The sequence below is a fragment of the Solanum verrucosum genome, unplaced genomic scaffold (assembly GCF_900185275.1).
Source record: "Solanum verrucosum unplaced genomic scaffold, falcon-dt-bn FXZP01000133.1, whole genome shotgun sequence".
Classification (NCBI taxonomy): Eukaryota; Viridiplantae; Streptophyta; class Magnoliopsida; order Solanales; family Solanaceae; genus Solanum; species Solanum verrucosum.
The window spans coordinates 1,526,092-1,598,180 of record NW_026020355.1 but is presented as its reverse complement, the minus strand read 5'-3'; the positions used below and the strand labels follow the sequence as shown (position 1 = coordinate 1,598,180).

General features: G+C 30.5%; 2 protein-coding genes across 2 annotated transcripts in view; one reads left to right on the top strand and one right to left on the bottom strand.

Annotated features, from left to right (window-relative positions):
- Positions 1-1,885, top strand: part of LOC125837686 (cytokinin dehydrogenase 7-like) — a 3,184-nt gene extending 1,299 nt beyond the window's left edge. The window contains exons 3-4 of the mRNA XM_049516767.1: positions 681-943; positions 1,542-1,885. Of these exons, the coding sequence (XP_049372724.1) occupies positions 681-943; positions 1,542-1,857 (579 nt within the window). The 3' untranslated portion in view covers positions 1,858-1,885. The remainder of the gene's footprint in view (positions 1-680; positions 944-1,541) is intronic.
- A 29,711-nt stretch (positions 1,886-31,596) lies between these two features.
- On the bottom strand, positions 31,597-31,974 carry LOC125837703 (uncharacterized). The gene has a single exon (XM_049516779.1). It carries the CDS (start codon positions 31,972-31,974, stop codon positions 31,597-31,599), a length of 378 nt encoding a protein of 125 aa, XP_049372736.1.
- Positions 31,975-72,089: the final 40,115 nt, after the last annotated feature.

Genomic DNA, 72,089 nt, shown 5'->3' with positions numbered 1-72,089 from the left:
AGGGTGCTTCGTTCCACAATTATATTCCCTAGAACAAATTCCACTTTATTTTATTGTATTTAAATTATTAGCAATTCAACAACACAAAAACAAAAGAATAATGATGGAAATCGAAGAAAAGCGGCGGAAGGTGGGCTGTGGGGCCAGTTGGTTGTATCTAGCACGACCACTTTAATTAGTACTTTCTCCGTCCTATACCTATAAATATGATTATAAAAATATTTCATTAAAGTATTTCAAATTAAAATTATTACTGAATATAAAAATATAGATTGAAATTGATAAAAAAAAAAAAAGTAAATAGTATAAAACGAGACGGACGAAGTAATAGTTTGTAACTTCGTATAATATTTTCATGGATTTTCTGACAGCATAGGTACAACCAGCTTGTTTGAAATTGCCTACACAATTGGGTTTTTATTACGAAATTAACACCCTACTTTTTGACTGTGTCCTTTGTTCAAATCGTTGATGACAAAACTCATAAAGCCTGAAGTTAAAACAGTAAACCTCCATTAGTTATTTGTCTTTTTCTGATATTTGCTAATTAGAATTAGATTTTTATGACGTTCTGCGGTCCCCTACTTAATCTCCTAATAGGATGTCAATAGAAGGATTTAATATCATTTTTTTAATTTACTTGCACTGTGATACTAACAAATATTGTTTTCCTCTGGTAGATGGTTGAGAAATTGCTAGGCAAATTGAAATATTTGAAGCACTTCAGATTTGAGATCGACTTGACTTATATGAATTTTTTATCACGAGTTGACCATGTAGAAGAAGCGGCTAGAGGTAGTGGTATATGGGCTACACCTCATCCATGGCTTAACATGTTTGTTTCCAAGAAAGATATTGATGCATTCAATCGAATTGTATTTCAAAATATCTTAAAAAATGGTGTCAATGGCCCTATATTAACCTATCCTCTCCTGCGTAGCAAGTAAGTATATTTTTATAATTTTTGTGTTCTTGTGTTTCCTATATAAAATTGAAATGATTGTTTAAAAAATGTCAATTTTTTTTTATTAACCCTAAAATTGGATTACTTACTTATTTGTTTATTATTAAATCTATTGTCCATCATCAATTACCCATATTTCTTTTGCTAAAAGACCAACTTTGCTAAGAAAATCAAACTTGTTTAAAACACCAAAAAAATTGACACGACAAGTTTCGTTGGCTCTGCAAGAACCACGTGGAAGCCTAAGGGACTCAGATAGTGACGTGTTATGGAACCACAAAATTAGGCTTCACACATGGCAACCTCATGTCATTGCGGACCGGTGGTGACGTGTCATGTTTCATTATAAATACAATTTTTTATTCTTAGAACCTATTTGAATGGATTTTTGATTTATTTATGTTATTTTGGCTTTAAAAGTCAATCCAAACGGGCTCTAAATATCATTACTGTCTTTTTTTCCTCTCCCAATTACGGGCCAAACTATCTTGTTTGTTTCTATTCTATTCTCATTTGAAGTTTTGGCCACTAGATATTTTATTGTTTCAATAATATAATTTATCGTTTTTGAAATTAGGTGGGATAATCGATGGTCAGTGGCGTTACCCAAAAATGAAATGTTTTATTTAGTGGCTTTGCTAAGGTTTACCCATGCACATCCAACAGAGTCTGAAATAAACGAGATGGTGGCACAAAATGAGGAGATTGTACAAACTTGTATCAAGAATGGATTTGATTTTAAAATGTATCTTCCTCATTACAACTCCACAGTTGAATGGAAAAGGCACTTTGGGGAACAATGGGGAAGATTTGTCAACAGAAAGAGGCAGTTTGATCCAAAGTATGTCCTTGCACCTGGCCAAAAAATATTTACTAGAAATCATCAATTCTAGTAATAAATATATACTAGTATTACTTGTAGGGTAGGTCAAGTTTTACATTTTAGAAAATTTGAAATTGAAGTTAAAATTCTTGTATAAATTGATTTTAAACTAAAAATTTGAAATTGAGATTTAAAACATATGGCAAACGCCAAGTTATCAACTTTATTTTGTTTGTACTAAAGTTTATAAAAGAAATTAGGAATATACGCAGAAATGAGAAACTGTACGGTCATATTATATTGTTAGCTAGATTTGATAATTTCGAGCTTTGGTGTTTGTACGAGTCTACATAATATATAGTCTAGATTCTTGTGTTTCTTTTCTTTGCTTTTTTCTATCCTTAAAAGGATATCACTTTTCTTTTTTTATACAACTCAAATATTTTATTTTTATTTATTAGGTGTTGTTGGGGGTGGCCTGGGCCCTTTTCTTTTTTTTAATCTTTTTGTGGGAAATAGAGAAATGCTCTGACTGATAAAACGTCGTGTTAATTATATCCCCAAGACCCCAATCTCAAAATTAATCATAAAGTTCCTCTTTCTTATTGGAGAAGGGCAAGATATTGATTTGAGTTAAGATGGATCAAATTATAGACACCTAAATTATTTCTCTTTATTTAAATTTCATATCTAAATTATTCATAGGACGATGAATTTTCTATTTCAACTATCATTTAATAATTAGCGAAACATATCTAGACGTTGACTAGACTAAATATTTGTCCAAAAATGCTAGCGTTTGTACATATAATTTTCATCCACCTAGTAAAGGAAAAATCACCTCATATATACATTTAAGAGTAAATATTACGAGTTTAATTTTAAATTTACTTTTAAATTTTTTTTGCTTATAACAGATTATTTACAGGTTATGATATATCAATTAAATTTAATTTTATTTAAAAATTAAATTATATTTATTTAATAAATTATTAATCTATTTAAAGGTTTTTATTATTAATTAATAATAGGTAATTAATTTGATTTCACTTCCTTTTTTTAGAACTAAAATTTTCAGTTATCCAATTTTAGGGATTTTCTCCATACACGTTTTCTTTCCTTGTTTACCGTTACCATCCCCATTCGCCAATCCCACCCCACTCCCCCACGCTTATTCACTCCTAGACGCCACAACCCACTATCCCACTTTCACCATTGTTTCTCATCAAGTCTAACTTCAAAATAGTCCACCCCCCTCCTCCACGATTATTCATCATCATGTTTAAGAAACCCATTGAAACTCCTCGAAAGAGTCCCAGATTTGATGGAACTTCAATTGATGATGTTCATGCTCCATCGTTCAATATATTATCCCAAACACCCCACCTAAAACTGTTGAAAATCCGGTGACCGGTGGTTCCTCTCGATCAAAGAATCAAAAAGATAAAAATAATGAAGCAAAGGAAAGTGTGGTTTCGATAAATCAAAAGGGGAAGAAGAGGAAGGGCAAAACACTTGTTGAAAGTTGAAAGCCCTCCTGATTCTGATTCCAATTCCAATTTCGATTCAGATTTTGTTAGTCAAACAAAAAAAGAAAAAAAGAAAAAAATCAACAAATGTTGAAGTTGCTCAAACATCAAACCATCTACAAGAAGAAAAACAAAGAAGAAGGAATCGGAATTACCAAAATACAAAAACCCTAAAAAAGTTGTAAGGTAAATACTTTATTTAATTTATTTTCACATTACTCAAAATAGTTATTTTTTTATATCACATTATTCTTATTATTATTTTCAAAACAGTTGCTTGTGTGAAATTTGTTCCAAATCTGAAAAAAATGTTTATGGATTTGACTATAAAATTTGGGTGATGTATTTTGTATGAATTATGCAAAAAAATACTTTTGGATTTGACTATAAAATGGTATGAATCATGTATTAACATTAATGTTATTGTATCTTAATTGTGTATAAACATATGAATTATCAGCAATGGTATTTTTGACATAGGAGTTGTTGAAATCAATGCAAAGTATCATCGTGAAAGGTATGCCACAATCCTGTGGCATTATGGAAAAATGAAGAATGAGGATGGCGCGATCACTACTGGTACGGTTGCTAGCAAATTTGGTGGACCTCGCATAGCAAAAGAACATGTTCCGGATACCACCAATTATCCTACACCAAGACCACCGACAAGAAATTTGAAATATATTGTTTATTGCAACTTCTACTTTTTAAGAATTACATATTTTTCTGTTTAACTTTTGGATAATTTTTTTCTGTTTAAGTATTTGATGATATATAATACCATATGTTATCTTCTATTCAGATACCATCTACACATGAATTAATATTTGGCTATTATAATTTCAGAACACTGGTATTATACATACTTCATACAAATTGGATTCACTATTTTAAAGTATCATTGTGTTTCTAAGTAGTAAACTCATTGGATGAAACGTGTATGAAAATTGATTTATACGTATATGACTATGATTTTAATATAAGGGGTTGGGTATTGTATGAATCGTGATATGATTTTATATACAAATATTATAAATGGTGTTTTCACATTTGTCTGATTTTCTTTTGAATCTTCATATGGTATGAATGATTAAATTGGTATGAAAATGATATCAATTGTCAAACTAGTGATTTTTTCTAAAAATGTCACATTGTAAAGACTCATTTGGTCATTTTGAATACTAGAGCTTTTTATTTCAAAAAATAATTTCCGATAGATTCTAAATGGATATTTTGGACTATTCATAACTACAATTATGAAATTAGTGGGGTAGTTTTAATAATATACTTAGTTGGTGGTTATAGAAGATAGCATTAAAATTAATAGTGGGTCACTTGTACACTATTATAATTAGTCTGTAAATAGTTAGGGTAGTAAATAATCTGCAAAAGAAAGAAGAAAGAAAAGGAGGTGATAAATTTTTTCAACAGGGTCGACCTAGAGCTAGTTACTGCTCTTTCAGGTGAGATCTTCGAAACTTTCAATCTTTTATATACGTAGTGTAACCAGTATTATACAGACTTCGTACATTTCGAATACACTATTTTAAAGTATCAGTGTGTTTCTAAGTTGTACACTCATTAGATGAAACGTGTATGAAATCTAATTTATATGTATATGACTATGACTTTAATATTAAATCTTGGATATTGTATGAATCGTGATATGATTTTTATATACAAATGTTATGAATTGTGTTTTCACATTTGATTATTTTCTATTCTACACATGTTATTTGAATGAAAACTAAATTAAATTTGATTAATATATGTATGACCATAACTTAAGCTAGAGTTGGAATGAAACATGAATACAATTAGCATGCAGTTTGTTATAATTTTATTTATAATATGACACCAATTGAAAATCAAATTAATATTCAGATAACTTACATTAAATACTCGAGATACCAAATGAACTCCATAATTACCTTCTTATAATTATCACTAATATATACAATATCTTTAAACTAGAATAAATTTTATTTGTAACAGTATGCATTCTGTATGATTACTGAATGAACAGTGTATAAGGAATGAACAGTATATTAAACACTAAGCTATAATGCACTTCAAACCAATTATGTTTCATATCAAAACAAAACATTAATATAACCAACAAAACAAACAATCATTAGTTTTGCACAAGATAATTTTGAGCATGTCTTCCTGTTGTGGCCAACTTGACGACATCTACTGCAGGTAATTTTAGACCTTTTGAATTTCACTCAGCAAACCCCTTACAACATTCAAGTTGCGGTCTTCCTACCGTTCTCTTTGGACTCTCGCAAGGGATAGGTTCATATATAAAAATCATTATAATAACAACAAAATTATACCCACTTGTCTTTATTTTTTCATACAAATATCATTCAGACAGTACATTACAAAACACTTTTCATACTCACTAAATACACATTTCAAACTCACTTAATACATATTTCATACTCACTTAAAACACATTTCATACAACAATCATCATTCATTCTAAATATATACATTTCGCTCGTACCAAATACTTCATTACTATCAAACAACTTTATACAAAAATGACAAAACTAATATAAACACTAAAATTACAAATTTAATACCAACTTAAAACACTTGTCATATAATTCGTCAAACTTCCAAATAACTTTTTTTACAGTTTACTGAACACACTTTCATACAAATTTCAATTCATTTATTCTATCAAATTCATTATCAACTTAAATCACTTTTCATACAATTCGTCAAAATTCTAAATAACTTTTTTAATAGATTACTGAACACACTTTCATACATTTCTTTTCATTTATTCTATCAAATTCATTCAAAAATATACATTTAGAGCCCGTTTGGATTGACTTAAAAAAAGTAACTTTTAAAAAGTAACTTTTTAAAGTGCTGTAACTTATTTTTAAAATAAGTAGTTATGTGTTTGGATAAAAGTGTTGCAGTTGAAAAAAAAGTTGTTGATGTGTTTGGCAAATAAGTGCTGGTAAACACTTTTTTTTTATCAAAATGTCTGAAATACCCTTTAAGCTGTTAACATGATAAAAAGTTGATTAATTTAAGGTTTTTATACTTAAAAAAAAAAATTAAAAAAAAATTAATTTATGTTTTACATCCATAAGTAATAATATTTTTCTATCATTCACATATTTCTTTACCACCTTATAAGAGGAATATAAATTCATATTTCAGAAATAATAATAATAATAATAATAATAATAATAATAATAATAATAATAATAAAATAATAATAATAATAATAATAATAATAGTAATAGTAATAATAATAAAATAATAAAATAATAATAATAATAATAATAAAATAATAAAATAATAATAGTAATAGTAATAGTAATAGTAATAATAATAATAATAATAATAATATTTAATAATAATGATAATTATAATAATAATAAACATAATAATAATAATAATAATAATATAATAATAATAATAAAATAATAATAATAATAATAATAGTAATAGTAATAATAATAATAAGTATTATTATTATTATAATAATTATTATAATAATAATAATAATAGTAATAGTAATAGTAATAATAATAATAATAATAGTAATAGTAATAGTAATAATAATTATTATTATAATAATACACATAATAATAATAATATAATAATAATTATTATTATTATAATAATAAACATAATAATAATAATTTAATAATAATAATAATAATAATAATAAAAATAATAGTAATAATAATAATAATAATAATAATAATAATAATAATAATAATAATAATAGTAATAGTAATAGTAATAATAATAATATAATTCAATATGGGCAATTTGGAAATTGTATAAAAGAATTAAGGGCAAAAAGGTAATATACTTGGTCAACATAAAAGGGCTTTTAAGTTTAAAAAAAAAAAAAAAGCTCCCCTCCCCTAGCTTTTAGCTTTTGGCTTAAAATAAGTCATTTTTTACTTAAAATAAGTCACTTTGATAATTGTCAAACACTCTAATAAGAGCCCGTTTGGATTGACTTAAAAAAAGTAACTTTTAAAAAGTAACTTTTTAAAGTGCTGGAACTTATTTTTAAAATAAGTAGTTATGTGTTTGGATAAAAGTGCTGCAGTTGGAAAAAAAGTTGTTGATGTGTTTGGCAAATAAGTGCTGGTAAACACTTTTTTTTATCAAAATGTCTGAAATACCCTTTAAGCTGTTAACATGATAAAAAGTTGATTAATTTAAGGTTTTTATACTTTAAAAAAAAAATTAAAAAAAATTAAAACAAAATTAATTTATGTTTTACATCCATAAGTAATAATATTTTTCTATCATTCACATATTTCTTTACCACCTTATAAGAGGAATATAAATTCATATTTCAAAAAAAATAAAAAATAAAATAATAATAATAATAATAATAGTAATAATAATAAAATAATAATAATAATAATAAAATAATAAAATAATAATAGTAATAGTAATAGTAATAATAATAATAATAATAATAATAATAATATAATAATAATAATAATAATAATAGTAATAGTAATAGTAATAATAATAATTATAATAATAATACACATATTAATAATAATAATAATTATTATTATAATAATAATAAACATAATAATAAACATAATAATAATAATAATAATAGTAATAGTAATAATAATAATAATAATAATAATAATAGTAATAGTAATAATAATAATAATAATAATAATAATAATAGTAATAGTAATAGTAATAGTAATAGTAATAGTAATAGTAATAGTAATAATAATAATAATAATAATAATAATAATAATAAGAATATAATAATAATAATAATAATAATAATAATATAATAATAATAATAATAATAATAGTAATAGTAATAATAATAATAATAATAAGAATATAATAATAATAATAATAATTCAATATGGGCAATTTGGAAATTGTATAAAAGAATTAAGGGCAAAAAGGTAATATACTTGGTCAACATAAAAGTGCTTTTAAGTTAAAAAAAAAAAAGCTCCCCCCCCCTAGCTTTTAGCTTTTGGCTTAAAATAAGTCATTTTTGACTTAAAATAAGTCATTTTGATAATTGCCAAACACTCTAATAAGTCAAAAACTGGCTTTTAAGCCAGTTTGACCAGCTTAAAAGCCCATCCAAACAGGCTCTAAGTCAAAAACTGACTTTTAAGCCAGTTTGACCAGCTTAAAAGCCCATCCAAACAGACTCTTAATTTATACTTAAGAAAAAAAAAATGTATTCAAAACTACCACAAAAACAAAAAATCACTAATACTATATATTTCACAACAGTTAACAAAAAGTGATATCACCTTAAATATATTGACGATTTACAGTTTTATCATTTTTTTTCATTTCACTGTAATTTAAAAACAAAACATAAACAATAATAAATACTAACCTGAAGGATCCCATCTTTCACCATGTTTAATTAATATTGATACGTTGTTGTCCATCACAACAAAAAATCAATTTTTTTCAAATATAAAAAAAAAAGCCTTCAATTACTCTATACTGGGAATTTTTTCTGGCAGAACAATGAAGAGAGAGAAACGTTGAAAAAAAAAAAGAGAGATAAAATCTATTTTTTATTTGATTTTAACTAATTTGAGTGAATTAAGGATACTAAATAATCTTAATTAGTTTGAATGATCCCTTATTTCGTGCAAATTATTAATTATCTACACTAAATTCAAATTAAATTAACACCACAATTTCATTTTTTTTTACCTTTTTACCATCAATTATGTTTTTTTTTTTTTGTTTTTTTGTTTTTTAAGAAAAAACTTTTTTCAATTATTAAAAACATTTTTTTTATAATTTGTTAGAACCTGAAATTTTTAATGTTATAACTTGAAAGTCTAAATCTACTGCTATAACTCGAAAATATTACTACAATATATGTCATATATGAAATTTACACCCTAGTAAATATAACGACTCTATTAGCTAACACATTATTTTTTTTAGTATATTTCTATTTGACTTCTTTAAAATTCTAAACTCTTCCCTTTCAAGGCGGCGATATCATTGCCACACCTAAGAAGGTGGAGAAAAAGATGGTGGATGTCACAGTTGAAATGAATTAATTTATATGGTGATAGTTTAACCTTTTACTTTTAACCTAATATTAATTCATTTAGATTTACCATGCACGATGGAATCATTTTCAGTGTAGTGCCATGTAACAAATTTTTTAAACAAAAGACAGAATATACACATTATCATAAATTAGTCAAGACGTGTTTTGCTAACTACAAATGATAGTTCATAACTGAAACTAAAAAATTAGGATGATTTAGATGTGTTCTAATTAACCCTTATCTCTTTTAATTTTGAGCTTTCATGATTTTCAAAATGATCAATTGATTTTCGGGAAAGAAAAAAAAAGTGGTAAAGAAAATCTACAATAACTTTTTTGATGATATTATCCCCCCCCCCCACCCCCACCCCCACCCCCCCTTTTTGTGTGAATATTGTTCAAGATTCTCCAATAATGATGAATACGTATACTATCGTTATCCTCACAAGCAATGATATTTAGTCATGAGTCATATCATGAAAGTGCCAACATATTCAAGCTAATTACATAATTTTACAAATTATTTAATGATGATATATATTCTTAGAAGAGATATGATCTTCATTAGGCAAATTAGTGATAGCTCTACTTGGTTGTAACATTTAGAATAAGGTAAAATAGGATGTGTTGAAATGGACGGATTATTGACCCGCTTAAATATTATTTGGGCAAAGATAAGATTGAATTGAAATGAGCTAAACGTCTGTTTATAATTCAATACATTCAATTCTTATTAAGTTTTAAATTTAAATTCTGATTTTTTAAATGATTTGTTTCAGTACTAAATACAATTTTTTTTACCATCTATTACGATTCTATAAAATATATAGTCATAATGAGCTCATAGGTCAGTTCAATTTGAAATAGGTTGAACTAAATGGGCTCAAAATGAGCTCAATTAATAAAATAAATAAGTTATTGACCCGTCAAAACTTAAACGGGTTGGATGAGTTAAAATTTTATAAATTGATATTGCCACCACAAAAATAAGGCATATATATAGGTGATGAGAAGATTGCTCAAAGAAAATATCTTCCGCCTAAAATTTTAAGATCATGGGTTCAAATTATCAGGAGAGAAAATGATTTTTTTTAAAAAAAAAACCTAAGCTAACCATCCAGAGAAACATTATCCTGAATGAATTTAATTAATTGTACATAAATGCAAATGCACAAAACTTAGTAAATTAGATACTTTCACAATTAAATATTTTATGTGATATCTATATTCATACCCTTTAATGATTGGAAAATGCTACATCCTCTATTATCTTTCTTTTGACCCTCTTCTCAGGCTCAAACCCCACATCAAAAGAGGCAAAATCTAGTGAAGGGAAAACAGTTGCACTAAATTGCTGCTGACCCTTTAATGAGCTTGTTGTGCATAATAACAATGAAGTTTTTTCTAGGAAAAATTACACAACAACAAGACAAGCATTTGATAAATATTTACGATAAATCATTATAGTTTAAAATATGACAATTTATAGCTATATGCAGGATTTTATAGCAAATTTATCTCTCCTCTCTCCCTCTCTCCCTCTCTCCTCCCATTGCCCTCTCTCTCCCTCTCCCTTTTGCCCCTGTCGATAAGAAGAAATTATTATGTATCAATTGTATTCAATCAAATATAGGTGAGAGATATGTATTTTATATATATATATATATCAATTGTATTCGAAAAATTATATTTGTATTTTGTATCAACTGTATTTGTATAATAAATTGTATTCATGATACAACAAATATAACATGTATTCATCCTCTCTCGATCTTGCTCGCCTCTTTCCTCCCTCTCTCGATCTCACTCGCCTCTCTCCTCCATCTCTCGATCTTGCTCGTCTCTCTCCACCCTCGCCTCTCTCGATCTCACTCGCCTTTTTCCTTCTAATATATATTCATTTTGGTACAAATCAATTTGTATTTATATTTTTCTTCGTCGAAACCCGTGAAAAAATACAACGAATACAAATGCATAACAAATTAAAGTATAATTGCAAATTATAATTAGTGAAATTGTAGTTAAGGAGTCCTGACCTAATATTTGTTGTTTATGAAAATTCCCCCTTTTTCTAAGCTAGTGGATACTAAAGATAGCTACTTGTGGGCATGATTTTCAAGCTATAGAAATGGAGTATTCTTGAATTATATAGTTGGGAGTATTCTTGAATTATATAGATCCAATGTCACTTGTAATTGCTTTAATTTTTTTTTTATAGACAATGAAGTTATTATCGTTAATTAATTGCTCCTATAAATTACTTTTAGCATATATAAATTAATTTTAGCATAGTGTATATATATTTGAATATTCACTACTATTCATGTGGTTTCATAACAACTTGTCTCAATCCAATACTATAAAAGATTGTTTCACTAGCACTAGAAACAAAAGTATATAATTGGACATGTCAAATGACAAGATGTGAAGCAAAGCATGACAAACGTTACTAGTGAAAACAGAGGTGATCAATTAACCCATACACACAATTTTAAGGTCATTCTCATGGACCATCTTCATTCATAAATTTTCTGTGTAAAATTTGCTGGACGTGTCACAAATAGGCAATATACAACAACATGTCCTAGCATGAGCATCCCAAGACAATTTTTTGTCTTCTTTCTTGTTTTTATTCAACACTAGCTCAATTACTACCTATCTGTGGACCCTGTACCACCCTACTCCCCCACCCCCACTCTGCCAATTCACAATGTTATTTTTGTTTGAAAAAAGAGTTTAAAATATCTTTGAATTATTTGAAATAAGTTTTAGTTTACATTTTCTTATGTTTTTAGTTGAAAAATATTCTCGTGGTTAATTAAGTAGTTCTGAAGTACATTTTAACTAGCTAAATATCTTTAAAATATCATCCCTACTAATCGATACTCAAAATATCTTTGGAAGCAGTTTTTCTGCTGTTAGGAAGAAACTAAATTTTTTTGTTAATAGGGATGATATTTTAAAGATATTTTTTTGGTTAATTATACATATCTCTTATATATATATATATACTAGATATGGGACCCCGTGTCAGCACGAGGCCCAATATATGTTACTGTTTCTATTTAATTTATGTGGTACATATGAATTTTGAAGTTCATAATTTTTAGTATGTTTTTATATATTTTAAGTTGCTAATTATTTTTATTTAGAGTATGTTTTACGTAAATATATTATAAATCACAATAAATAACAAGTTAATTAAAAAAAAACTTATAAAAAATTCATTGACTTTTGAAATTTCATTTGTATCACATAAATCAGGACAAAGCGAGTAATATATATGAAAATGACATAAAACGTACTATAACTCACAATCATTAGCAACTTAAAATATCTATATATCTATATTTCTCCCAATTTATGTGGTATAGATGAAATTTTGAAAGTTAACAAAAACTTTTTATATGTTTTCAAATATTTTAAGCTATCAATTATTATAATTTATAATACTTTTTACATAAAAAATTTATTTATATAAAGTATAAAAGAAAAAATTTTAAAAAAGGAAACATAAATGTTAGCAGGAGTCCAATCTATGTTAATTTCTATGTTTTAATTATTGTAATACCGATTGAATTTGGAGAGCCAACTAAATATTTTTAAAGGATTTTTTTTATAAATTTTAAGTTGTTAATTATTATAATTTATAATATTTTTATTAATTTTAAACCAATATATGTTTTTCTCTGTCTCAATTACATAAGACGTATGAAATTTGGAGAGTCAACTAAAATTTTAAAATATGTTAAGTTGTTAATTATTATACCTTATAGTACTCTTACGTGATTTTCAAATAAAATATGTAATTTTTTTTATTTCAATTTATATGTCATTGATATAATTACATATATTGAGTAATGAAGAATTAATGTCTAAATTATGTGACACCTATGAATTTTGGAGTGTAAATCAAATTAGTTATATGATTTTTAAAAAATAAAGCAGTTAATTATTACAATTTATAATACTTTTTATATATTTTTTAAATGATATATATCTTTATGATATTGATATTAGTATTATATTAAATTATATTTTATTATTTTTTAATTTATGATCTCAATTGTCAGCATATGTCACATTATAAAATGTTCCAAAGTAGATATCAGATTTACAAAAATGTCGATGCCAGCTAAAGTAATAAAATAACATCTAAGGGGATGAACCTATATATGTATATATAAAGCTGAATATAGACAATCTGATGTGGCATCTCTCTATGACCAGTATTTATATTCATCTTTTTTCTCCTTTTTTTGACATTTTATCTTTGTTTTGTATTTCTTATTTGTATTTTTTTTTAAAGTATTTATATCATACACGATTAATTATGCCCTTTATAACATCCAATACACTAATATAGATTTAAGTAAATGAAAATGGAAGATGAAAAGATAAAAACAATTTATTTTTCACAACTGTTTATAATTATTTAGCCTATAAAATAAAAAAAAATAGTTGATCATTTGTAACAAATAAGAACAAATTTCTTCACTTTGGCTCTTCTTCTTCTGACGATGATGATGATCAATATATGGTATCAACTTTTGTCGCTAAGATGTCCATCAAATTTCTAGGTCATGTGACTTTTTTAACAAAAGAGAAAGAGAGAATATCTCATGATTCTTGTGAAGACATTGATGTAAAGAAAGAGATTATGTAACAAAAAGTTCTTTTCAAAATAAAAGACTTTTTGAAAAAATGTTTATTCCTCCTACAAGGAGAGAAAATTCATTGTGATTGACAAATTTATAAAAAGGCTGATTAGTGTTTCAAAGGGTAAGAAAAATTATTTGGAGAAAAAATCATTCTATTTATGGAATTCGTATCAAATTAGGAGGAGAACAAGCAAAAATTGATTTTGTGATTTCAAAAGAGAGAAAATTCGATATTATTTCTTTCAACCTCATTATTCTTCTAATTTCTTTCTTCTTTTATTTTGTCTTATTTTTGTATCTTTAAATTTATTTTTTCTTATTTATCTTTAATTAAAGTTTATATATACTTTCTTAATTTTTTTTAAAAAAGATGATCATATTTAGTTCCTTTCCTCATCAATGCTATTAATCTCATAATTAGTGTTATTTATATTATTTTCTTACTTACTTTTTTTTCTTTCATTTGAAGAAATTAGTTATTATAACTTTATAAGAATTACACATGTATTTTTACATAATTGATTTGTTATTTTCAAATTTTTTGGATCATTCTTCATCTTAAAGTTTCTATCTATATGTAATAATAAAGCTAAAATAGAAAATGTGGGATGACACCTTCTTAGCAATAGATACTTATTTATTCTTATCAATGTTTCTGACATTTTTTGTTATTTTTTCCTTAAAATAATTGTTGCCTCGGTTTTTAGTTTTAGTTTTTTTTTTTTTGCATTTTCTAATTTTAAAAGACTGAAAAATTTATATTGAAAATTTACAAAAAATAAAAAATGATTTATTTAACTCCTATCATCATCAATATTATTATTAATTTGTTTTACTTCTTTTCTTAATCTTCATTTCATCATTAATGTAATTTATATCATTTTCTTAGAAGTTAGGATTATATATATATTTGTGACATTTCTTAGAAGTTAGGATTATTATTTATTTAATTTTTTAAAATTTTGAATTCTTTTGTCATACTAAATACAACATGTTTTATTATATTTACATTTAATATATTAATGAATATGTTGTACGAATGAAAAGAAAATTATCATTTCACAAAAACAAAGGTTAAAATATAATTTATTATGATTAAGGGAAGATAAAATTATTATTCCAATATCCATAACCATATATAATACATTAAAAATTAATTGAAAAATTGTAAATGGAAAAGGAATCACCATTTAAGGAATCATTATTTTTAAATTTTTGAATCATTTCTTCTTCTAAAAGTTTCTATCCATATGTAACAATAAAGTTAAAATAGAAAATGTAGTGACACCATTCTTAGTAATAGATACTTATTTATTTTTATCAATTTTTTCTGACAATTTTGGTTATATTTTTCTTTAAAATAATTATTGCCTCGATTTTATTTTTATTTATAATTTTAAAAGATTGGAAATTTTATGTTAAAAATTTAAATAATAGAAAAAATGATTTATTTAACTTTTATCATCATCAATACTACTAATTTATTTGACGTTTTTTCTTAATCTTCATCTGATCAGTAATGTTATTTATATAATTTTCTTAAATCACTTATTTTTTCTTTTTTAACTCTTTTATATATATAAAGTTGGATATGTAAATGATGATGTGACATTTCTTAAAAGCTAAGATTACTATTTATCTAATTTCTCCATTTTTTGAGTTCTTTTGTCGTACTAAATACAATATGTTTTATTATAATTACATTTAATATAGTAAACAATATGTTCTAGGAATTAAAACTAAATTATCATTTCAGAAAAATAAATGTTAAATTATAATTTTATTATGATTAAGGAAAGATAAAGATATTATTTCAATATCACATAACCACATTCAATACATTAGAAATTAATTGGATATAACTGTAAATGAAAAATGAATCACCATTTAAGGAAAATAAATGTTTGCAATACCATAATAATTAAGGAGAGAGTAAGATATTATTTTAATATCCTAATTTGGAACTTTTAATCTACTACTCAATTAAAAAGAAAATGCATTTAATAACATTAAAAAGTTATTAGTTTAATATTTTTTCTCATTGTACTAATTCAATTCAATCAAACTTAATTTTAAAGATAAAATAACAGCTTCATTTTAATTGTTATCAATATATTTTAAAAAATTATCGTGAAAAGGCTTTTCTTGCACCTTATTTTAATTTTCATATACTATTATTATTTTTTCTGTCATTTTTCAATGATTTCTTATTTCGATTTAAATTTTAATGTTTATGCTTAAAATCTGATGGTACAATTAAGGTGGAGTAGAATATAATAAATGATGATTCTTCTACTAAATAAGAAGATATAACGAAATTGAAAGGGTGAATTTTTATTTTTTTTAAATGGATAGGAAATTCTATTAAGGTATCATTACGTGATCATTCAATATATTTTTAATATAAATTTCATTTGCTGATGCATTTGTTTAGTACTCCCTCCGTCTCTAATTACTTGTTCACTTTTCCTTTTATAGTTATCTCTAATTACTTGTCCATTTTGACAAATCAAGAAAGAACATTTTTTTTACCTATTATACCCTCAATTAAATGACTAATTACTTTGAAAATTGCAGAACTTTTCATCTACTTCATAATTAATAGGGGTAAAATGATAAACTCACTATGTCATTAATTGATTTCTTAATAAATGTGTCAATTTAAAAGTGGACAAGTAATTAGGGACAGAGGGAGTATTACAGTGTTATTTGACATTATGAGATATTTCTTAGACATTTAAGGAGAATGGTACACCGGAGTATATATTATATATTAAAGGATCAACTTCATGCAATGGAAGAATTTGTTATTAGCAAATATATTTTAACTTATTTGATAAAAAATATATTCTTCCTCATTTAATAGATGTAAAATTTGTGAAGCTTTATTTTTTTCACAATCTTCATATTATTAAAACAAATAATAATATTACGATTAAACAACAGAGTAAATATAAAATTAATCAAAAATATTTAATTTTAATGATCGTGCGAAGTGCGGCCAAGTTCTCTAATTTAAAACAAAAAAGTCAAATTTAAATGGGTCTACTATAGAATTCCTACAAATCCAACTTCAAAAATTATGTTAATAATGGAAACTAAAAAGTGAAATAAATTTAATTTAGAGTTATCCTTCGTCTGTCCCATTTTATGTGACACTTTTTATTTCTCAAGAATCAAATAGTTTAAGTTTGACCATAAATTTGCGTATGATATCTTCAATTTTTTAAACATGAAATTTATATATTTGTAAACTACGTAAAAATCAAAACATTATAATTCATAATATAATAATTAATAATTCAAAATATTTTAAAGATGTATGAAAAATTTAAGATGAAAGATAAACTAAAGAGAGTAAAAGGGGAGAATGGAAAGTAGAAAAAAAGAATAGTTCATCTTTTTGGTGGGCCTCAATGTACAATTTTTATAGCTTTTAGCCCAACTCTTTAGTGCAATGTTGGTCCTCCCAAACTCCCATTTCTAAATAGGAGTAAAATAAAAAAAAAGAGAGAATTGGAATAGTGAAGACATTGAAAATTGTAGGGAATTATTTGTATCTAAAATATTGAAACACATGCAATCCACATGTTGATTCAACAATAAAGTAGGCCAAACATATATAGTACAATTCATGATCCCTTTTGTACAATTTAATAGTGCAGTGTTGGTACACCTCAACTCTCACTTCTAATAAGTAGTAATATAATAGGAAGGAAATGACGGGAATACCGTTGGTAGTCCAAGGGAACCACCACTTATATAGTATGAATGATGATTATTATATACGATGATGAAGAAAGAAATATTAATTAGCCCTACGTGACCATTTTTGATAGGTTTGGTAGTATTGGTAGGAGAGTCATCCAAATTTTCATTTTTTTAAAAAAAATGTTTGAAGTTATTAATTATTGTGATTTATAATATTTTTTTGTAACTTTGAAATAATGTACATTACTGGTAACTTTGTCCTAGATATGGATAAAATTACAAAATTAACCCTTTTAAAATGTCTTTCAGATATTTTAAGTTGTTAATTATTATTATTTATAATATTTGTTTGGTAATATTAAAATGATATGTGTTATTTTAAATATTTTAAAGCTTTTTAAGTCATTTGTAAATGATATATGTTGTTTCCTTGATTAGGACTTTTTCATTTGTGATATATATATATATATATACTAAACAGGGGCGGCTCAACACAATCAGAGGGCTAAAGCGAATTTCAACTAGAGGCCTAAAATTTAAATAAACTTCATATGCATTAATTTTTTTTTTTTAAAAAAACTTACATTTTTAAATGCAAAGCATACTTAATATTTTTTTTATAAATGATTTATTCGATTTCTTTTACAATTATTAGCTTTAGATAAGATTTTATCAATTCAACGTTGAAAAACATTTCTTACTCGGGCAATTATTATATGAATTGTTAACATAGAATTTGATTCAAGAAGTTGATAATTTTGTATACCCCACATTTTTCTATGCTTGTTGTAATGCTTGAAAATCTAAGAAGAAATAGAAAAAGAATTTACAATTCACTCAACACTTTTCGACTATTGATTCATATTTTTGATAGAATATTACTCTAACTTATCAAAAATTTAAAAAAGAGAGTGTAAAAGGAGTTAAAAGAATAAAATAATGTGAATATTAGTGTAGTGTAAGAAAATAAAACATTTTTTCTTGATTTCTTCTATTTAAATGGAATTAAAGAGAATAAAATATATATGCCTTTTAAAATATATATATTATCATAAATAATCAATCTTTTCTATAAAAATTTAACACATAATTTATTATTGGTAAAAAATTGAGGCCCCCTAAAATTGGGGGCCTAAGGCCAATGCCTTATTCAAATAAGCATAGAGCCGGCCCTGATACTAAATAGAGTATGGGCCGTGCAAAGCACGGGTCCAACATGAAAGGAGTATCATTTTCACAAAAAATAGGATAATATATAAGAGACATTTTCTCACATTAGTGAGTGGGTGCTACAATGTCATTGCAATGAAGAAGTTGATAATATTGCATATATGTGAGAAAGCAAAAGCATTTGCTTTGTGTATTACACAAATCTCAATAACATATGTTCATGTGGTAATTCTCTTCAAGTTGGTCATAGTAGCCATGCAACCATTACGATCAGCAACCATTACGATCAGCAACCAAAATGCTATAACAAACGTGACCAGTACCTGCACATGTTTTTTTTTGGAATCATGCATGTTAAAAATCCAATTTGAAAATAAAACTTAGCAATTCTAGAAGAAGCTTAAATAGGCATAGTCAAAATTAAATTATGATGGAAAAGTTCTCCATGGAAACCAACAACTGAAAATTTCTTCCCTTTTGTAAGTTCATCTGTAAAATCAGGAAGAAAAATGATGTCTTACATAAAAGAGAGGAGACTTTGGCAAATCCTCCTTACTTATTGAACTCAGATGATTTCTTGCTACTAAATTTATCAAAAGAGATTAAAAAAAAAATACTTTCTAATACGATAGCACCATCTATTAACTACAATTTTCAAGTATTTCTTGTTGAGCAACAATGTCACACGTAAATATGAGAATAAGAAGTGCGTCTTCTTCTTGCCAGTTCTAAATATTCCAAGTGATTACTTTTGCTTAGTAGGATCAGATCAGATGGTAATGGTAAGTGCTCAAGCCTCTGTTACTGTTCTCTCTTTATCAGGTATCTTGAGAAATAGATACAATTCTAAACTAATTAATAGAACATAGAAATTTGTAGGCTGTTAATTTTTTTTAATAGTAGCCTATCTCATTTCAGCCATAAGCACCTTTTCTGTCCATCTTTTTACATCAAGTTGTCAGCTCCAAAATGGCGAGAGAACTCTTCAATGTTAGTAATATCCTCGCAGAGTATTTTCTTGCTCAAACATGTCGGACACTTCCTATGCTAATGTAGTGAGCCCCAAGTCCAACTCTCGCAATAATAGATGATACATCTTGGAAGCATTTATCAAAGAAGGATTATCATCAACCTAGAGAGAAATCAGTAATCATGTTAGCTTGAAGTCATGTGTCTGAGAAATATAAAATGATTCAGGAACGTTGAATTACATCAAGTGACTAATATGCTCTGCCTATTAAATTTATGAGATTTAAGCTATATCTTGTACGCTAAGTTTCAACATTAAGTTACATGACTTAGCACACCAATAAACATAGGGCAAGTATGCTCCTTATAGGAGAACCATATCTATTAGTGAAGCTTGACGGTCACTATTAAACTTTTCTTAAAATGTAAGCAGGGATGGTTGTTAAGCCTGTATTGAGAATCTTCCGGGTGAAGCAGAAGAAGGGGGGAATTCTCGATGATGTTCAGAAGGAAAGAAGAGAGTAGCCATACCTTTCGAGATAGCGTAGAGCAGTAGGAGACCAGTCAAATGTTTCATGCAATAGCATGAAATAACTCTTACTAAACTAAAGAAGCAGATGAAGTATCAGATGTTGGATACGAATACATGATATCACAAAACACATCTTTAAGATGAATTTCAGATTACTTTAAGTACTCAAAAGATTCTTATATGAGCTTCTTTCATACAATAGAAGAAAATACCTTTCATATGAATCTCATATTACACCAAATACTCGAGAATTTTGAAAATCAAGTAGGAACAGTTGAACTTATGCAGTAATAAAAAATGAATCTCACATGACCGTTTGAATATCAATCAAACATCTCGCTATTGATGTATAACAAATAAAGATTGTAATTTAACAGGATGAGAAAATTGAAAAGATAGATGTTCAATGTATACTACTTAACCTAAAACTCTATAATTGCTCAATAGTATTTTTTTTATTAGGTTGCGTTAGCTCGTAGGTTGATATTTTTATATATTGCTCAATTCATTGGCATTCAAATCTTTACTTAAAATACAACCTATGATGATTCCCTTCCTCTCCAGGTATTCTCTTCCTTGCGAAAAGGGAGTGTGAAATGCCTTATATAATTTCTTAGCCACATTGTTTTCCTTGACAGAAGATTTAATGGTGTTGTGGTACTAAAGAAAATGAACTATATCAAATGGAGAGTGCAAGATGACTATCCCATGTGCAGATGCATAGAAAAATTGGTATTAGTAGTAGAGAAAAACAAGGTTGCTAAGTACAATATATATGACCTAGGAAATATTTTTCTACCAACATAAATGAACAATCAAAAGGGTAATATACTTTATCACTCAACAATATATCTGCCGTCTGCTCCGGCAATCAAAGGTGTCGAGAAGAGTAACCTATTTCTTTCCTTATACATAAAAAAATGCAGGTTGTTAATACTAACTACGAGTCCTATACAAAGAGGACTTACCAATTAAAATTGATCAAATATATATATTCTTAAGAGATTGTACTTCTTCTATCACCAGTAGTTATAGAATTCTTAGTTACATTTATTGTTCGGTATGGAGAGACGGGGACAACAATAATAGGGAGGGGAAGAGATAAAGAGAAAGATGAACTGAGAGGATAGAAAGAAGAAGTTGGGAGAAAGTGTGAAAATATGACAGAAATACAATATGTGTTTGCCTTTAGAAGCCCTGCAATTTTTATTAACTGCAATAACCATACTAAAAATATGAATCAAGAGATAAATTATCATACCAAAGGTTCTTTATTAGACTTTGTAAAAATTAGGAGTGAAGTGCATCTTTAGATATAACCCTTTCTTTTTATCAAAACAACTTTAAAATAGATGACACATTGGGTTACTTCTAAATCCAACAAATTGAAGCGATAAAAAACTCTCAAAATCAGTATAACCATCTTTGTACTCTTTAATGATTGATCACGACCACAGTAAAATGCATGTCTTTGTACCTATATCAATTTATTCTTAAGAACAAAGCATGTGCCACAACCAATAAAGACAATGACTAGAACCTACAATAAATAAAACAATAAACCAATAGAGCAAGTCAAACTTCATTTCACATCATACTTACCTTACAATTATTCAAAACAACCTTGTCATTTGGCTCAACTTCCGCAGTAAATTTCTTCAAAAAAAATTCCAAATAAGACCTTGATACTTCATCACACCCTGCACCCATTGAAAAGAGCATTCAACATCAATTGAAATATTCTGAAAAAAGCTTTTAGAAAAAAATAAGTCAAAGTACCTATAAATTTCATAATTTTCACGAAAGGAAGTGGGGAAAATGACAAAGAGAGGCAATATTTTTCTAACAGAACTACATGCCCCATTGATAGACTTTATAAATACTATTCAATAGAACTAAATATTCTACTTCTCGAATTCATGAATGATAGATTAGTATTTTGTAAAATAGCATTAGTCAAAAGGCCAAAAAAACAACAACCAAATATTATATACTATAGTTGTTTCAGGCACAACAACAAACACACGGTGTGCATCAAGTCATCAACTAACTCAAAACAATAAGATTTAAAAAGAGTGTAGTTCATACCACTCTAGTTAAGTAATTTGTAATCGAGTCATTAGATGCACGAATGTCACAAATCGACTCCAACGGCAGGAAAAGTCGACGATGTCACATGGCCACTACGGCTACTTCTTAGTTCAACTCTGGCAGCCTATACATGCACCCAGGAAAGGGTTTAGGGTCGAGCCCCGATTTAAATGTTCAGTTGAAGAAACGTCCACCAAATACGGTTCAATTCTCAGCTTTCTATCAAACATGCCTGGATTGAGTGGTCTATTGCATATAGTGACAGATTTAGATTTTTCACCAATGAGTGAGAAAATAGATATGTAGTGGTTATCGTCTGAATGTGGAATCTGAAGATAAGCGTTAAGAGTTCATTGGTATCTACTATCTGTTTAAGTACAAATAAAGTGAACCGTAGAAAATCGTATTAAAAAAATCATAAACTTACTACTATCCAAGCTAACCGCCTAAACAATTTAATACAAAGTAGACAAAAAGTTGACATTTTAATCATCATAAATTTTTTTACTGTAGTGAAAAAATACAACAGGCAAATATGGAATAATATATCACTAGTTGACTTATATGTGTGGCTGAATTATTTTTCTAGCTTTCATCCATTTTGATAAAGCTAGTCATTTTTTTATATGGTACTTCCAGAAATCGAGCTATTCAAATAAGAGTTTTTGTGACTTGTTCTGTATAACCTAAACTTCAAGTTTAAAATATCAATATTGAAATGTAACCTAAACTGTCATGCACAAGATCACAACATCAAGAAGAAAATTGTCTGATTTGCTTGAATATCCATGAACAACCTGATAATAGAACAGTCAATCTAACTATATATAATGATATTACTTGCTATACCTTACATCGAGGCAAGGGAATGCATTCATATCTTTCATCCTTGGTGAAAGAGGGAGAAGTAAAATTTTCAAGTTGTCTTTGCTATTCTTCTGCTTAAGAGGTGCTTAAGCGGCTCGGCTGAAGAATTTTGATTTCCACAACAGGGTTTATCACAACAACAGTGTCACCTCTTGGCTTACCAGATACCTTTCTTCTTACTACTGCATTTGCTGGAACAGCTTTTTCTGCTTGCTATGTTGCTTGGACTCTTCGTGTCGGATACTCCAAAAGTAATGCTTTTGAAAAACTCTATACGAATGCAACAATGATTTAGGAGAGTCTGAGCCATGTAGCCTGCTATAACTCTATTGAAAACACTTAAAGCAGTTTATGCAAAATAAGAAAACTTTGAACAATATATGGACCAGTCAACTTTCTATCCTAAATACTAAAGTTTTCTATAATTACATTGTGCTACAGAACGTTTACCTTGTTCTTCTCTGCACTGCTTGTGCATTTGACACTGAATGAGCCAAAAGGGAACTCATGAAAAATAAGATTGTTAGTTACTGTAATACGGTGGAGAAAAGCGATTTGCTTTCATTAGCAGTTGAAGCATCCACAAGGTTTCTAGTGACCCTGAGAACATGTTGTTTTTTCCCATATGCTTGTCCACCCTTGTGCTTACATCTTGCCATATGCTAGAAAAATAAGAAAATAACATTAAAATTAGTCGTCAAATGGATCAATATTAGCAGATATGAAAGGGAAACAATTCAAAGGAGGAAAGAAAACACATGCGCTACTTTACATTCATGATCTTTTCTCATTTTTTCAAAAAATGGAACTACTCTTAAGATGGAACTATACGTTTGTTCTTTCTCCGAAATCACTTTCGAGTTGTCATTGCTCCACATATAGGCTCTCTTTGTTATATTTCTATGTCATTCACAATACAACTCTCAAGTCAAATTAAAAATTCAAAATAAAAATAACTCCAAATATAGCGAGCTCAAACATTGCAGAAATAGAAAAAAATTGACAAATTCTAAAAGGACGAAAACCCACAGAAAAGCTCCAAATGCACTACAGTAGTACATCAGACGGTCTAGTACATATACATTATCAAAACATACATCATTATATAACACGAAATTAGGAACATGAAAGTGCAAAATTCTACCATAAACTACTCAAAAAGCAGAAAATACACGATAAAAGAACTGGAAATAAAATCAACAACAGATTGTGACTACAAAAAACGTGAACTTGCAAAGAGAAAAAGAGAAAAGTGAGAAGAATAAAAATGGGAAAATCAATTTTCGAACAACCATGAGTAAATCAAACCAAATTAGTAACATACAAGAATAAAATCCTACAACAATGCATTCAAAAATCATAAAATCAAATAAATACCAAAAAGAACTGGAAACAAATTAGGAATTGAAGGATAAAAATAGTTATTTTACAATCATCACATATCATACATGTAATCTTTGAAGAGAAAAAAACAGATGCAGAAGAAGGGCAAAAAGACTCACCCATTTCAAGATGAAAAGAGAAAGGGATAAAGATGATTATACTTTGCAAAGAGAAAGACAATTTGTCTTTATCAAAAGCTGAGGTAATTTCAGTTCCTTACACGTGGATATAAAGCAACTATTGCCAATAAAAATGGGCCAGACAGAGCAAAAAATTTAAAGGCTTTCACTGTACACTATAGAATGCTTATTATAAAAAGAGAAAGTAGTACAATTTAACTTGCTTTTGGTACAATTTTCTTATGCTATGTTAGTCCTCTCCAATTATAGAGAAAGAAGTACAATTTAACTTACTTTTGGTACAATTTTCTTATGCTATGTTAGTCCTCTCCAACTGTCTCTTCTAAATAAGGGGAATATATATATATATATATATAAGAAACTGATGATATATCACACTTGCCACCCACTAACAGAAATCGTGAATGGTACCGCTGGCGAAAGGTCAAATGCACCACATTAATATCGAGGGTTCGAAACCTCCAGTCAGCTATATTTGTTTTCGCTTTATCTTTTTTTTTTTTTTTAGTTAATGTGCGGTTGTGGCTTGTGGGCAAGGGATTCATGTATATTTTTTTTTAGTAAATTTTAGGTTTAGCAAACATAAAAATCATATTTGTATGCTATAGCTAAAGTTTGTATAATTGCGCTCCATAGTCTATATATTTCGGTATATACATAAAAAATTGTATTTGTATATTTCGATATACAAACTAAAACACAGTAATTGTATATAAACAAAATTACTACATAGATACAACACATATGTATACCGAATGGGTCTGTTTGTATATTTTGGTATACAAATGGGTCTCTATTTGTATATTTTGGTATACAAATGGGTCGTGCAATTGATTTTTATACAACACATATGTATACTGAATGGGTCTATTTGTATATTTCGGTATACAAATGGGTCCTGCAATTAATTTTTAGGGAAAATTAGCAAACTAGTCAAACTCCCTAACATAATTATTAAAAACATCTACACTTTAAAATAATTATTGAAAATGTCGATATGTCAATATTTTAGCAAATAAAATGAATCCTAATATAATTAATTTTCTTTCCTTTTATTTCTCAACTCAGGCCACACATTGGACTAATTTTGCTCCCCTATCCGTGAAAAAGAAGAAAAAAAACTCTCATTACCCACTTTTCCCTCTTTCTAGGTTTTTACCTCAAATTCCTCCTTTCTTTCTCTTCAGTTTTTCACCATTGTTCTCTCCTGTCCTTGTCCACATCTTCTATTTCCTCCACTTTGTTCAGGAAATCTCACAATTCCTTCAAAATATTATTCACCCATTGATAAAGGTAAATACATTGTCATTAAGTATCTTTTGAGATTTCTCTATTATGTAAAGACACTATTAATAAAAAAAAATGGGTGCTGAAGATTTCGAAAAACTTTTTGAAGACCAAGTTGAGGAAGAACAATTTCCTATTAGTTTTGTTTTGTATTTATAGCTTTTTTAGAATTTTGTATCCTTTCTCAATTAATATCAAATCAGTATTTATGCTATTAATATTTGTATTCATTCAAAATCTCATGTTGCATAGTTTATAAATCTTGTATTTGTTTCTAATTTGAGTTCATCCCACAGGTATGTCAACTAGATATGTATTTTATTTATAGGAAGAACAATTTCCTATTAGTTTGTTTTGTTTTTTTTTTTTATAATTTTTTTCAGAATTTTGTATTCTTTCTCAATTTGTATTCAAAACCGTATGTATGCTATTAATATTTGTATTCATTCAAAAATCATGTTGCATAGTTTATGAATCTGGTATTTGTTCCTAATTTGTATTCATTCTAAAGGTATGCCAACTAGTTATATATTTTATTTAAGAATGATTGCAACAAATATTCATTTATTCCTTTTTTGTTTATATTTTATTCTCACTTTTTCATCATATTATTTTTTGTATTTTATATATTATTATACAAAATACTACATAAAAATTAGAATGAATACAAATACAAATAAAATACATATTGAAATGAATATGACTTAAGAAAGGATACAAGATTCTGAAGAAAAAAAATATACAGTGAAATCAGGAGAAAAAAACAAAAATACACTGTGAGAAAGGCACACGTTTGAGTTTTCTTTGAAAATTAATTGATGAGAAAATTAAGATACATAAATCAGATATATAACAAACTAAATAATTGACACTTTTAATAAATATTGAAAATGTGGCTAAGGGGTCCTATTAAATGCTAAAATATTGACATTTAAAAAAATTTCCCTAATTTTTATACAACACATGTATACCGAATGAGTCTATTTGTATGTTTTGGTATACAAATGGGATGACAAAAATCATTGAATGTTTGCTGCGAATTACAAATAAAAGAAACTATGACTATAATATTTAATTTGAATTAATAGTTTGCTATTTCATACAATTTTCCCATTTTTTCCCATCAGTTCTTCCTTATTTGTTACATATTTACTAATCCAATTGGATATTCTTTTGCTTTAATTAATTAAACTTATTTCTTTTCTTTCATTAAGTATTAATCTCTTGATACGAGTATTGTGTATGTCCTATATCAATTAGTAAGTACTAAATTTTAAACGTTATATAAATATTGGTAAGAATATATTTGAAAATAGTATATATTTTTTAAAGACAAAAATAAGTTCTAAAAATGATGGATATTATTATGTTAGAATTTTTTTAATTTAAAGGTTCTTTCGATTTTTTACGTCGTGCTAAGTGAAGATTGTAAGATTAAATACTTTAATACATAATATCAGGATCTTGAACACGACAATCTTACATAGAGATCGTTAGGGGCACATACCTGATGCGGAAGACATCATCACAGAGACAAAGCGAAAGCATTAGACGTAAATTGATTTCTACCTCCTTTTCCTAACTTTATGTTACCACAACCGTCAACGATGGAATTATTGTAGAGAATATGTGGTAACCCTAATAGGTGGAAGGAGGACCAATTTATAGAGGTTAAGACTTAATCTGGTACGTCCATCGAGTAACCAATGTACGGACGAGATCTATTATTCATTAAATATTATTTATGGTATTACTTGGGCTACAAGTAAACTTGGGCCTTGGGCCATTAGTAAGAATTATTCTTACATTCTCCCACTTGGCCCAATGACCATATAACATTAATATTTCATAAACATTAGTTGCGCATACAATAAATCTCTTCTATAATGCCCATCATACATACCACAATATAACAAACTACTAATGTGAGTTATGGCGGTTGTACATAAATTTTAAGCTACATACTTCCTTCCATATACTACTACATTAGCAACTTATCATTCTAGGTTCATAAGCTATAAAAACATATAACATTGTGGTCCACAATAATGTCTCATAGAGACTTATCTAGTAATATCTCAAAACAATAATGTGTACACCATTATGAGAAACAAGATATTCATTAACGTATATCAGAAACACATTATTGAGCTTAGAGTGTAAAAACATCATAAATGTATCAATCATAAGTACAACGAAGACTCATTCTTTGAACATGTTCTTTAAATGTCTTTGGTTGTAAGCCATTTGTTAACGGATCTGCAATCATGAGATCAGTTCTAATATTCGCAAGTAACACTCTTTGTTTCTGAGCTTCTTCCTTGACCGTAAAGTACTTTAGTTCCATATGTTTGGCACGTTTGGAGTACTTATCATTCTTGGAGAAGAATACTGTTGCTGCAGTATTATCACAATAAATTTTTAGCGACTTGGTAATGGTGTCGACAATCCCAAGTCCTGAAATACAGTTCTCCAGCCATAATGCATGAATTGTGGCTTCATAACATGCCACAAGCTTTCTTTGCAGTTTTTCAGTGATCAATTCCAAGATTACTTTGATATCTTCCTAGCATTCCGACCTTGTGCAAGTTTGAACATACATCAAACTTCCAACAATAGAATATAAGGAATTGTTTCCATTTCTTTTCGTTCTACATCATTCTTTGGGCATTGCATGAGATAAATTTGTCCCTTTTTTTATTAGGAACTATTCTTGCTGAACAATTGTTCATGTTAAATCTCTCTAGAACTCTTTCGATATAGCCCTTTTGAGATAGTTCCAATAATCCTTGTGATCTATTGCGGAATATTTCTATCCCTATCACATAGGATATCTCACCCATATCTTTCATTTCAAATTTCATAAAGAGAAAGTCATTCGTCTCACACAATTATACCTAAATCATTAGCAACAAGTAAAATGTAATCAACATACATGACTAAAAATATAAACTTACTCCCACTAATCTTTTGGTATATGCACCGATCAACGGTAATTTCCTTAAATTCAAAAGATGTTATGGTATCATTAAAATTTATATACCATTGTCGTGAGGCTTGTTTAAGTCCATATATTGTATTCTTTAGCTTACATACCATTTGATATTTTCCTTTAATTTTGAAACCCTCTGGTTGGTCCATATAAACATCCTCCTCGAGGTCTTTATTAAGAAAGACAGTTTTCACATCTATTTGGTGTAACTCTAAATCATAATGAGCTACCAAAGCCAAATAATTCTTAATAAATCTTTCTTTGAGACCGGTGAAAAAGTCTCTTTATAATCAATGCCTCCTTTTTTAGTGTATCCCTTAGCAACAAGTCTGGCTTTATATCGTTCAATATTACCATTAGAATCGGGTTTGGTCTTGAAGACCCATCTACACCCGATTCTTTGAGAACTTTTTGGTAATTGAACGAGATCCCAGAATTTGTTGGTTTCCATGAATTTTAACTCTTCATTCATGGCATTAATCCATTTATCAGATTCAGTAATTTCTATGGCTTGTGAAAATGAAATCGGATCTTTATTAATTTCAATGTCAAAATCTGACTCTTGCAAATAAATCACATAATCATTTGAAATGACCGATTTTTTTCTTTCTTTTTGAGATTTTCTTAATGGCACTGTTTGTGGTTCATTTACGTCAAACACTTGTGAGTTTGTTCTTTCTTGAAGTGTTTCACCTAAATGTTGTTCAATATTGTTAAAATTTTCTTCAACAAGAGGAACAACATTTGTTATTGGTGTGGAAGTAGGTACATTCAAGGGCAATGAAATATTTATCCTTACCTCATTAATTTCCACACTTTGTCGTTCAACACTCTCACTAACTTTACCATTCTCAATGAATTTTGCATTACTGGTTTCAACAAATTCTCGAACTATAATTTGGACAATAAAACTTATACCCTTTAGATTTATCTAGATAACCAATAAAGTAACCACTTACCGTTCGAGAATCTAATTTCTTTTCATGTGGATTATAAACTCTAGCTTCCTTTTGACAACCCCAAATATGTAGGTGTCTTAAACTATGATTCTTTCCGGTCCACAGTTCAAAAGAGGTCTTTGGAACTGCCTTACTAGGATCCTGTTCAATAATATACAACGATTGTAAAGGCATACATCCACAATGAGTTGGGTAATGAAGAATTACTCATCATACTCCTAACCATATCCATAAGTGTTCGATTACGCCTTTCTGCAACACTATTTTGTTGAGGTGTTCCTGGTATAGTATATTGTGCACATATGCCATGCTCTTCCAGGAATTTTGCAAATGGACCTGGACCTTGTCTTGATTCGTTATACTTTTCATAATATTCACCACCTCTATCTGACCTAATGATTTTCACTTTCTTATCTAATTGTTTTTCAACCTCTTTAACGTACACTTTGAGAGCGTCTGCTGCTTGAGATTTTTCTTTCAACAAATAGATCAATCCATAACGTGAAAAATCATCGATAAATGTGATAAAATATTTTTCTCCACCAAAAGATGGAACATCAAAGGGTCCACAAATATCAGTGTGTCTAATTTCAAGAAGTTGAGTGCTCCTTGTAACATCTTTCTTGGTATGGTTGATTTGCTTTCCTTTAATGCAATCCAAACATATATCAAGATCAATAAAATTCAGATTAAGAAGAATCTCATTCTTCACCAACCTTTTAAATCTTTCTTTGGATACATGACCCAAACGTTTATGCCACAAATAAGCAGAACTTTCATTTAGTGAACTACGTTTAATTTTAACATTTTGATGAATAGTAAGAAGGGATTCAAAAAATTATTATCGAGTTTCAATCTATATAAACCATCAATAAGAATACCAAAATCATAAAAGAGTATTCTTATATAAATTGAAACAACCATGTCCAAACTTAAAATCAAATCCAGAAACATCAAGTCTCAAAAGAGAAATCAACTTCCTAGAAACTGAAGGAACATAAAGAGTCTGTAATAGAACAAGGTGATGTCCAGTCTCCAAGATCAAACGATAAGTCCATATGCCTTCAATTTTGGCCTCCATGAGATTTCCAGGAATAAGAAATCCTTATTTGAATTTGTAGTATGGATCGTAGTGAATCCCTGCAACATAGTGGATACATGAGTAGTTGCACCAAAATCAAGCCACCAAGTATTATCAACAATTTCTACTAAATTTGATTTGAAACATACAAAAGCACTAAATGTACCTTTCTTTTCAAACCAAGCTTTACGTTTCAACAATCTTTCTGATATTGTCCTTCTTTTTTACAGAAACGACACACATCAACCTTGAGTTCCTTATGAGCATCCTGTGGAACTTTAGAAGGTGCTTTCTTTTTCTTAAACTTGTTGGCTTTCACTTTAAGTACTTTACCAGCTCCTTGACCCATGGGGTTAATGGAATGGCCTCATTGTTTCTTAAGTCTTGACTCCTCTTGAGTAAGCATATTGGACAATTCAGTAACATCCCACTTATCCTTAATAGTGTTATAGTTAATTTGGAATGGTCCATACTCAAGAGGCAATGAGTTCAGAATAAACTGAACCAAGAAGGTGTCATCCACTTTAATCTCTAAGGTCGAAAGTCTTGCTGCAATGTTAGTCATCTCGATGATATGATTTTGCATACTACGCGACCCATCAAACTTCATGGTCGTGAGTTCAGCCATTAGTGTACCAGCGAGAGACTTATCAGCATAACGAAAACGTTCTCCCACAAACTTTAGGTATTCCCTGGCACTTTCTGTTTGTGGAATAGTATTCTTAATGTTGTTAGCAACAGTCATTCGCATAAACATAAGACTTCATCTGTTAGAGCGCTCCCATGATTTATGAAAAGACTTCTCATCCTCACTGCTCTTATCAGTAATAGCAGTAGGTTTGTCATTCAACAAAGACAAGTCAAGATTCATCACACCTAAGTGGAACTAGACTTGTTCATGTCATCCAGAGAAATTCAATCAATTGAACACAGTAACAAACGAAGCATATGAATGAAGAGGAATAACTACAAAATAGATATACATGCTCACAAATCAAAAAATAATGTGAATTCAGTAAAGCGATAAAAATATATCGTAATTCTCCTTTGGGTAGATACTATGACGTATTATCATAATTTAAATGTCATTTTTATATTTAATAGGTAATTGAATATTTTTAATCAAACATATACGACATCTTTGGATATACAATATATGTTTGACGAAAATATTAATTCACCTCATAATTTTCACTATTCATAGAATGATAGATTCACCTTTGGGTAAATTCTTATGTTTTATAAATACTAAAAGTCAATTTATCTATTTATTTTTTAATATATAGGTATTTAATTAACCTTCATAGATAAATGACAATTTTATGAGTGCATATTTCTCTTAACCATACTAGTTTGACCACTTTGGTGACTAACAAGCTATATGAATACAAATGCATACATAATCTCATAAAAGTTTGTGCATGTGAATAATTTTAAATATTTTAGGTTGGCCACTTTGGTGACTAACAAACTATAGAAACATAATTCATGCATCAAGTGATCATAAATATTATATGTGTAGATGCTAATTTCTCTAGTTTGACCACTTTCCTGACTAACAAATTATATAAATACAAATGCATACATAATATCATAAAATTTTGTGCATGTGAATAAATTTATATGTTTTAGTTTGGCCACTTTGTTGACTAACAAACTATAGAAACATAATACATGCATCAGGTTGAAAAATCTGACCCAGTCTCTCTTGGAATACTGAATATGCCAATAAATATTGAATTGTACTAATCCACATATGACAAGTGATCATAAATATTACATGTGTAGACGTTAATTTCTTAGTTTGGCCACTTTGGTGACTAACAAACTATATTGCACTAACTATACACACATTATTTATTGCTTAGTATAATGACCACTTTAATTTATTGCACAATCTAAAACAAAACATAATTATTACATTATGGGAAGAATAATTTTTTTTAAAGAATTTGTGCAATCTAAAACAAAACATAATTATTTATTTATTTAGGGGTGGTGGGCGGTGATTACTCTTTATTACCCTACCAAGGCTGATGAGGTTATATAATTTATGAAGATTATCAGTTCAAACAATCCACGCTTAAATGCCACATGTAAGATTAAATACTTTAATACATAATATCAGGATCTTGAACACGACAATCTTACATAGAGATCGTTAGAGGCACATACCTGATGCGGAAGACATCATCATAGAGAAAAAGCGGAAGTGTTAGTCGTAAATTGGTTTCTACCTCCTTGCCCTAACTTTATGTTACCACAACCATCAGAGATGAAATTATTGTAGAGAATATGTGGTAACCCTAATAGGTGGAGGGAGGACTAATTTATAGAGGTTAAGACTTAATCTGGTACGTCCATCAAGTAACCAATGTACGGACGAGATCTATTATTCATTAAATATTATTTATGATATTACTTGGGCTACAAGTAAACTTGGGCTATAAGTATACTTGGGCCATTAGTAAGAATTATTCTTACAAAGATGACTAGGTTGAAGCTACAATTTTTATTTTTATTTTTTCTCAACTATATGAGTATATAGTTGCAACAATGCATATAGACAAAGAAATATGAATATAATACGGTAACGGTATTAAATGATTTATACAAGTTCGAATTTTAAACATGAGAATTTCTTATTTTTTTCAAAGTTTAAGAGAAAATATCTCATTCCTAACAAACAAACAAACACTGAACTTCTTGGGTATCTTTAATATCAAAATATCTAAAAAAAAACATTATTAAATACACATATTTCACCAAGTTATTTATAAAAATAAAAAAAAATCCGAATTGTAATTCAATATTGAAGGAACCAATTCGTTTATCTTATTTAAGCATGTGGCACCCACAATTTCTGAATCCTGAATCCGCCTCTGATTGACAATGTAAAATTATTCTACTATGTTAGAGACTATAAGATAAGTAAATCTTAAAACTATAGTAGATCTAGATATATATACGTAATTAGATCACTAATAACAAAAAAATGGTACTATTTCCATTTCAAAACATACTAACAAACTTTTTACACACAACAAATTTCATAAATGATTGCTTGTATGAGTATATAAAAAGCAAAGAACCAAGTACTTGACTAAAACCTACTAAGATCAAAAGGCAAACAACGACAAAATAACAAGTAAACAAAATACGATGTTTACATGGAAACTTTCTTGCTGAAGTAATAAGGAAAAATCACGACCTACCTATGTAGGATTTCACCATACAAATTCACTAAAATATGAGCAATGGTTTGATTACAAATTCTTGTAATCCTAGGAATTAAATTCTTAATGTCTTACCCCTTGTAACAACTCTATTACAAGACTTTAATGCTATAACTCTATTGTCCTCTTACTACACCAACTAGCTTAGTTGATATAGACTCTAAACGACAACAATACAAAGATAACCACCTACACAAGCTTCATAGAGAATAGTAGATTTGCAATGTTAGCACAAATTACAAGACCTAACAACAAGGAACTAAACTACAACTTCACTTGATAAGAGTCGTTTCTTTGCTGTAGAGGTCTTCCCTTTTATGAAATCTAAGACAACTTATATCTTTAAGATGTGCAAAATTTTCATATTTGCAAAATTTAGGTTTTTCTAAATGTCATGTCCTCTTATCTACAAGAGAGACAAATGGAAAAAATCTTAAACTCTTTTCATTAGTCGAGATGGAAAAGGACACTACAGTCATACTGCTACATTGCCCTGCCATCCTGATTCCTGCCGAACGGTGAAAAATGGTATGTTTTACAATTATGTTGTTTCACTTTGCATGGTAGTGTTACAAGTATTCACTTTGTGAGTGTAACATGCCGAATTTTTTTTGAGCTAAGACTCAAACCATTCTTCATTGTGAGTAAGATTTTACTGAGGAATTTCAATTTTCTTAGGTGTCAAGGTCGCTAGATGTAGCACCTCGAGTTCCAAAAAGAACTGAAGAGAAATTCATTCAAGTCATCCGTAAGTTCTTTTAAGTTTTGGGTCAAGTTCAAACGACCATAACTCTTAGCACATAATGAGCTAAGTGGCACATGGGTTATCAAATTGAAGATCTTTGAGTCCTATTTCCAACACCACTGAGTTTGCTAAAATCCGAGTTTAGATGAGGGAGATATGACCATTTGAGTGCAGCCTCTCTAGATAGGGCCTTTTCACCCATACTAAAGAGGGGTATTTTAGTATTTTCCTTACCTCCACTTAGTATAAGCTTGAATTACACACAATATAGGGTTTAAACTGATTAGAATCAGTCTCATTCACCCCCAAAATGTTTAGGGCTTTAGAGAGAAGATTCAAGAGGAGAAAAAATTCAAGGTTCCAAGTGTTCATCCAAGATTACGCCAAAAACCTAGTTCTTTGAGGTATGTAAGTTCTCATAGTATTGGGTTCGTTCACTCACACATCAATCATGTGATTTTTATCCATAATTTCATTCTTGAGGTTGAATGAATTGAGTTCTTGAAGAGTTCTTGAGGTTTTAGCTTCATTCCTTGTTAATGGAGTCTTGTTGAGTTCTTGAGGTGAGGATCTTGCGAATGAGTGATTGTTTTGGTATGTTTTGATCTAAGTGTGTTTAGTATATGAATCTAAGAGGCTTTGGAAGAAATCATTCGAATCTAGATGAGGTAAGACTTGAAAATTTGTTGGAATGATCTGGGAGAGGGTGGCGCGGCACGCCCAAGAAGCGCCAAAGGGGCTGGCGTGGGGAGCTTGCAGTACGATAGGGAAGGGCTTCTGAAGTTTAGGGGTTGGCACCCCGCTCCACTCAGTGCGCCAGGGTCGCCAGATCCCCTACTCTTTCGCCCTTCTTACCGTTTGAGTTCTATCAAACCATGTCATCGATCACTTCTTGATTTTTAGTATCCAAAATACATCTAATCATTGATAAATCCTATATATCATAATCATGATCCTTGAATTCATAATTCAAATTCGAGGTAAAGTTGAGAGTAAAGTTTGAGAAAGTCCATTTGAGTCTTTTCGATGAGTCTTCTATAATTACTTATAATTGTTTCAAGCCTCGAGTAAATGAGTATGAGAATAAGGAGAGTGTATTCATGAGCCTACATTATTATTGAGATCCTTGAGTCGAGTCGTTTATGCCCATAAATTCCGCATGAACTTCATAAATTGAGTATATTTGAGAGGAGTAGTATCTTTGAGTTCTAAGTTCTTGAGTATTAAGTTCCTAATCCTTTTGAGATTATATTCCTAATTATGGGATTACCATATGCTATACCTGAAGGTTCTTGAGTTGAGTCATTCATGCCTATAATCTCGCATGAACCCTATGAGTCGAGCATTCTTGAGATGAGTAGCGTCTTTGAGTTTATGAGTTGTTGAGTTTCGAGTATTGACTTTTATATATGGTTATTGAAAATCTTGAATTGAGTCGTTCACATCCATAATTTGGCATGAACCCTATTTTGAAAAGTCTTTTACAATTATTTATTATTTATTGTAAGACTTGAGTAAATGAGGATGAGGAAGGGGAAAGTTTAGTTTCATTTTCAAAATGAATATATGGGAACTAAGTATTCCACGGAGTAAATTTTTTTACATTTGAAATGAGAGGAAACTTCGATTTACAAATGAATTTCATAAGGAGTTTGAGCACTATTTCTTTTAAGAGAACCTTTTGAGTAATAATCTTAAAGTTTGAGGATAAGGAGATATTTTGAAACATATGTGCATGAGTTATATTATGGGGACTAGTATTGAGCACTGATATGGGGATGAGTTAAGATAACTCAAAGTCCTCATAAGCCATATATACCAACATGGGTAAAAAGGGTCATACATTTTAGATGATTCCATATTGATTTTTAAGCATAACTTAGTGGATCTACTTAGTTGAGGATGTTTTATACTCCGGCAAGGTATATGACAGTTCTGACAGCATGAGCGAGACGTTGTATCGTCACATAGCTTATAGTGATGGTTGTCGATTAGAGAATCTCCCAAATAAGAGTTATTATTGTATTTTTACATACAATTGAGTTATTATCTACAGTTTTAAAAGCTTTCCATGTGTTGCATATTTTATTGTTGCTTTATCCTTGAGTATCTTGAGTTGAGTACCTTTGAGGTGAGTATCTTAAGCCGAGTATCTTCGAGATGAGTATCTTACCTTTGAGTTGAGTATCTTATCCTTGAGTTGAGTATCCTATTCTTGAGTGAAGTTGAGTTGAGTGAGTTTGAGAAAAGGTAAGTATGTTTCTTTTCTATCAGTTCAAGCTTATGTTTATGCTTTAGAATTCCCCTTACATGCTCGTACATTCCATGTATTGATGCCATTTGGACTGCATCTTTTATGATGCAAATACAAGTATTTAGGGTCATTAACAAATGCTTCGTTGGCACCACTTGCAATTCCAATTAGCTATGGTGAGCCTCCTTGCTTCCGGAGGGTTCCACTTCTTACTTTCAATTTGTTAGGATGTCGTGCGTCTTTATCCCGATAATCCTTTTGTTAGAGGCTTCATAGATAGTTTAAAGGTCGAGGAGTCTATCATTATTTCCTTTGTTGTTGTAATGTTTTGAGTTCATGAGGCAACTAATACTTGTTAAAACAAATTCAGACAATTATTGGAGTTAAGTTTAAATTAAGTTTTTAAAGTTATATTTTGCATCATGAGTTTTCATTTTGCTTGAGTAAGTCATCCGCTGAGTAATGAGCCAGGCCAAGGGCTCTCTTGGGAACCAACAATGATTTTCGAGTGCCAATTACGTCCAGGGTGAAGGTTTGGAGCATGCAACGTTTTCCCCACTTATTTATGATGAAAACCCATGAATTCATTTCAGCAGACATATTCCCCTAACTTCATGATCTTCATTAGTTCCATGAACTCCATCAGTTTCTATTGCAGCATGTTCCCCCATGCCAAGGTTCTTCTCTCTCCTCTCTTCCATCCTCCCTTCCAAGATTACTTTCTCCTTTTTGACATCATTAGAAAGAACAAAGAGTAAATGAAAAGAAGAACATCTCATGTTAACTCATAACCACCGGGGCAACACAAGCATGAAGAAAAGGACTTGGGCAAGAATTAGAAACATTAAAATAGAAATAAATGAATAACCCATTATTCATTATATGTTAGCAGCACAAAAAGTATATATAAGGATAAAGAAGAAAGTCTTAACAAGTGAAACCACTATTAAAGGATAGACAAAATAGGATGTGAAGAGGAGGAACAAGAAAACACCATATCATGAGGACCCGGATAGTGGCTTGAACATCATGTCTAGAAGTTCATTTGAAACCTCATGAGCATAAAAGAGTTTCTGAGTAAGGTCCCAAACTTGGTCCCTTAAGGTGACAACTTTATTTTTCAATTGAGCATTTTCTTGTTGAAGCGTTGTCACCGTATATGACCCATCACCGCTTGCATTGGAAACCACATATAGTTGACCCTTCAAATTAGCATTCTAAACATCTCCTTAAGCAAGTAAGCTAGTAAAATTTTTCTAACTCTGCAGTGGATCTTTTTAAGGCAACAATCAAATCGGAGATAAGGGATTGCAATCCAACCGCTCCTTCTCACCCAAAATACTCACACTCCTCCAAGGTTTGTTTAGTAAATATTTATTTCCTGGTCCCTGGATTGCCTTTCTCAAGCTTGATCTAGAAGTGATTGAAGACTTCAGAGAGAAATAACCCATATGCTAGTTCATGTTTTTCATCCCTTACAAATACAATCTTCCTCATGTGTTCCATCATAATGGCGGGGCAATTAATGGGATGAAGAGTTGAGGAACAAATCAAATATGGCCACAATGAATCTCTTCTCAATTCTTGGGAAAAAAACTTTGTTTACTAGCTCAAATATGAGTTTGTACTTCCCTTTTAGTTGCATCTTGAACAACCTTTCTCTGTTTAAGTTCTTAATCTTCCCAATGATATTTAGAAATTTCCTTGAGGCAATCTAGTTCTCCATAGACTTGACCCCTTCAGTAGAACATCTAACATTTGTTGAGCAGCTTTTCATCCAGAAAAATGTCTAGTCCATTCACATGGGTTTATCAATGATTCGTGTCTGATGTGAATATCAGCCCCACATAAATTCCATAACTTCCTTCTCATAAAGAATAGGCATTGGAAATTTAAAAAGATGGCTCCATTATTGCAAATAAACCATGTCAACCAAGTCCCTCGTCCCCTTCATTTCATTGATCTCAATAGAAAATACCCTATTATTTGATACCTTCTAATTACTCATTATATTCTATTTTTTTTCATGGGAAAGTTTGATAGCATGAACTTTTCCTTTGAACACTTTCGAAGGTCCACCATGTCTCTCCATAGACTTGACCCCTTCAGTAGAACATCTAACATTTGTTGAGCAGCTTTTCATCCAGAAAAATGTCTAGTCCATTCACATGGGTTTATCAATGATTCGTGTCTGATGTGAATATCAGCCCCACATAAATTCCATAACTTCCTTCTCATAAAGAATAGGCATTGGAAATTTAAAAAGATGGCTCCATTATTGCAAATAAACCATGTCAACCAAGTCCCTCGTCCCCTTCATTTCATTGATCTCAATAGAAAATACCCTATTATTTGATACCTTCTAATTACTCATTATATTCTTTTTTTTTTCATGGGAAAGTTTGATAGCATGAACTTTTCCTTTGAACACTTTCGAAGGTCCACCATGTCTCTCCATAGACTTGACCCCTTCAGTAGAACATCTAACATTTGTTGAGCAGCTTTTCATCCAGAAAAATGTCTAGTCCATTCACATGGGTTTATCAATGATTCGTGTCTGATGTGAATATCAGCCCCACATAAATTCCATAACTTCCTTCTCATAAAGAATAGGCATTGGAAATTTAAAAAGATGGCTCCATTATTGCAAATAAACCATGTCAACCAAGTCCCTCGTCCCCTTCATTTCATTGATCTCAATAGAAAATACCCTATTATTTGATACCTTCTAATTACTCATTATATTCTATTTTTTTTCATGGGAAAGTTTGATAGCATGAACTTTTCCTTTGAACACTTTCGAAGGTCCACCATGACTCTCCATAGACTTGACCCCTTCAGTAGAACATCTAACATTTGTTGAGCAGCTTTTCATCCAGAAAAATGTCTAGTCCATTCACATGGGTTTATCAATGATTCGTGTCTGATGTGAATATCAGCCCCACATAAATTCCATAACTTCCTTCTCATAAAGAATAGGCATTGGAAATTTAAAAAGATGGCTCCATTATTGCAAATAAACCATGTCAACCAAGTCCCTCGTCCCCTTCATTTCATTGATCTCAATAGAAAATACCCTATTATTTGATACCTTCTAATTACTCATTATATTCTATTTTTTTTCATGGGAAAGTTTGATAGCATGAACTTTTCCTTTGAACACTTTCGAAGGTCCACCATGTCTCTCTTCCTCTAACCATGCCATATATTTTTTCCTTTTCAAAGCGGACTATTGACCTCTACTCTTTTTTTCTTATGTGTTTTCTAGTGTTTGGTCTGTTCTGATCCCTTCTTGTTTACTTTCATCAACATATCTCTTGGACAAGGATTTTTACCTTTAATAATCTTCCCCTAATTCTGGTACTTCTTCAATAGTTTTGGAAGTATCAACTCCTTCTAAATCAACAAGTTTCTCTGTTGAGACCTACTCATCAACAACAAATTTCTTCAACAATAAATATCTTTTAGTCGTATTGTCCCGATTCCTTTGTAATGTTTTTTCCATTTTATTCTGGGAACTCTCTCTGGTTGCAAGTTCCCCTGTAGGTTCCTTTAAAAAATGAGAGTGATCAATATAGATAGACTTTGAGATTTGTTTCATCTTAAAACTTAGAGGAACACTATCTTGTTTTTCTTCTATAGTTTCCTTAGAGTTTCCTTTACTTCTTTGGGCAACTTGTAAACCCCAATATACGGAAGTGCCATCCCACTTAAGAGTGGAGAGGAGAGGTGGCAACCTAAATTGTTGAGATAACATTTACTTCCTTTGGTATCAGAGCTATGGATGAAAAGAAATATAAGAAGAAACATACTAGTAGAAAGTTAAGAAAAATAAGAAGAAAATTAAACAAATTATATCCGGAATATAAACAACTCAATATCACAAAAATTGATAACGACAAATTAGATCAATTAATAGATAATATATCTAAATAGAATATAAATATATTAAATATTTAAAAATATAATAAATAACGAGAATAACGAATATAGACAAAAACTTGCTGAAATAATTATAGCAAAAAGACAAGAATTAAGACAGACAAAATAGACTTAACAATAATATATTCGCAATAAAAAATCCATAGTAGCACAAAGGAAAACTATTTTATATCTACAGATACAGATTGAATGTTTAGAATATAAACTTCAACACAATCTATAAATGAATAAAGAAGAATACGCAATAGATGAAAAAACATATGAAAACTATGACGGATTAAAAATTAAAATAATATTTTCTAATCTAGGAAGAAGATATAAGAAAATAGGTGACAATCTAAGTTTAATGTAAGAAAAAGAAACGGTAAAACTAGAAAATAGTTTAACTGCTATGATGAGAATAACAAAAGAAAATGACGAAATAGATTGAAAAACGGAAATTGAAAAAATAAAACAACAGGCAAAAAAGGAAGTACAACAATTAGAAGAAATAAAAATACTAAAATAATAGAACTAGAAAAAGAGTTGGCAATTTTAAAAGAAATGTATGAAATGAAACAAAAAGAAAAAGAACAAAAAACAAAATTAGCGAATGAGATAATTAAATTTAAAGAAAAATTACAATTAGAAGATGAATTAGAAGAAAAAGAAGAAATAACCAAGATAATCTACCTGAAATAAGAATTGATGAAATAAATGACGATGATTTAGATGAACAACATTCGGAAACAAGCGAAACATATACGGAACTTTTAACAAACATAAATAATACAAAAAATTTAGAAGTAAATACAGGAGACATAGACATGGATGAAAAACCAAGTGTATCAGGAGTAAAAAATCCAAAAAATCCAAGATACGATAATACAAACTATGGACAATATGATAGAGAAAAAACTATGTGGGATAAAAGATTGAATAAAAAATGGACACCTAAACCAATAACTAAACAACATAATTTTTTAGATTTAGACTGTGTAGTAGATATAAATAAAACAATCCAATTATGGATGAAATATATATCAAAACAATTAATAGATAACAAAATAGGAATGACAGAAACACCAGGATATATAGAAAGAACACTTATAGGAACAGTAAAATTATGGCTATAAAATTTATCAGATGAAAGTTTAAAAACTCTAAGAAGTAATAAAAAATTTGATGGTGAAATAGCTACTACAACTGTGGAAATATTATATAAATACGAAGTAGCTATAAGAAACGAATTTAGTTGTATGACAACAGAAGTAGAAGAACAAATAAAGAAAAAATCATAAACCGAAATCTAATGACAAAATTAGCAATATGTAACATGTGTTATATAGATTAATATACATGTGCATTTAGAGAATACTATTATAAAGGAACATATAGCATAAAAGAAAGTAAAGAAATAAGAAAATTATATTTTACAAAATTACCAGAACCTTTTAATTTTAAAGTAATAAAAAGTTGGAATGAAGCAGAATTAACAGATACCTTAGGAACTAGAATGAAATTCTTACAACGATGGTTTATAGAACTATGTGAAAAATATAAAGAAGAAATAAAAATGAAAAAATATTGGTAAAAAACTTAGCATGTTGCAAAAATAAAACAGCACCCCAATTCGGTTGTAAAGACAGATACTATAAAAAGAAATATAATAAAAAATACAGATCAAAATATAAATATAAAAAATCAAGAAGAAGATACTATGTAAAAAACTATAAAACTAAAAGACCATATAGACCAAAGAAAAAATTAATAGAATGTACTTGTTACAATTGTGGAAAATTAGGACATATATCTAAAAATTGTACATTACCTAAAAATTCAAAGAAAAAACAAATATAAGAAATACTGGTAGACAATGAAAAACATACACAAATACAGTACGTAGATTATGAATTAAAAAGTGAAGATAGTATATATGAATTATCAGAAAACTAGACAGACGAAATGGAAAATAATTCAGTAATAGAATCAGATAATGAATACTATATCAATGACCGAAACAGATATACAAATAATAACTAAAGAAAAATATCAAGATGAAGAATCGGCAAAACAAAAAATAATATTTGATAATAATATATTTGAACAAATAAAAGGAAAAGAATTAGACCTAAGCGTAGAAAAAATATTTGAAATACCAACAATGAGAAATTAGTTTAAACGACAAAAAGAAGAATATTATGTAGTAAGTCAAAGAGAACATATCATATATTGCAAATACACCAAAGGAAATGCTAAAATACCAATAATAAACAAACAAATAATAAATAAAGAAATACAAGATATTAAGGCTAAAAATCCAATTAAATATGTACATTTAGGAGGAACAAAAATACTAATAAAAGCATGTTTTAGTGAAGGAATAGATACACCCATAGAAATATACTTAGCGGATGATAGAATTATACAACCTATAGAAAAAAGTATAATAAGTGCAGTAAAAGGTAACCTCATATACCAAAAAATTAAATTCATAGTAAGTGCTAACTACTCAGTAGCAATAAATGATAGGAATATAAATAAATCACTAGTATTATATTGGAAAATGTCAGGGATAGAACTAGCCCCAGGAAGTAAAATATTTACAGCTAGATGTAAAAACGTATATGTTTTAACAACAAAACATAAAATAACAGTAAAAAATAAAATAAATAAAATAAAAATAGAAAATCCTTTTGAAAGGATAGTTACAGTCATAGATAATAATGATTATAGTTATAATGAGATTGATATAGAAGAAGATTTAGAAATAGTAAAAGAAAGATTAAACACATCAAAAAGAATAAACTATGTTATACCCCAAATATCATAAAAAATGAGTACCTCAAGAAGAATAGATAAAACTCCACAAAAATCAATAGAAGAAGAAATAAAACCATATCATTACTACATAACGGGAGTGATGGAACAACGAAAATATCTAATATTAATAAATACAGGACAAGAAGAAAACTATATTACAAGAGAACTAGTAACAGAAGATGAAATAATTACTACTGAACAATCATGCCCTGAACTACCAAAGACATTAATATATACCGAAGAAACTACAGAAAAGGAAATAATCATTGAAGGAGTACCAATAGTAATAAAGTTTAAAGTATATCAAGGAGATCAAAATATCACTTTAGAAATGGCTAGACCAAGTAAAATCATATAATTTAGAAGACAAACAGTTAACAATAAATCATAATAATAAGAAGATAATAATAAAAAGAACTTTCTTATGACAAAAACATAAAAATATATATACTTGCAAAAATAATAATAGAAGGATATTACAACAGATATTATACACCAATGATAGATACATGAGCAGAAGCTAATATATGCAAATACAATTGCTTACCAGAAGATAAATGGAAAAATTAAAAACATCGATAGTAGTAACAAGATTTAATAATGAAGGAAGCATGATCACATATAAGGGGAAAAATATAAAAATATAAATATGAGATAAGATATTAACTATAGAAGAAATATATAACTTTGAATTGACCACAAAAGATATGCTATTAGGAATGCCATTTTAAGAAAAATTATACCCACATATAATAACAAAAACACATTGGTGGTTCACAACACCATGTAAATAAAAAATAGGAGCAAGAAAATATAAAAGGAAGTGAGAAAATTACACAAAAATTAGAAAATATAAAAGAAGAAGACCCTAAATAGAATTAATTATATTCTCTATAGATAAAGTAAAAATAATCCAAGATAAGTTAGAATTATTATATAGTGAAGATTCTTTACAAGAATGGGAAAAACATAAAACAAAAGCAAAAATTGAGCTAATTGATAATAATAGTATAATAACCCAAAAATTATAAAGTATAATTTTAATGATTTAACAGAATTTAAGATACATAAGTGAATTACTAGAAAATGATATATACAAGAAAGCAATAGTAAGCATACAAGCCCGAGATTTATAGTAAATAAACATAGTGAACAAAAAAGAGGAAAAAGTAGAATGGTTATTGATTATAGAAATTTAAATGCAAAAACTAAAACATATAATTACCCAATACCAAATAAAATATTAAAAATAAGACAAATACAAGGATATAATTACTTTAGTAAATTTGACTGCAAATCAGGATTTTACCACCTAAAGTTAGAAGAAGAATCTAAAAAACTTACAGCATTTACAGTACCACAAGGATTTTATGAATGGAATGTATTACCATTTGGATATAAAAATGCACCATGTAGATATCAACACTTTATTGATAACTACTTTAAACAACTAGAAAATTGTGTAGTATATATTGATGATATATTATTATACTCTAAAACACAAGATGCACATATAAGGTTATTAGAAAAATTTATACATATCATAGATTACTCAGGTATAAGCCTAAGTAAAAAGAAAACAAATATAATGAAAAAGCAAATAGAATTTTTAGGAATACAAATAGATAAAAATGGAATAAAAATGCAAACACATATAGTACAAAAAATAATTAACTCAAATGAACAACTAGACACAAAAAAGAAATTACAATCATTCGTAGGACTAGTAAATCAAGTAAGAGAATACATACCAAAATTAGCAGAGAATTTAAAACCATTATAACAAAAATTAAAGAAAGAAATAGAATACCAGTTTGATAAAAAAGACCAAACACAAATACAAAAAGTAAAACTATTATGTAAGAACCTACCTAAACTATATTTTTCGGATGAAAACAAAAAAATTACTTATATAGTAGAATCAGACGCCAATGAAAAAAGTTATGGAGGAGTCTTAAAATACAGGTATGATGAAGAAAAAATAGAACATCATTGCAGATAATATTTAGGAACATTTACTACTACGGAAATAAAATGGGAAATAAATAGGAAAGAATTATATGCAGTGTATAAATGTTTACTATCATTTGAACCATATATTGTATATAACAAATTTATTATAAGGACAAATAACACACAAGTAAAATGGTGGCTAACAAGAAAAATACAGGATTTAGTAACTACAAAAGAAATGAGAAGATTGGTGTTAAATATATTAAATTTTACATTTACTATTAAAGTAATAAAAACTGACAAGAATGTTATTGCAGATTACTTATCAAGACAAAGCTACTCAAACTGAAAAAAAAATACAATTGAAGAGATACTCAAAGCCATCACTACACTTTGTATCAAAGTGGATAGTATGGACAATGAGATACAAAAGCTAAAGACTAATGAAGATAATCTGAAGTCTAAAGCTAATACAGGTCAGCAACATGACTGTAAAAATGCAGAGCTAAATCAATCAGAAGACTTTAAAAATCCAGAGCTTAAAGGTGACGTTGGGAAACACCTTAAAACCCATAATATTTGTTTAAATACAACTGCAGGTACAAGTAAACAAGTTAGTGAAAAACAACATAAGAATACAAACTTAAACCAGCTATTTGGAAAACCATTTACTCCAAAAATGCCAAGAAACACATTGACTGTGGAACCACAAACCTCTACCTATGCAGATAGCCTACAAAATGAGAAAAAATTATATAACCATGTCACGAGAACATATATTGAAAATATATATAAAATTCAAACCTATTTAAACCGTAATTCTAGATCCACTACAACCAAAGAACCAAGTCAAGACTACCTAACCCAAAAATTACAAGGTTATAACAAGCTAATCACACAGCCAAAAACTAACGCCAATTTAGTAAAGACATGTTACAATTATGGACTATTAAATACCGTATACACATACGACGGAGAAGAAATAAGTGGAATACCAGAACTATACAAGGCATTCATTACATATAAAAGAGTTACCAAGGGAAATTTATTTTATGTAAAGTTTTATATAGCACCAACAGAGATATTATACGAAGAGATAAAACCCCCAATTCAAGTTATTAAAATAGGACTAACCAAAGATATGATTATACCTGAAGATATTGGACAACAGGAAAAAATACAAAAAATAGAGATACCAAGTTTTTATGCCAATAAAAGAATAATTGGTATATCAACTATTATACAAGAGTTAGCAAACAATTATTTGAACGGAAATGCTATATGGAGTTACAACTCTAGAGATCAGCTAATGATATATTCAAATTCGAGAGAACTAAGAAGAACAGATATGGATGAAGTCCAGCGATGAATTTTATCATTATTAAAACGAGAAGAAAGACCTACGACAAGAGCACTCAAAGCAAGATTTATTTTGCTAGAACTATTAACAAGATATTGTAAGTTAATTGGACACAAATATCCAGATCATATATGTTCAAAATGCAACGGAGAAGATAATGTGATACCAGATGTCTAGCTAGAGTGATACAAAAGAAAAAGCAAAAACAAGATAGGAGAAAAGACAAAAGAAGTGACAGACAAGTTATGAAGATAAGTGGAAGAAAAAGAAGACAAGTTATGAAAAGTCCTAAAGTAAATAGTGGAAAGATAAAGTAAAATCAAAGTTTTTGACTTGTTGTGTAAATTATTGTAAAGTAACGTAGTAAAGGACAATGCGAAGTAAAGTAGAATAGGATAGGTGTAAAACAAATTAGAATAGTAAGTAGACAAGTGTAAAGTGGGTAGGTGTGGTAGCATTATTAAGGAACAAGTGTAAAGTAGGTAAGTGTAGGTGTGCATTATTAAAGTAGTGTGCAGATAAGTGTGAGTGCAGTAGAATTTCCTTTCTATATAAAGGAATGTATATGTAATATAATGGGTAAGCTTTGAATAAAACGAAGCAAGTTTCCTAAAAAACACTCTCTCAAATATTTAATACTTAATAGATAATGAAACAACCTTCAGATATCATGGATAAGCAAGAGGCAAAGGTATATTGTTCAAAAAATATGCAGAACTAATTTCATATATTCCTAAATATCATATATATGATTGAATAAATTTATGTTAGTTATTATGTATTAGAATTATTTGAATCATGATTTCTTGTTTATTAGCACACTGGAAATAGGGAGAAAACGTCTATACTACGCCATCCTAATATTGAAACCGGTAGGCAAGGAAAGTCGTTTAGGGGAGTAAACACGGTTGATGCACTGATAAGAAGGAAGTATCCGCTAAAGTACGATACTAGTAGTAACAGGAGAACATGATAAATAAATAATTTAGTTCATAATGATCTAATGTGAATTTAATCAATTATGAATATGATAGGAAGGAATAATTGAAAATAAAAAACCTGCATAACAATGGACACGACTACATACATGCATGATGAAATAATAAAAAACTATGAAACTTTAATCCTATATATACTTAAAGGTATAAAGATAATTGAATTAAGAAGAATCATATGGGAAAATATATTTAATGATAACGGACCAGAAGATATATTAAACCAACAATGATATGAAATAGACCTACATGATTTAGACCTTGAAAGACTAGAATGGTATGATTTAGAAATAAATTCAGATTAAAATGAACTACAAATATTCACAATATTGGACAGAAGCTATGGAAAATATAAAACTATTAGAACAATTAATGGAAAATAATTTATATATATACCTAAGAACCCAAGATATGTTATATCTAGAATATATCATAAATAATATTAAAGAGATATCAAGATTAAGACACTTAGCAAACAAATATTATAATAAAATCTTTAAAATGAATTCCTCACCTACCAAAAATGGTACACATACCAAAAATTTCATGAATTCCTCACCTACCACACTACCAAAAATATCATGAATCCCTCACCTACCAAAAAGATGAATTCCGCTACGAAAAATAGATACTTAAATTTTTTATCAACATCACAAATGACATTCCATAACTCACAGTCTTCATCCATGATGAAGTCATACATTCTTGTCTTCCACCACTTATAATATTATTCATTAAATCAAAATGGTCTAATCGTGGGGAATCCATTTTGACAGGATCTTCTGCTAAATGTTAACCAATTAGGAGAAACAACTTTTATACCAATTTATGGCTTGCATGAGTCCATAAAAGTCAAAGGATCAATTCCATCACTGAAAATGTGTTGGTAGCTCATAAAAACTGTGATATTCCTTTGTGTCTTGTGTGTCTACAACTTCATTAGCTAATGAATATGCCACTGTGTTTCCTTCTCTATAGATATGCTTTATGTTTGCTTGTATTAGTTGCATTTGGACCCTTATGCCTTCTATCAACTCTATAAGGTCCCATGGCACCTTTCATTCCCTCTCAATCATCATTTTCAGTGTGAGGGAATCAGTTTCAATCGTTACTTCCTTTAGATTAATGGACTGCCAAAACCCCAAAGCTTTCTTAATAGCCATATATTTTGCTTCTGTATTTGTGGCTATACCTATTCCTCTGGCAGCAACATATATCAGATCTCCAAACTCATCCCTTACACAGAAAACAAGTGCACTCATCCCTGAATTTCCCCTACACGCCCCATCAGTGTTACATTTCACCCTATCCCTTGCTGGAAATTTCCAAGTAACACAATAATAGTGTAATCTTGGTTTGTATTCCTTCAATAAGTTAACAATGTGAGGCCAATCCTCCTTTCCTATCTTCATCTAAGGGTCTAAGCTTTTGAGTAGTTTCCTAATCATGTCTTGTACTTGCCATATCATGTTATTCAAAGTTACATTTCCTCCATGCTTGATATTGTTTCTCCTTTTCCATATAATCCACATTATGAATGCTGCCATTGCTCTGTATACTGCCTCCAGCTTTGGTGTTGTGTGAATATTCCACCATGTCTTTATGAGCTGTTTTAGATTCGTGTCTTCTATGTCATTGCCTGCAAAAATAGCAAACTGCCTCCATAGCTTAGTAGTTATGGGTGCTATTAGAAATAGATGAGTCATGGTTTCTTTTGTCTTTTCCTCACAATACCAAAATCTAGACACAATATTTATCTTTATTCTTTTCAAATTGTCATATGTGGCAATCTTCCTCTTCCAAGCCTTCCATAAGAAAAAATTAACTTTGAATGGAACTCCCTTGGCCTAAATTTTGTTATTTTCTTCCTTCTTTTCCTTTCTCTGTCGCAATAGTTCCTAGGCTGATTTCACAATGAAGCTGCCTTGGGTATTCCCTATTCACCAAGGTATATAATTAATTTGCAAATAAGATGGTGGCACTATGTTCTCCACAATATGTACTGTCATTTTTTCAGATAGCTATCCCTTACTTTCTGTCTATCCCATTTTCCTCCCCTTGTAAAATCCACGACTTCCAGCTCTTCTTCTGTTGCATCTTCACCTTCTATATAATATAAAGCTCCTTGTCTAGTCCAGTTATCTAACTAAAAGCTGGAATTTCCTACTTTTATTTGCCACCATATGTTATGCTATATTTCCTCTTTTACTGCTTGCATTTTTCTCCAAACGTGTGAAACACCACATCCTTGAGCCATGATAGGATGTCATTTTTTGCAATACTTGTTCCACATGTATTCATCTCACATGAATGATGTAGAAGTTATGAAATTCCACCAGAGATTAGCAAATAAAACATTAGACACTGCATTGAGAGATCTGAGACCAGTTCCTCCCTCCTCCTTCGGATAACACATATTTTCCCAGGTACCCAATGTTTATTTCTCGATCCTGTAGCATTCACCCAAAAGAATTTAGCAAAAATTCTATGCAGTTGCTTAATCACACCAGTCAGAGGGTTCATAGTTGAGAGTAGGTACACTGGAATGGATTGCAGCACATGTGTGATCAATATATATCTTCCCCCAAATAATAGCAGCTTATTATGCCATAGATTGAGTCGTTTCATCACCTTTTTGATCAAATCTTCAAAATGGCTTATATTCTTTCGACCATAGAATACAGGGCAACCTAGGTATATAAATGGGAAATTGCCTTGTTTGATGCCGGTTATCCTCTTAATTCGATTGCACACTCTCACTTCACTGATGTCCTCTCATGAAGATAAAATAAGCTTTTGTCTAGATTGATCATCTTTCCGGACTCCATTTCATACTCTCGCAGTACCTTCGTCATTTTTTTCATTAATCCTTCATGTCCTGAAGAAAATAATATGGTATCATCAACATATGAAAGTTGGTTTATTCTTGGGCTCCACTTAGACATGTCATAGCCTATGAAATCTTGTTCTTCATATAAATTATTCAAATTTCTTGTCAATATTTCTGCATCAATTACGAAAAGTGTGGGCGATAAAGGATCTCCTTGCTTTAAACCTCTGGATGATTGGAAAAAACCATATAATTGCCCATTCATCAAAACTGAATACTAGTTACTGCTTATTAATCACACAATCATATCAATAATCAGTTTTGAGAAACCAAAGCTTCGTAGCACCCTTACAAGGAACTTCCACGACACTCTATCGTATGCCTTTGTCATATCAAGCTTGACCACTACATTATGCAACTTGTTTCTTATGTTAATATCTCTGATTATCTTTTGTGCAAGCAATACATTCTCGTTGATGCTCCTTCCCTTCACAAAGTCAGACTGATTAAGGGAGATAATTTTGGGCAACACTTTCACCATTCTTTCATGCATCAGTCGTGAGATAATCTTATTTGTGAATGTACTTAAGCTAATAGGCCTCAGGTCTCCAAATGTCTTTACTTCCTCCTTCTTTGGAGTAAGCACCAGGGTGGTATGAGTAACATACCTGGGTAACTCTTGTCCACAAAATAAAGCCTTCACCATGTTTGTATTATCATTTCCAATTATTTCCCAACAAGATTGGAAGAATTGACCCGAGAAACCATCATGTCCATTTGTACTATCTCCATTTAATGAGAAGACCACATGTTTCACTTTCTCTTTGGATGGCATTTGTACCATCCCCGCATTCTCCCATTCTGTGATTAATTTAGGTATACACTAGATCAATTCCAATGTGTTATCCTGAGAGGTCTCCCTGAATTGTTCCTTAAACACTTTGACCGCTTCTTCTCATATATTCTGCAAATTATTTATTATATCTCCCTGCGTTGTCTGAATTTCCTTGACTTGAAGCTTTCTCCTTCTTCCCTTCACATAAGCATGGAAGAATTTTGTGTTGTTGTCTCCATCTGTGAACCATTTCAAACCTGATTTCTACTTCCAGTATTCCTCTTCAATATGAAGGTATCTCTTCAAGTCTGCCTCCACCTTATTGAGTGAGCTTCTATTTTCTGCAATAGGTGAGATTTCGAATTGTACCTCTTTTGCCTTCACCACATCTTCTAATGTGGCAATTTTCTAGATAATATCCCCAAAGGTCTTCCCGCTCCATTTTGACAATGCAATTTTAGTTGTCTTCAATTTGGCATGGACTATATAGAAAAGAGATCATGTTATCTCGTCTACCCAGCTTTCCTCTACTATCTTCATGAACTCGTGATGCTTAGTCCAGAAGTTTAGGAATCAAAATGGTTTTACCACCTGTTCCTGAGAATCATTACCAATCACATGTAGTGGAGCATGATCAGAACCCTGTCTAATTAGATGGTGCACCTCACTATTAGGTAGTAACTGCATGAATCCATTGTTTCCCAAGACTCTATCTAGTCTCTTAAAGATACAATCATTTTCAATTCGTCCATTCCACCAAGTGTAGCACTACCTACAAATTTCAACTCATTTAATGCGCAAGCACTAATACAAGTAGTAAAGTCAGTCGTTTCCTGCAATGTCATTGGCAAACCAGCTAATTTCTCCGATTCATCTACAATTGTATTGAAATCACCGCCTACCAACTAAGGACTATTAGTTTGAGCAACAATATGCTCCAAATCATCCCATAATTCTTGTCTTTCTAGGGCACTACATCTTGCATATATAGTCGTTACCCTGAAGCACGCATCCCTACCTCTAAGTTGAAATTACATTGTTAATTGTTGCATAGTGTCTGTTGATCCTTTCTCCACCCAATTGTCTTCCCAGAATACCCAAATTTTTGATGAACTATTCACTCTAGCATTAGGAAGACCTAACTTCCTCCTATAAGCTTCCAATTCATTGGGGCTCTGAAAAGGTTCTAATATAACAATGTACGAGTAATGATGTCTTTTATGCAGATCTATTAGTCGCTCAAAAGATTTTTGAGTCCTAACAGACCTGATATTCCAAAAGATGGCCTTACTAATCATTAATCAGATGTAAAAGACGACTCCTTCTTACTCCTTGTATTTATTTGTGATTGAGGTAGAACCTGCTTTGTATTCTTCTTCATTTTGCTTTTAAGATCATCAATTCGTCTTGGTGACAGATCTCCATTTTTACTCACATATTCTACATTAACATTAATACTTTCATCCTCCTCTGAATTTTTCTTATCACTGATTTCCTGCTCTGCAGATGTTTTTATTTTAGGTACCTCTTTATCTGCTTTTTCATCAATCAGTTCCCCTTCTTCTCTTGAAATTGCAAGCATTGCATCAGTGTCAACTCCCTCACTCTCATGCACCTGCTCAAGTTCGTTTTCTGAAGTGTTTTCTGATTGCGCAGATTCTTTTGCCAGATCACCATTCTTATTCACTGAGCTCTGGGAGTTATTCTATTTGCTTTTATTATTGGATCCTCTTGATTGTTCTCCTATACTTTCTACCTACTCATGCTCTGCTTGGTGGTGTTCCTATCCTTTCTCTTGGTCTCTCCCCCCTAACATTTGATATGTCTTTTCCTCTGATGTCTTATCTTCTAGTGTCTCAAATTTGTTGCATGTTATTGTCCCATGTTCTAGAAATTGTGGCCTAAGATTCCATCGTTATTCCACCCTATTCTTGTATGGTTGTGTTCCCCCCCCCCCCCTCCCCCGTGATATTTTTTTCTTCTCTGATCTTGGAAACCTACCTCTTCCACCACTTTTGTTTTTTCGTGATCCTCCTTAGTTATTCCTTCTGCTCCCCTCCTTTATGTTTTATTTGTTATGTCCCTATTTACTCCCGCATTCTTCATACTGTCTGACGTTTCTTCTTTTTTGTTCTCCTCTTTTGGGTAGAGTTCTGGATGAATGATAACACATTCCTTCTCATTATGCCCTTGAAGCTTACAAAACTTGCAATACTTGGGGACATAGTCATAATTGTTTCGTATCCACTTCTCCATCACTTCTCCCATTTTCATCCTCATTCCAAGATTGATTCTTTTTGGAAATTCCCCAAGTAGATCAACTTCTACTTTGACCCTTGCACAACTCGGCCTTGTTTTATTCTGGGTAGCCAAATCCACTTGCAATGGTTTGCCAACTGCCGATGCTAAAGAGAACATCGCTTCTTTTCCAAAAAAAAATTGGTGGCAATGCTGGAAAGGATGTCCAGGCTATTATTGTTGACGTCTCCCCCTCTGGATCGAAACATGGATCCCATTTGAATGTCCACATCAGATATGACCAACGATTATGTGTAATATAAAATTGCGGCTTAGATAAGAGATTTACATATTCATCCAATCTTGTTGCTCTAATAAGGATATATCTATTGCTTAACAGCCCAATGATTACCTCCCCTTTTAGCTCGCATTGTTTCGGTATAAGTCGTCTTAGATCTTGAATATCAGGCCACCCGTATGAAAATTTCCTACTACAACATACTGCAGATGTTCATTCATAATCATCTGATTCACCTTTTCTTCTTTCCATACAATCCTTGGCTCCCCATGTAAATAAGCAATTTGTTTTAGTGGAATAGGTTTGTGTTGAGTTGAATAGGTTTTAATTTGTTTACATAAGTCTTCTTCAAATGATCCTCTGTTATCAATTGAGTGGTTGGCACAACCTCCACCAGAGGAGAGTGGCCAACGGCTAGCAAGGCCATGACTCTGGTGATTATTATGAATTAGGTTTCTGATGGCAGGGTTTCTAGAGAGCTTTTTGATTAAAGCTAAGATAACTTGTACCTTTTAGACAAGAGAAAAAAAATTTGATTTGCAAAAGCTAGATTTTGCTCTTTGTCATGTCCTATTATCTATTAGAGATAAAGGTGAAAATCCTCAACTCTTCTCATTGGTCGAGAAGGAAAAGGACATTGCGATCCTAGTGCTACATTGTCTTGTTATACTATCACATTATGCAAAAATAGTATGCTTTACAACTATGTTGTTGAATTTGCGTGAGAGTAGTGGAGGTACCAGGTCACTTCATATGATTTTTCAATCATAAAAAAAAGAGTTCACAATGATAAAATTAGAAATTCTAGTAATCTTTTTTTCTTCTATCCAATCTCTCATATTTTCACGAAATCTAATAAGATATATGCAGTCATCTTTTTCTAATTACTGAAAGGAGTCTATCTGCACCACCACTTATTAAATATATGTAAGTTTAGAAAATATGAGTACCAAAGTAAATGAGGTGTTGTTTAATGAATCTCAAGGCTTATTAGTGTTTAGATAATGAGGAAATTAAACAAACAAGTGAACAATGAGACTCCAAGCTTCAAATTGAATTATGTATTAGGTTTTTAAAATTGAAATTATTTTTTATTGGGTGGGATTTCAGAAATGTGGAAATATTGGAGAGCTTATCTCAAAACATTGGTGAGGTTTTGAATTGAGTTTTAAATTAAACTTTAAGTGGAAGATGAATAATCTCATATATGTCACTTGTATATTATGTATAGTTAAATTTATAACTCTTGTATATCATGTATATAATACTTATGCACATAAAATACTTAAGATTTATACATAATATATACATTAAAATGAAACGCGCCCTTTATTCAACAAAAACCCGTTACTCCTTATTTTCACATATTATCCATCACTTAACCACTAGTCATTCCACTGTAATAATGTAAAAAATATTTCAATACAAAAAAGTATAAGAAGAAAATGATTGATGTTATAAAAGCACTACACTGTCATTTAGATCCGATCCATTTCTTGCATATATTGTTGCATGCTTAAGTATTTCTTAAGTTTCACTTCTTCCTTATTTCTATAAATATATACATAATTATATATTATATATAGAATTTAGAGAGAGATTGATTTAAAGAATATAAAGATACAATGAAGGGGGAGTTCATTATTCTAGTTTCAAAATGAAGAAAATAGTTGTTGTAAAGCAATGAGAGGGAGGGGAAGAGAAATAAATCAAGGAACAGGGAGAGACAAAGAAGGGGGGGGGGGGGGGGGGGGAGGCTGAGACAACTTATACCTTTGAGACAAGAGAAAAAATTTAGATTTGCAAAAGCTAGGCTTTGCTCTTTATCATGTCATCTTATCTATGAGAAAGATAAAGAGCAAAACCTTAAAGTCTTCTCACTGATCGAGAAGCAAAAGGACATTGCAATCTTGTTGTTGCATTGTCTTGTAGCACTATTTCACTATGTAGAAATGGTACGCTTTACAGTGGTGTGTTTTACTTTGCATGAGAGTGTTGGAGGTACCAAGTCCCTTCACGTGATTTTTCAATTTTCAAATCAGAGTTAACAATAATAAAATTTAAAATTCTTGATCCTTACTTTCTTTCTATATTATCTCCCACATTCACGAAATCTAATAAAATATATGCAATCATCTCTTGCTAATTACTGGAAAAAGTCCTTCTACATTACCACTTATTAAATGTATGTAAGTTTAGAGAAGTTGAATACTAAAGCAAATAAGGTGTTGTTCAATGTATCACAAGTCTTATTAGGTTCTAAACAATGGAGAAATTAAATAAACAAGTGAATAAATGTTCCCTTGATAAAGCTTTGTAGACTCCAAGCTTCAAATTAAATTATGTATTAGGTTTGCAAAATTGAAATTATTTTTATAGGGTGTCATTTCAGAAAATTGGAAATATTATGGAGTTTATCTCAACTTGTAAATATTTTCCGAAGTTTTGGATTGAATTTTAAATTAAATTTTAAGGTGGAAGATGAATAATCTTATATATGTTTCTTGTATATCATATGTAGACTAAATGTATAACTCTAGTATTTAATGTATATAATACTGATGCACATAACATATTCAGGATTTATACTATATATATATATATATATATATATATATATAAACAAAGATGAACCCTTTAATCCACCAATTCTTACCCTTTTACATATTATTCACCACTTATCATTTTGCTGTAATAATGTAAAAATCATTTCAATAAAAAAATACAAATAGAAATGGTTGATGTCTTAAAAGTACTACACAATCATTTGGATCCGACCCCCTTCTCGTATATATTGTTGCATGCTTAGGTGCTTCTTAAGTTCACTTATTTCTTCTTTCCATAAACATATACATACTTATATATTATATATAGAATCTAGAGAGAGATTGGTCTAAAGAATATAAAGACACAATAAAGGGAGAGTTTTTTTGTTGTAACTTCATTGTGAGGAAAGTAGTTGTTGTAAAGAAATAGGAGAGAGCGGAAGAGGGAGAGAGAGCAAGGGAGGGGGAAGAGAAAGAGAGGGGAGGGAGGGAGGTGAGACAACATAATACCTTTGAGACAAGAAAATATTTTAGATTTGCAAAAGCTTGGTTTTTCTCTTTGTTATGTCCTTTTATCTATGAGGGAGATAAAGGACAAAACTTTAAATACTGCTACACTGTCGAACTATGAAAAATGGTATACTTTACAATTGTGTTGTTGAATTTGCGTGACAATGTTGGAGGTATCAGGTCTTGTTATTTGATTTGTCAATTATCAAAATCAGAGTTTACCATGATAAAATTTAAAAATTCTAATAATTTTTCTTCCATCTATCTTTTCTCTCATATTTTCACGAAATTTAATAAGATATATAAAATCATCTATTTCTGATTATTGGAAGGAGTCCATCTAAACCACCACTTATAAATGTATGTAAGTTTAGAGAAGTTGAATACCAAAGTAAATGAGGTGTTGTTCAATGAATCGCAAGGCATATTAGGTTGTAGACAATGAGAAAATTAAACAAACAAATGACAAATGTTTTATTGATAAAGCTTTGTAGACTTCAAATTTCAAATTAAATTATGTATTAGGTTTGCAAAATTAAAATTATTTTTTATTGGGTGTGATTTCATAAAGTTGAGAATATTTGAAAGCTTATCTCAACTTGTAAATATTTGGTGAGGTTTTGGATTGAATAAATTAAATTTTAAGGTGGAAGATGCATAGTCTTATATATGTCACTTGTATACCATATGTAGACAAAATGTATAACTATTGTATATCATGCATATAATACTGATGCACATAATATATAATTAATACAAGATATACACATGACATACATAATATATACATAAACACAAAGACTCACCCTTTATTCCAAAAAATGTGTTTCCCTTTATATTCCACAAAAATATAAAGACACAGTGAAGGGGAAGTTCATTGTTCTAGCTTCATAATGAAAAAAGTAGGTGTTGTAAAGCAATCAAAGGGAAGGTAAGAAAGAGAGAGAGCGCAAGGGAGAGGAAGAGAAAAAGAGTGGGGAGGGAGGGTGTAACACCCAAAAAGTTTCTAAGCTAAAACCCGAATCATTCTATAATACATCGCAACTCTACTCTTAAAATTTGAATCGCTGTTGTAATGCCTCAGACTTTGAAAAAGACTAAAGAGGGGTAACATGCAAGTCTACGAACCCTTCACGGCACCCTAAATATTACATTTAGGGAATAGTGGATGACCTTCCAAGGCTGCCAAGGTGGGAGTCACCTAGACGGGACCCTAGAAAGCCCGTGGTGATTCGTACGGTCCGTTTAGTGGTCCGTACAAGTCACCCATCAGTTTTTAAATTTTCTTGCAACTTCAACGATCATATCTCTCAGCAAAAGATGAATTAGGTGAGCTCTATTACCAATCAAATCAAAGTTCTTTGAGTCCTCTTTCCAACGCCACCAAGTTTGCCTCATTTTGAGCTAGGAATAAAAAGTTATGCCCGTTTTAATGAAGAACTATCGGGCATGTGAAGCTTCACGACCGACTAGATGGCACGTAAAGAGTTTCACGGACCGTGAAGCCTTAAATGGTCCGTGAAACTTCCCATTTTAGGGCTCTTGACATTTTTAAAGTTGGAGTCCTATTCTAAACCGTTTTTAGTATTTTAACTGTGTATATCATTCAACTAACTAGTTTTCATCAATCAAAACATTCAAGTATTTAGAAATTCTCTTAAGACTCACCTAGGGTTCCTCTTCTCCATCAAGAACCCTAAAACATTCATGCCAAAAATTCAAGATACAAAGAGAATCCTTCCACCCAAGGTTTCCCAAGTTCTTCCACTCTAAGAACTTCATAAAAGAGTTTATTTTATACCAAGATTCCAATTGTCATGACCCGAGCCTACACCCATGATGTGGCCGACACTCGAGAATCGTTGTTGGTCCCCAAGTGAACCCTCATCCTGGCTGACTACAATCGGAAGACTAACTCAAGCATACATAAGCATCAAATGAAAAGAAACGTTTAAAAGCAGTTTACTGAAATCTCAAAACTTTTCTAAATATACTGAGTATGAAACATATGTTCAATTAAAACATTTGAAAACTGAAAGACTCTCTAAACTGTCTATCTATGAAGCCTCTACTATATATAGATGAGTGTTGGGACAAGACCCACGACTACTCAAAATATTACTAATACTAACAACTCATAAAATTGAAGTCTTCCGAAAGCAAGGAGGTCTTACTCAAAATCTGGAGAGCAGACGAAGTGATCTTAACAGACTCTTGTTGAGGATTCTAAGTACCCGTATCTGCATCATTAAAAGATGCAGGTCGAATGAAATCAGTACGTTGAATGTATGGGTATGTAATATAGTTGAATAACAAATAACTGAACAGACAAAACTGCAATAGATAAAACATAAACTCCACTGAATATAAAGGATTAAGGAAATGAAATCATTTTAAACTTTACAAAAACACTTACTCATCTCTGAAACTCAACATAATAAGTGATATAATAAAAATACACTTTTGTCTCTATTTGGGAGATTCTCTAACTGACAACCATCACTATGAGCTATGTGATGATACATCGTCTTGCCCACGCTGCCAGAACTGTCCTATACCTTGTCGGGATATAGAACACCTCAACTAAGTGAATCCACTAAGCAATAAGGATTCAACTAAAAAGTGTGATCCTTTACCCATGTTGGCAGACATGATTTATGAGGATTTTAAGTTGTCTGAACTCATCCCTATATCGGTGCTCAATACTACTCCCAATAAATATATACTCTAAATATTTTCTTAAAAGAGGTAACTACTCTGAAATATCTCTGAACTCATAACTCCTTTAGAAAACAAGGTTTCTCTTTATTCAATGTAAAAATACTCTTTCTCTTCATGTAAAAATGAAAAATTTGGGAAATACTTAGTTCCCTTATACTCTTGCTCAAATCTTGTTTAAAACTCTTTTTCAAACTCCTCTTTACTTATTTAAAAACTCAATCTAAAACAAAAATGTTGGCTTTAAAAGATTCTCAAAATTTATAACTCAAAATAGGGTTCATGCTGAAATATAGACATATACAACTCAACTCAAGGATCTCAATAACAATATAGAGAAACTCAATACTCAGAACTCAACGGTACTACTCATCTCAAGAATACTTAATTTATAGGGTTCATGCTGAAATATAAACTGGAAAAAATCAACTCAAGAATAATAATGCCTAACATATATCAATTCAAAAATTAGGAATAGAATTTCAAAAAGAACAAAGAACTCAAAAACTAAAAATCAACTCGTCTCAAGAATACTCAAATCTAATGATAGAATCCTAGATTACACTTTTACTGGTTTGAAATTAGATGTAGGGAGTGAGGACGAATTAGCCCAACACTATGATAGCCTTACATACCTTAAAGAACAAGGTTCTTGAAGAATCTTGAAGAAGAACTTGACTAGAAGCCTTGAAACCCTAGCTTGAAGCAGAACAATCAAGAAAGCCTTTCTTGAGATTCTTGAATTTGTTTCTTGAAATCTCTATGGCCAAGAATTTTAATTTTCATTAGTGATTCATAATTTTATAGAGGAATTTGAGTTGGAAAGAATGGAATTTTTGGAGAAAGACTTACCTTGAAGAAGAATCTTGAAAAAAGATTGAAAGAATCTTGAATGGAAGTCTTCTACTTTGATTTTTCCTTAGGGTTTTGCCTTAGGGTTTGAGAGAGAAGAGAATGTTGGATTAAGAGATGAAAATCTTATTGGTTTGGGCATTTTATTAGTCCAGAAATTCGTTTAGGATTTTCTTAGAGGTAAAAAGACAAAAATGACTTTTTTTAATGTTTTCCCGTCAGCTAATTCGTCATTGCACTGTATCAGGTTAATAAAATGGTCATAACTTCTTACTCAAAACTTTGATTGTTGAGAAATTTGTGGTGTTGGAAAGGAGATTCAAATACCTTTAATTTGATAGGTTATGGGCCACGTAACTCATTAAATTCTAAGAGATATGATCGTTTGAAATTGACCCAAGTTGAATCTTACATCAAAACTTAATCGGTATGGAAGTTTACAACTCAACTTTGTGCTAGGGGATTATAGTGACCTTAATCTATATCCAAATTCATTCCCATAGTAAATAATTGACCTTTACACATGGGAAATTTAAGAATCACCCGATACGATCTTATTCACAAATGAAGAATAATTGATTCTTAACTTAGAAATTTTTCAGGTTGTTACACCAAGATTAAAGGTTTCCTCCAAAAAGCTAATGTTCCCCCTCAAGCTCAAGATAAATCAAGTCTCCACCAATGTTTCCATTCTAAAATCTTCATAATAGGTATGTAAGGCTATTCATAGTGTTGGATTTGTTCGTCATCACGCCCTACATCTCAATTCAGTCAGAAATCGTTACATCTAAAGGATCTATTCATAGTTCTTGGTATTTTATTCAGTTCTTTAACAATTGAGGTCTTGATTACTATTTTTGCATGTGAATCTTATAAAGTTGTTCATGCTTGTAGTTCCACATGAACCCTATATATATTGAGTTTTTCTAAAGGTATTTTGAGTTAGTAGTTTTCCTTACATTGATTTTAGAAACTAAAGTAAGTTAAAGTGAGAGGTTTAAAACCATTATATTGAAAAAAAAAGAAGTTTAAGGGAACTTAAAGGGTTATGAATGTATCATGTTTATATTGAAAAGGAGAGCACTATTGTCAGAAAATATAATAATTTTTAGTTTTTTATATATCGATCTTGAACTTGAAAGATAAATCCATATGTATACGTTTTAAATGCAAAGTTTTGAACAGAGTCTTTAAAGGAGGAATCAAATGATTTCATATGTACTATTTTACAGCTGAGGAAAAGAAAGAATATGATTGATATTTTTGAAAAGTACTTCAGTAATGTAATAGTCCCTTTCTTTGTAAAGGGTGATTGAGCAAAGTGAAAGGTAAAATACTGTCATAGTCCCTTTCTTTATAAAGGGTGACTGACAAAAGTGAAAAGTAAAGTAAATTAATAGTCCTTTTCCTTGTAAAGAGTGATTGAGCATTAAGTATATTGAATATTTTGGGAGTAGTATCGAGCACCGAATTGTGTAAGAGTCTTTTATGACTCAAACATCTCATGAAACTATGAAGCCATCGTAGGATAGGATAGCACTGATTATTCTTGCGACTTCTCACTGTCTCTAATTAGATGGATCCATAGTTACAGTATTATCCGATACCCCAACAAGGTATTGGATGTGTAACACCCCAAAAAAAATTGAGCTAAGAATCGAACCATCCTTTGTTGTGAGTAAGATTTTTATCGAGAAATTTAAATTTTTCTAAGTGTTAAGGTCACTAGATGTAGCACCTTGAGTTCCAAAAAGAACTTAAGATAAATTCATCGAAGTCATCTGTAAATTCTTTTAAATTTTGGGTCAACTTCAAACAACCATAACTTTTAGCACATGATGAGTTAGGAGACTCATAAGCTATCAAATGAAAGATCTATGAATCCTCTTCCCAACGCCGCCGAGTTTGCTAAAATCTGAGTTCAGATGAGGGAGATATTCCCATTTGAGTTCAGCCTCTCCAGTTAAGGAAATTTACCCGAATTAGTGAGGGGTATTTTGGTCTTTTTCTTACCCCCATCAGCTTTAAATGTTTATGCTAATATTTTCGGGGTCTAAACTGATTGGAATCAGTTTTAGTTATTCCTAAACGCTCTTAGGGATTTTGAGAGGAGTTCAAAAGGAGAAAAAGGGAGAAAAGCTTCAAGTGTTCAAGATTCTTGCGATCTTTGAGGGATTTTGCAACGGATTTGATCCTTAAGAGGTATTTAAGTTTTCATAGTGTTGGGTGCGTTCACCCACACGCCAATCATGAGTTTCCTCTTTCAAATTCATCCATGAGATTGAGTATATTGAGGTTCTTGATGAAATTCTTAGGTGTTGTTCTTCGTTCTTGAATTATGATGTTTGGTTGAGTTCTTGAGGCGAGGATCTTGTTATCGAGTATTGTTCTCGAGGATTTTCGAGTAGATTTTCATGTAAGTAAGTTGGGTAAATGAATCTAAGAGAGTTTGGAAAAAAACCATTTGATTCTAGGTGAATTAGGGCCAAAAATCGAGAAGCAAAATTCATCGGGTTTTCTGGGCAGGGAACTGGCGCGCCGCGCCAGCAGTGCGCCAGAAAGTTGGTTTTGTAGTTTAGGGCTGGCTCCCCGCGCCACTCAGTGCGCCAGGGTCGCCTGCCCCTATTTGTTTCCCGTCTTTTGTCCCATCTGAGTTCTTTTAAATGTACCTTCACTTCATTCTAATTCTAACTACTCTAAACTACATTTAATTATCAAGAGATCCTTTATATCATGAATCATAACTCTTGATTCATAATTCATAATTCAAATTCAAGAAAGAGTTAAGAGTAGAGTTCAAGAGAGTCTTTGAGTTAAATTGTGAATCCCTTGAGGTCAACTATCGATTTGAGCTAAGTTTTGAGGAAGTAAGTATGAGAATGAGAAGAGTTGTACCCATGAGTTCTATATTTTCATTGAGACCCTCGAGTCAAGTTGTTCATGTCCATAATTCCGCATGAACTCTATGAATTGAAGGTTATTGAGAGAAGTAGTATCTTCGAGTTCTAAGTTCTTGAGTATTGAGTTCCAAATCCCTTTGAGATGATATTCCTAATTATGGGACTGCCATATGTTACACATGTAGGTTCTTGAGTTTAATTGTTCATGCCCATGATTTCGCATGAACCATATGAGTCGAGCATTCTTGAGATGAGTAGTATCATTGAGTCCTTGAGTTCTGGAGTTGTTGAGTTCCGAGTATTGAGCTCAATATATGGTTATTGAAAACCTTGAATTGAGTCGTTCACGTTCATAATTCGGCATAAACCTTATTTTGAGAATTCTTTCACAATTAATTATAATTTGTTTCATGACTTGGGTAAATGAGGACGAGGATTATGAGAGTTGAGTTTTATTTTTCAACATGAATATATGGGAACTAAGTATTCTCAAGAGTAAATGTTTTTACATTTAAGATGAGAGGAAACTTTGATTTCCAAATGAGTCAACGAGGATTTTTGAGCACTATATCTTTTAAGAGAACCTTTTGAGTAATAATCTCAAAGTTTGAGGATTAGGAAATATTTTTAAACATATGAGCATGAGTTATATTATTGGGAGTATCATTGAGCACCGATATGGGGGAGAGTTCAGACAACTCACAGCCCCCATAAACCATGTATGCCAACATGGGTAAAGGGTCATACTTTTTAGATGATTCCTTATTGTTTTTTAGCATAGATTAGTGGATCCACTTAGTTTAGGATGTCTTATACTCCGGCAATGTATAGGACAGTTCTGGCAGCGTGGGCGTGATGATGTATCATCACATAGCTCATAGTGATGGTTGTCGGTGAGAGAATCTCCCAAACAAGAATTATTATTGTATTTTTACATAAAATTGAGTTATTATTGTATTCTTACATACAATTAAGTTATTATTGTATTTTTACATGCAATTGAGTTATTATCTACTGTTTTAAAAGCTTTCCATATATTGCATCTTTTATTGTTGCTTTATTCTTGAGTATCTTGAGTTGAGTATCTTTGAGTTGAATATCTTAAGTTGAGCATCTTGAGTTGAGTATCTTATTCTTAATGGGAGTTTGAGTTGAGTTGAGTGAGTTTGAGAAGAGGTAAGTATGTTTCTTTTATATCAGTTCAAGATTATGTTTATGCTTTAGAATTCCCCTTACATGCTTGGACATTCCATGTACTAATGCCATTTGGCTTGCCTCTTTTTATGATACAGATACATGTATTCAAGGTCATCAATAGGCACTTCGTTGATGCCTCTTGCAGTTCAAGTTAGCTTTGGTGAGCCTCCTTGCTTCCGGAGGATTTCATTTACTTTTTAGTTTTGTTAGGATGTCGTGGGTCTTGTCCTGACTTCCATCTTTGTCATTTAGAGGCCTCTAAGATAGACAGTAGAGTTTGAGAAGTTTGTTTCATTTATTTTGTTAAATGTTCTAAAGACTTGAGTTGCCTAATTCTGGCAAGTTGAATATTCTATTATATTTTGACTTAATAATTTGAGACATTTGAGTTCATCTTATGTTGAGTAAGTCTTCCGCTGAGAGTTGAACCAGGCCAAGGGTTTGCTTGGGGCCAACAATGGTTCTCGAGTGCCGGTCACGTCTAGGGTGTAAGCTCGGGGAGAGACAGGATAACTCTTACAACGTGGGCGAAATATTGTATCATTGCTATGCTCATAGTAATGGTTGTCAATTAGAGAAACTCCCCACAAAGTAAAGAGTATTATTTTCATATTGCTTTTATTGCATATCTTATTGTAAATCTTAAATGGGTTTTTACTTCATGTTTATGTATTGATTCAGTTGAGTTGATTTTCAGTCCTCCAGTTTAGTTAATTGTTTATTCAGCCATATTACATACTCGTACATTCAAATGTACTGATGTTATTCAACCTGCATCTTTTTATGATGCAGATACATGTGTTTAGGATCATCAACAGACATTCTGTTGGATCACTCTACACTCTAGATAGTTTTGGTCAGCCTCTTTGCATTGCATAGGACTTCACATTTACTTTTAGTTTAGTTAGTTTGAGGGATCGTGGGTCTTGTCCCTATACCTATCTTAAACATTAGAGTCTTCATAGATAGATATAGTTGAGGAGTCTTTCAGTATATACTTTTCCTTGAGATGTTTTTGCAAACTATTACACTTGTGTTATTGAGTATTTTACAGACAATTTGAGTTGAGTATCATTTTTGAGTTTAAATGTTCAAAAATTCTATTTTTAAAGCCTTTTACCGCTTACAAAAGTCTTTCGCTAAGTAGTCATGCAGGCCAATGGTTTGCTTGGGGATTAACAATGATTCTCGAGTGTCGTCCACATCCAGGGTGTAGGCTCGGGGCGTGACAAATTTGGACGCCGTGTCAAGTAGGATCTTATTTATGGTTGTGAGGGACCAAATTCTATAAATGAGGGAATACACACATTTAAAAAAAGTTTCCCTACTTTCATACTCTAAATCGTGCAATAAAATTGTGTCATAAGGAACTTATTCAAACTCGTGCATTTCTCAAATCCATTCGACTACCTCGCATACTCAATGTTGACAACCAATTTTGACCCTCCCCGATAGAAGTTAATTTTTGAGCTTCTTAGATTTCAAATGATGTAGAATAATTAGTTTATATAAAATATTTTTTCATGATCTGAAGTAATTTTAGTCATTTTTATAATATTTAAATGACACATAGTTCTTATACATTTATTAATATATTCTATAAATATTTGAAAATCATATCAAAAAAGATTTTATTTCTTTTTAGCTAAGTGCTTCACTAATTTAGTTTAATTTAAATCATAATTAAGATTTTGAATTAATTAGTTCGTATTTAAATTAACTATTTTATGATTAAGTTAATTATTTTATTTCGTTAAGATTAAGAAGCACATTAATTAATTTTTATTAGTTCGCCTTATTTAGGTTTTGACCAAATTTATCATTTCAACTAAATTTGGCTATTTCTTAAATTCCAAAATCTAACCGATTTAATTCTATCCTATACCAATTAGAGGACCAATTTTGAGCCTCCTATATTGCAAGACCAGCAACCCACTTCTCCAACCAATCCATTTCCCACAGACAAGCCCATCAATAATTTCATAATACCCAACCCAAATTCAATACCAAAAACAGACCCACCACCAGTACATACAACAATACAGCATACAACAACAGCCCATACAACAAACCAACGTGACCACACCCCTATGCCATCCGCTCTTCCTCTCTAAGAGTTCAACGAAACCCATTCCAGACGTGACAAATTTGAAACCCAGCAAAAATACATGCCCAACAAATTAATTGTCATCTTGTTCCTTTGCCTTGACAAATAGTACGCTCATTCAAGTTTTGAGCAGAGCAGGAGCAGTTCGCGTGTTCGTCCTCGAGGCTGTGAGATCGATACATGTAGCTCCTCACGGACGATGAGTTGATCCCAAGTGTTAATTCTTCCTTTCCCCTTTTGGAATGGGTTGAAATCGCAGGAAAAGGGTGTTTGTCCGAAATGGTGAAGGATTTTTTATTTCGAATTTGGAATAGGTCTTGGTTCCTATCCATTTTTTTACCTTTTCCCCCCAAGTTTGGAACTCTAATAATCCCTTATATATATTCTTCTTATTCTGTAAAAAGGGGGAGGATTTGTTTTTAGTTGAAATTTGAAGAAAAACACTAAAATTAGTGGTCAAAACACTTGTGTAAAAAAGCTCTGGGTTTTGAAAGAGGCTCGGTTAGAAGATAGTTCAGATATTCCGATTTACCGCTCGAGTCTTGAAGTGGTGTAAGAGGTCATTGCTCATCGTCTCGTTGTTGTCCTGTTTGCTGCACCTCGAAAGGGAACCCCTGATTTCAGTTCACGTTTTGGTTAGTCAATGTGTTGGTATGCTAACTGTTGCGTTATTTGAATGATAAAAAATCAAGTTGTTTCGATATTTTGTTTGGTTTCAAGTCAGTAGTATAGCTTTCCATTTAGTCAATCGGTTTTTCAGTTCATTCATTTCTCGTGTTAACTCGTATGGTATGTTTTCTTCTGGATATTGATAAGAGTTGAGGTCTCTTTTTGTCTATTGCTTCATCTTTTAGTTTCTATTGTGACATGGATATGTGTATAGATGTTGGCGGAATGTTTTGCCGATAGTTGTTGCTCTTGTTGTCTCAACTTTCTTGGCGTAGCTATGACTAGATCTTGAAGCGTTGTACTAAGTCCAAGCTTGTTCTTGTTCATCATGAATCTGTAACAGTGTTTGATGTCACTTCTTTCGTCCTTACACCACAAGTTGGAGGAATGAAGCAAGACATCAATATTTCGAGTCCATTTAGTGTCTTTATATCTATTGTTCGATGTCTTTATAGCTGATTGTGTTGCCTATCGATGTTCTTATCTTGCATTAACTTTCAGAGCATTGTAAATTCGCTTAGCCATTTAAGAAATATAGCTTTAGCTTTTGATAAAGTGGTAATAGATGTTCCTATTTGCTTAGTTGTTAGTACCATGTTTTATCACAGTGGTGCTACGTGTACTGTGAATGAATTTAAGGATTTTACTTTTTGACTGTTAGCATCATTTACTAGCTTGCTTATTTTTATTTTTCTTCATTTAGTAGTATAGTATGTGTGGTTGTGGGACTTTATCTTAGTGTTAAGTCAGTAGCTAGTTTACTATTAGTAAATTGTTTTCTTGATTGATTAGTTTTATCTTTGTGGTTGAATTGGTCACTTTGGCTTTTGCTTGAGGTTGTTGACGGCTAATTAATTCAAAAGAGGAGTTAAATTTTTCTTCTATTATTTATTTCCTTGATATGCTAAGATATTTTCTTTCGATATTAATTGAGTTTAAATTAGTTCATATTAATCTTGATGCATTTTGTTTGTCCGGAAATCAAGTTAAATGAGTATATTTTAAATTTTATTTGTTTAGTAGCCACATTTTTTGAGCATGAAGTAGCACATTTTGTTTGCGTTCTCTTATTCTTTCACTTTGGTTATTGCGTGCCACAATACTAATTTTGTTTTTATTCTTATTTATGTGAAATCTACCTTGAGTCCTCTTGGACTCCTATTCTCTTTCCCCCGTATTCCGTATGGGTCATAAAGCCCCCCCCCCCCCCCGCTCAAGGTCCTCTTTTCGTTTGAGTCAGCCCCCTGGCAAGTTGTGAACTGGTCTGTAGGTTGAAGGCAACAAATGAGGCTGGAAACTAAAATTACAGGTTTCGAAAAAGTCGAAAACAAGTTGATATACAACCCGTATACACTAATATACGGGTTGAGTGCAGCAAATACAAACCCAAAATCGATTTACAGGTGTTCGAAAGCTTATTTAGGCTGTATACATCTGGTATACAGTTCGATATACATTGATAGGGGCCAAGATACAGTCTATATACACAAATATACGTTCAACGTATATATGGTTTTGAAAGAAGAAATGGGCTAAGGCCCAACCCTTTGCACAACACGTACAACAACTTAATGAGGGGCCACAATCCACTATTTTTGGTTAGCTTTTAGAGTATGGATAGGAAAAAGAAATTTGGGCTTGACAGCCCAATGGCTCGAGATTTGGACGAGAGTTCAAATTTGTTTATTCCTTTACTTCCCTTTTTTATTTTTATTTGTTGTATTGACTAATCCTTGTTTATTTTATGGTTTAATTTAATTGAGTCCCCAATGATAGCCATTTCATTTTTTTTATATTCAAATTAAAATACTTATATGTCATACTAAGCTTTAATTTTCATTATTAATTTTGTCTACTCTTGAAGTTACTTCCCTTTAAAATGACCCCCCTCCCTCCCTTTAGCTTATTTTCCCTTAAAAATAATTAATCAGAAAAATAATAGCAATAAATAAATAAATAAATAATGAATTTCCTTTATTTAGTTAAAATTTAGAAAGTTTATTTGAAAAGTAATTTTAGTCAAATCGCCGGTCAACCGCAAGTTAGCAGGCATTCCAAGGGCCTAACACCTTCTCGGAATTTACATTGAACTCAAACCCTTATTTTCAATCGATTTTATCTGTTTGAGTCTTTTTGAAAAACATTATATTTTTTACTAAAACTTAAGTGGCGACCCTGCTTCTTTTGGAAATTCGGTTTCTCTTAAGCCATAAGTTTGATCAATTTTTTGAAAACTCAGTCATTTTTCTTTTATTTATTTTTTCGAGTAAAACACTCAAGGTGGTTGAAAAGCAAAGGCTTGATCCTTATCAATGAGTTAATCTAAGCAAAAGTCTTGAGAAAGTCATGAGACTGCAGAGGGGCTTGAGAGAAGCTCGTGTGTGAGCTTAAGTGTTCAGATTCGAAAGAATGCACTCTTATTCTTATGAATCGTGCGTTCAAGCTAAAACCGAGATGTACTCCTAGACTCTCTTCTCTAAACCTTGTTTCAGTTAAGAACCTTATGAGGAAGTGTGTTTTAGAGCTTGGTTAGTATTTTCACTTGAAAAGATAGTATGAGTTGTGATGTTATAAGAAATAGTAGTAAAAGTGCCCAAAATGCATGCAGAGGTATAGTAATCTAAGAAGGGAGATAGTGATGAGGAAAATTATGTTGTTGCATTCATGCACCCAATAAGTTATTAATGAGGAGTTTTCCTTATGCGCAGACTAAGAAGTGATGAGCTTGTGTAGATTTCATGATAGAAGGTAGAGTAATAGTTACTAGTTAGGATGAGTTACAACATATTTTAACCAAAAAGGAGTTTATGTCAGTGTAACATTGTATTAGTGAAGGCCAAGTACATATGTTGAATAAAAGAGCAGAGTAGTCATAAGGTGATAGATCTAAGCTAGGCTTATGATTTTTAAGGGAGAGCCTCATGATATTCAGAGGCTTATAGAACTAATTAGGCAATGATGTATAATGAATGGGTAAATAGTACTTAAGTTGTGAAATGGAATGTGACAGTAATCTGTAAGTATGTAGACTGAGAGATAAATATTGACTACTTGTCATGAGGTCTTAGTGGGCGAGTGTTTCTTAATTTTATCTAGTAGTTGTAAGTTAGTACAGTAAGCGAGAAATTATATTGATATATGTGTTTGGTACTAGACACTAAGCTTGAATTTGAGATGATTGTCGTGATTAAAAAAATGATGGCAACATAAGGGTGATGATGTTCGTTTTGAGATATGATTCGGTAGATTTGGCATAGAGAAGGTGAGGAATTAAGATGTTAGTTGCAATTCATGTGAATGATTCAAGTGTGATGTTATTATCTTTAGATGAGATAAATGAAGTATCGTTATGTCATTAGATTAACAAGAGCATTAAGAGGTATACCCCAGATGGTATATAGTCAGATGAGGTTCCAATTAAGTGTATGATTTTTTTCATGTCAATGTGGGGTATATTGATGTAAGTATTATTTATTATCCTTAAGATATTGGTTGAGGGATCAAATATAGTCAATACGGGTAAGGATCATAGAAAGACTTCTACAGAAGTTGTAACATCTCGCTAATTGAAAGAACTAGAAAGAGCTAGAATTAGAAAGAATCATTTTTGGAAAGAATGAAAAATCTGGAAATTGGTTAAGTTATGTTAAGTTTGAGTTTTTAGACAACTTCAAACGACCATAACTCCCTGCTCAGGATGAGTTGGGTGTTCTATCAAATACCGTAAGAAATATCTTTGAATTATATTTTCAACGACACCGAGTTTGCTAAATTTTGAGTTTGTATGAGAAAGATATGCCCATTGGAAGTCGGGATGTTTAGATAAGGAAATTCAAAACCAGATTTTTAAGTGGTATTTTGGTCTTTTCCTTA

What these genes read in the sequence shown, in the direction of transcription:
- LOC125837703 (XM_049516779.1), bottom strand. Translation starts at nt 31,974, where the DNA reads ATGACTGTTGCTAACAACATTAAGAATACTATTCCACAAACAGAAAGT.